General features: G+C 37.9%; 5 protein-coding genes and 1 long non-coding RNA gene across 14 annotated transcripts; 1 reads left to right on the top strand and 5 right to left on the bottom strand.

Annotated features, from left to right (window-relative positions):
• Window positions 1-38,048: 38,048 nt before the first annotated feature.
• On the bottom strand, window positions 38,049-41,942 carry LOC113275837. Its single transcript, XM_026525402.1, has 4 exons — window positions 41,449-41,942; window positions 40,551-40,705; window positions 39,572-40,393; window positions 38,049-39,436 (listed from the first exon to the last, which is right to left on the bottom strand). The coding sequence occupies exons 2-4, from the start codon at window positions 40,696-40,698 to the stop codon at window positions 38,265-38,267; spliced, it is 2,142 nt and encodes a 713-aa protein (XP_026381187.1). The 5' UTR covers window positions 40,699-40,705; window positions 41,449-41,942; the 3' UTR covers window positions 38,049-38,264.
• A 502-nt stretch (window positions 41,943-42,444) lies between these two features.
• Window positions 42,445-45,893, bottom strand: LOC113275839 (plant intracellular Ras-group-related LRR protein 7-like). Its single transcript, XM_026525403.1, has 10 exons — window positions 45,453-45,893; window positions 44,658-44,727; window positions 44,514-44,560; window positions 44,104-44,212; window positions 43,856-43,941; window positions 43,595-43,685; window positions 43,390-43,475; window positions 43,140-43,226; window positions 42,904-43,042; window positions 42,445-42,656 (listed from the first exon to the last, which is right to left on the bottom strand). The coding sequence occupies exons 1-9, from the start codon at window positions 45,549-45,551 to the stop codon at window positions 42,932-42,934; spliced, it is 786 nt and encodes a 261-aa protein (XP_026381188.1). The 5' UTR covers window positions 45,552-45,893; the 3' UTR covers window positions 42,445-42,656; window positions 42,904-42,931.
• A 1,279-nt stretch (window positions 45,894-47,172) lies between these two features.
• Window positions 47,173-50,142, bottom strand: LOC113275836 (UDP-glucose 6-dehydrogenase 4). Its single transcript, XM_026525401.1, has 2 exons — window positions 49,986-50,142; window positions 47,173-48,897 (listed from the first exon to the last, which is right to left on the bottom strand). The coding sequence occupies exon 2, from the start codon at window positions 48,875-48,877 to the stop codon at window positions 47,435-47,437; it is 1,443 nt and encodes a 480-aa protein (XP_026381186.1). The 5' UTR covers window positions 48,878-48,897; window positions 49,986-50,142; the 3' UTR covers window positions 47,173-47,434.
• A 1,845-nt stretch (window positions 50,143-51,987) lies between these two features.
• LOC113275835 (protein FAR1-RELATED SEQUENCE 6-like) lies at window positions 51,988-57,106 on the bottom strand. 9 transcript variants are annotated; one of them, XR_003323797.1, is made up of 8 exons: window positions 56,976-57,106; window positions 54,456-56,662; window positions 54,261-54,368; window positions 53,245-53,725; window positions 52,909-53,099; window positions 52,579-52,610; window positions 52,298-52,474; window positions 51,988-52,197 (listed from the first exon to the last, which is right to left on the bottom strand). XR_003323797.1 is itself a non-coding variant. In XM_026525400.1 (3 exons), the coding sequence occupies exons 2-3, from the start codon at window positions 55,074-55,076 to the stop codon at window positions 54,276-54,278; spliced, it is 714 nt and encodes a 237-aa protein (XP_026381185.1). In that variant the 5' UTR covers window positions 55,077-56,662; window positions 56,976-57,106; the 3' UTR covers window positions 53,776-54,275. The 9 variants fall into 9 exon arrangements, 1 of the variants encoding a protein (XP_026381185.1); XR_003323798.1 differs by having other exon boundaries at window positions 51,988-52,474; window positions 53,245-53,465; window positions 53,668-53,725; XR_003323794.1 differs by having other exon boundaries at window positions 51,988-52,474.
• A 339-nt stretch (window positions 57,107-57,445) lies between these two features.
• Window positions 57,446-58,327, bottom strand: LOC113272664. Its single transcript, XM_026522471.1, has one exon. The coding sequence runs from the start codon at window positions 58,325-58,327 to the stop codon at window positions 57,446-57,448; it is 882 nt and encodes a 293-aa protein (XP_026378256.1).
• Window positions 58,328-60,200: 1,873 nt separating this feature from the next.
• On the top strand, window positions 60,201-64,626 carry LOC113273971. The gene is made up of 6 exons (XR_003322694.1): window positions 60,201-60,938; window positions 61,112-61,229; window positions 61,375-61,455; window positions 62,585-62,804; window positions 63,661-63,731; window positions 64,050-64,626. It is a non-coding gene; the product is annotated as an uncharacterized LOC113273971 (long non-coding RNA).
• The last annotated feature ends 7,463 nt before the right edge of the window (window positions 64,627-72,089 follow it).

The following is a 72,089-nucleotide window of genomic DNA, read 5'->3' as shown; positions in this document are numbered from 1 at the left end:
ATTTATTGATACTTGGATTTTGGTTTTTGATACCGTCCAAGTCATTTCTTATATTCAATCGGGATCGCAAACTCCAATTTGTTTGATTGCAGATTGAGTTGAGAAATATAGATATAACTCTTGGATATACTTTTCTTAAGATTGAGTCTGACTATCTAGTTGATTCTCTTGAAAATATATTGGAGTTAGTCCATACAGATTTTTAAGCGAAATATTGGGTGTGGTTGTTAGACCCCCGTTTTTTCATAGACAAATATAAGTGAGCCATTTATAAAAGCTAATATTCCTCAGCAAATCTCATGAGAGAGGTTTACATTGAAGATGTCTATCCAAGGAACAAAATACTTAAATGGCGTGGTAATGTGGGACGTTATTCTAATTGATGTGGTTATTTAGGAATATAAGAAACGTGTTCAAGAGTTAAAGGTGGCATCTGGCATGGGAGTAATGTTATTAGAATGAAAGCTATTGAATCGCTCATTATTCGCAAAGGATCTATATAATCTTAGTTTTTCTCATTAATTCTAATATTCCTGGTGAAATGGTAACCTTTAAATTCAAGGTCATGCAGTCCTAAGGAATATAGCATGCCAATCAAGATTTCAACTTAAGTTTGATTAAGAGGGATTTTGATTTTTTTTGATTAAAAAAATAGCTATGCTTTTCGTTCTCACGTTGCACTATATTAAGATCTGCGATAATTTTTCATGATCTGTCATGGAAACAGAAAATGATTCAGTGAAAGTTTATTGTGTGGCCATACACTGATACACCCTGATATTTGTATGATTGTATTTAGGCCTGTCAATATATGTCCGATATTCGAAATCCGTTTCCGAGTATTCGGGATCCTATAGGATTTTATACGTTTTATCGGATATCGGATACATATATTTATCGGATATTTCTTCCTTAACCTATCGGAATCGGATTAGGCTCTATCCGTTTGGTTAATATCCGATATCCGATAGAACATGGATTTATTTGCGATTTACCCTAACCATATTAATGATTTATTTGTGATTTACTCTAATATCCGATATCCGATACAAATATCCGATATGAAATGTTTGAAAAATTGAACTTAAATTTCAATTATGAACATGTTTTAAAGGGTTTTTAACATTTTTTTTCATAACCAGATATTATCGGATAAATATCCGATATCCGATAGCTTAGCCTATCAGAATCGATATCTAATTTTGATATCCTATAGGATATTATCGGATATCGAATATCCGATAGTGCTTAACCTGTCGGATATCGGATTTCTGAATATCCGACGGATATTCTTCCATTGACAGGCCTAATTGTATTTGTGACCCATAATTATGAGGTTCAATTTCTATTTTAACATGGAAGAAGAAAATAGTTATTCTGTCTGGATCTATTGGAAGATCGGGTTAAAACTTGCGATTGAAAAGAAAAAAAAACAAGGAATGATGTACCCTTGAATTCAAGGAGCTTACGATTCTTTTAGAAATTTGGCATTTCCCAAATAATTGGCAAGTACAACAAGTAAGCAAATTATGCCTTTTTGATCCAATGAATCTCTTATACCATAAATGGATTCAAGAATTGTACTTCCTTGACTCGACCAAAAATATTATATTTAGAGATTATGATGATGCAATTAGAAAAGAAGAAAACAATGAGATTTTGGTGATATTTTTAAGAGAAACAATCACCATTATTTATCAGGGACTCCACGTCCATTGGAGATATCTCTTCATCTCTAACAGACATCTTCAAGAGGCATCAATGAATACTACTGGCAGAGACGTGTCTATTCAAATTCCAATGAAATTTGAATTTGAATTAGGTTTTAAATTAAAACCAGTAAAAAAATCTGCAAGACGCGGTTTAGCTCTCTGACCCCCACGATCTGACCTACTTTACTACCATTACTGCTGGCTTGTTACTATCTATTCAAAAAAAATTGAAATTGAAGATTAAATTTATAAAGAAGTAGTGTTTACATAGATTTTATCCTCCTGCAGTTGATCTATGAAAAAAACATGGGTCTAACAACACCACCCAATATTTCGCTTAGCAATCTGTATGGACAAACCTGAATATACTTTTAAGAGAATCAACAAGACTCAATCAATTAAAAGTATATCAACGAGTTTATATCTCGCTTCTTGATTTGATTTACTCAAGCAAGAACTGCGAGTTCTAATCAAATACAAGGAATAACTTGGATGGTACCAAAGACCAATATCCAAGGATCAATCAATGACAATCAACAACCAAAGGTTGGATTACTCTAATTGATGATCTAACGCACAACCTGTACTATTTCAATTATAAAGACAAAAAAAAATATAATGCGGAAATTGAAATAACACAAGCACCAGAAATTTTGTTAACGAGGAAACCGCAAATGCAGAAAAACCCCGGGACCTAGTCCAGATTGAACACACGCTGTATTAAACCGCTACAGACACTAGCCTACTCCAAGCTAACTTCGGACTGGACTGTAGTTGAACCCCAATCAGTCTCCCACTGTTCCAAGGTACAGTTGTACTCCCTACGCCTCTGATCCCAGCAGGATACTGCGCACTTGATTCCCTTAGTTGATCTTACCCACAACTAAGAGTTGCTACGACCCAAAATCGCAGGCTTTGACAATAAACAAATCTGTCTCCCACAGACAAGTCTATCAAAGGATCAATCTGTCTCCCACAGAAAAACCCTAAAAATTTTGTTCCGTCTTTTGATAATAACCAAGGTGAACAGGAACCTGATAATCCGGTCTTATATTCCCTAAGAACATCCTATATAAATCAATCACCTCACAACAATCTTAATCGTATGGTAGAGAAACAAGATGTTGCGGAATCACAAACAATGAGACGAAGATGTTTGTGATTACTTTTTATATCCTTCCTATCAGATATATCAATCTCAAGCCAATCAATCTGATTGTACTCGTACGATAGAAGATGCAAGATCAGATCACAAAACTACGATAAAATTAGTATCAGTCTGGCTTCACAATCCTAATGAAGTCTTTAAGTCGTTAACTGGTTTTAGAAGAAGAAAACCAAAGGTTAAAGGAGAAACGACTCTAGAAGGAAAACTAGTATCACAATGAGGTGTGGGGATTAGTTTTGCAGAGTTGCTAGATGTCCCCTTATATAGTCTTTCAAATCATGGTTTCTCCTTGGTCACAAAGCAAACAATATCCACCGTTAAATGAAAACCTGATTTAGATTCAAGTTAATATTTCTCAATTGTTAGATCGAAAACTTAGCCGGTTATACACAAATGAAATGCACGATTCTAGGTTTGTTAACCGTACCCAAACGTGTTCATTGTTAGTTCAACAATAGTTAACCAAAAGGTTAGCCATATGAGCATTTCATACCAACCATATTCTTCTTCACCATAACTAGTTCAAATGACTCAAATGAATTAGTTAGAGAGTTGTTCAATTGCAAGGAAATCTTATGTATTACACAAGACACAATTGAAGCAAAGATGATTTGATTCACTTGAATCGGTTCATGAACTTTATAACCACGGTTTGCAAATTGCATTCCTTAGTCTTTATAAGTTTAAATTCAGAAATCATCTTCAGATATATAACCTTCTTAAGTTCACACACTAGGTTCGCGGACTTAAGCAACCAGGCAGAGTTTACAAACTCCAACAGAAAATCTTGGCAAAGACTTTCCGTCGGTTCGCGGACTGGTACTCACGCAACTAGTTTGTTAACTCCAACAGAATTTCTCGGGATGACAAGTTCGGCAGTTCGCGTACTTGGCAACAAGCCATTCTTCTGGTTTCTCTTGATCAACAAAGTTCGCAAACTTTGGTTCAAGGGATGGGACTTATGCACATATGTGTTTACACAAAAATAATTATGTCCATCATTGGTTATGTAATTTAATATCTCATTCCAACCATTGAAACATTCTTAGAGGACGTTATACAGTTGTTACACCATTTCTCGTCAAAGCAATTTTCAAAGTGATTGAAACATATCATGACTTTCGTCACTAGGTAAAGATAAACATGGTCGAAGAGAAACGCTTACCAACACATATATCGAGATATAGATAGGCGAGGTATTTTCGGCTCTAAATACCGAATGTGTATAATCTAAGTCTATATATAGCATACGACCTTTTGTATCAAGAAGTAGGAGATAGATTAGATAGACTTTTGAGTGACAGATAAGTTCAAGTCTTCACATACCTCTTTGTCAAGAAGTTCAACCGGTTCCTTGAGTAGTTCTTCTTCTTGTATGGTGATCGCCATGAAGTCCTTGAGCTCAACTACACTTTCTATCCTAGTCCGAGACTTAGCTATAGCATACTATAAATCAAGACTTATAATCACTAACATTGACAACACATACTTGAGATAGCAACGCATGCGAGTTCGACCGAGCAATGCTCTAACAAACTCCCCCTTTGTCAATTTTAGTGAAAAAACTATCAATACATATGGAATACAAAAAAGATAAACAAACTTTAGTATATCCTATTCCACATGTCTAATCTTCAACATTCCTCGAAATCTTCGTCACTTCAAAGTACTCCAATGATCCCTAAAGGTTGTAAGTTTAGCATCACCGTTGTTGAAGATCCGTAGCTATAACAATGAGAAACAACGGTCTCGATCATTGTTATAAAATGTCATAATATTATTACACAGTGTCAAAGTCCAATTATATCACAACTTCAACAATAATACTATGGTGATATGTATCCCTCCCCCTTAGTCAATACTCCATCTCACATGGAAACCACTCCCCCTTACACAATGATCTGAAAACCATATGTATTTGTAGTGTGAACTATATATTAATTCTCCCCATTTTTGTCAATAAAATTGGCAAAGGTACAAGAACGGGATCATAATGAAATTTTCGTAAGAGACATTTCATGACTAAAAGAAAATACATACCATCTAATTTAGATGCAATCATATAGCCGAAGCTAATAGCATTCATCAAGGAGTTTAAAGATACAAGATAACCCCTTTAAAATTCGACAGCCGCACACCCCTCAAGATATGACCATTAAGCACAAATTCAAAATAACTCTCCCCCATTTGATGTCATTCCCAAGGGAACAACAAGAGCGACCTTAATTTCAAAAGAAAAGAAGGATTTTTATTGGACACCAAAAACCATGAGAATGATTTTCTATATCCAAAAACTCAATCAAATTAATCACAAGTAACCCATGATTAATTTAATCGGAATACGCAATCAAATTAAATACAAAAGTGATCAACTTAATTGATTACGCTCGACACAAGAGAACTTACGGAGCATACGACTAACATAACCATTAGAAAATTAATAGAATAGTCGTTCATATACTCAACATAAAAGGAATCTTACGGAGTATGAAACTACTCAACTATATTAATTACAATAGAACCCATAATTAATCTAATTGGAATACACAACCAAACTAATTACAAAAGTAATCAATTTAATTGTCATTTGTTTTGCTCGACATAAAAAGACTTATGGAGCAATAACTAAATAACCAAATAAGATGATTAATTTAGTTCAAAAAATACTCAACATAAAGTACCTTAAGGAACAACCAACAAAGCTAATCAAAGATTAATCAACTTGGTTGTATCGTTCTCAACATAAGACACATTACGGAGCTTCACGGTATTACATAAAATATGGATCAGTGAAGATCAATACTGTGGAATACACAAGGATTCATTCTATCTTCCATCACTATTTGCATAACGATTTTTAATAGACATAATCCTTGAACACAAAAGATTTTAACCTATCTTCCATCAAAGAATTGAAAATATAGGCTTCACTTTTGTATATGTCAAAAGTCTATTCATCCTTAAATCAATACATGAATACCGATCATGAACGACTTTACTTTTGACAAAATATGGGACAACATAGTTCACGGACGTAAACACCAATATCCCATAACAAATTGCAATATAACAAATCATAAAGATTAAATAATGCAAACCATCATCCTCCAAATATTTTTAGAATTTAAACCAATAAACCTAAAAAAAGAACAAGAAGATGAAAATAATAGCTATATGTAGTCACAATCATTGCTATTCCAAACTCTAGTAATCCTTCTCAAAAACAAGAATAAATTCTCATAAGAAGTTTCCTAGGCATCAAGACAAACTCGTAATGCACATATAAGGTGATTTGTCCTTACAGGGTAGAATCGATCTTTTTCGCCCAGATTTACACCAAGAATAGCTACCAAAGGCGTATAAAAAGATTTTCTTAACAAAGAAGAACATACAAAGTCATTAAAGACCATGCATCATAGTTCACATAAGATGATTATGAACATTCAAGAATCCCATAGTAATGCGTACTACTTTCCATTCTTGAACTTCCCTCTTTGTGATTCACCAACAACATTCTTGTAAAAGCTAAAAATTAGCTTAGAAGAGTAGTACTCCAAGAATCCAAGTTCCCAAGTTCAAGAGAAGTGGAACAAGTGCAACGAAACGGAGCAAAATACTCAAAAAAAAGAGTCAGAAAAATACCAATCTTAACTCATCCAAATTCAAGGTTTCTCATCTCCATTTTAAAGAGAATTCAAAGAGGAAGAGTGTGCAAAAATAATGAGGTCAATCTGAGTTCGGACGAAGAAGTTACGGCTAAAACAAGTTTACCGAATATCGACGTTAAGTATGCATACGGGTTTGCAAACGAATTTTCTTATCCTGGAGCAGTATGCAGACGGGGTTTGCGAACTTAAACCCCTGGATTTTGGTTTTAGATGATGTTATGCATACTTGGTATGTGTACCATGAAGTTCAAACATCCCGAACTAATGTTTTCAAACCTAAACATTTAAGAACCTTGAACACAGATCAAGTTAGGTAGAAATGAACGATAATCAAGGTACATGGATCATTATAAGTACTCAAACAAGTAATAAAAACATAAAAATTGCTCAAGTTTATAGACATACCATTTTAGAAAAGTCCAATTGAATTCTACAGCCTTACCGAATATAATCTGTGCGCCCCAGTTGTTATGCTTCCCTCACCGTATACATAGCATGGCATTTCTTGGTGAGGATGCACTTTCAACACAAATAAGTTGTGTTGAGGTGAACAATGTCTTGCTCACCATGGAACCAAGAAAGAGTTTCTTTCCAACAACTCTTAAATCTTGTAGTGTTGAGAAACACCCAGGAACTATTTTTTTATAAGTCAATCAAAGAACTTCAAGAGAACCCCAAAAGATTTGTGTTTCCGATTTCTTGTTTTCCAACTTATAAAAAACAGTTTCTGAAGATAGTTTTTAGTACTGCAAAGGGAAACTCTTTTAATAAAAAGAGACGTCCTAGATTCTTCATAGAAGAATTCAATACTACTATCTTGATAGGAAGTATTAGGAATTGAGCAACGAATCAATTCATGCTTTGAGGTGATACACTCATATGACTGAGATTTAAACTCCTTTTGTGATTCGTTTAGTTTATTACAACTAATTGGATTACACAGAGGAGAGCATTGCTCTCACTGATTAGTAAATCAATATCAACCTCAACATGAATATTATTCATCATAACTTGATTTAACCTGTCAATAGATTCTTGCTCTTTCTGGAGGTATAACTCAACATCAAGAGATAAGCTCTCAAGCTTCTTTTCAAACCTTGAAAACACTTCAAGGGATTTTAAACCTGGTGGAGGTTTAGATAGAATTTCTTCTACAGATTTTATTAAATCAGTCATGGAAGAGAATTCTGAAATCCCTGGATCTAGTGGTGCATTTATTAAATTAGCACTACTGTCCATAGAGTCAGATCGTTATAAACACAGACTTGTAAGGTCTTGAACGTGTTTGCCTGCTCTGATACCAATTGGAAAAAAACGGGGGTCTAACAACAACACCAAATATTTTTCTTAGCAATTTGTATGGACAAACTCGAATGTACTTTTAAGAGAACCAACAAGACTCGGTGAATTAAAAGTATATCAACGAGTTTATATCTCTCTTCTTGATTTGATTTACTCAAGAAGGAACTGCGAGTTCTAATAAAATACAAGGAATAACTTGGATGGTACCAAAGACCAATATCCAAGGATCAATCAATGACAATCAACAACCAAAGGTTGGATTACTCTAATTGATGATCTAACGCACAACCTGTACTATTTCAATTATAAAGATAAAACAATATAATGCGGAAATTGAAATAACACAGACACCAGAAATTTTGTTAACGAGGAAACCGCAAATGCAGAAAAACCCCGGGACCTAGTCCATATTGAACACACACTGTATTAAGCCGTTACAGACACTATCCTACTCCAAGCTAACTTCAGACTGGACTGTAGTTGAACCCCAATCAGTCTCCCACTGATCCAAGGTACAATTGTACTCCCTACGCCTCTGATCCAAGCAGGATACTGCACACTTGATTCCCTTAGTTGATCTCACCCACACCTAAGAGTTGCTACGACCCAAAATCGCAGGATTTGACAATAAACAAATCTGTCTCCCACATACAAGTCTATCAAAGGATCAATCTGTCTCCCACAGAAAAACCCTAAAAATTTTGTTCCGTCTTTTGATAATAATCAAGGTGAACAAGAACCAATTGATAATCTGGTTTAATATTCCCGAAGAACATCCTATATAAATCAATCACCTCACAACAATCTTAATCGTATGGTAGCGAAACAAGATGTTGCGGAATCACAAACAATGAGACGAAGATGTTTGTGATTACTTTTTATATCTTGCCTATCGGAGATATCAATCTCAATCCAATCAATCTGATTTTACTCGTACGATAGAAGATGCAAGATCAGATCACACAACTACGATAAAAGTAGTATCGGTCTGGCTTCACAATCCCAATGAAATATTTAAGTCATTAACCTGGTTTTAGAAGAAGAAAACCAAAGGTTAAAGGAGAAACGACTCTAGCACGCAAACTAATATCACAGTGAGGTGTGGGGATTAGTTTTACAGAGTTGCTAGATGTCCCCGTATATAGTCTTTCAAATAAGGATTTTGCCTTGGTCAAAAAGAAAACAATATCCACCGTTAGATGAAAACCTGATTTAGATTCAATCTAATATTTCTCAACCGTTAGATCGAAAACTTATCCTGTTATACACAAATGAAATGCACGCTTCTAGGTTTGTTAACCGTACCCAAACGTGTTCATTGTTGGTTCAACAATAGTTAACCAAAAGGTTAGCCATATGAGCATTTCATACCAACCATATTCTTCTTCACCATAACTAGTTCAAATGACTCAAATGAACTAGTTAGAGAGTTGTTCAATTGCAAGGAAATCTTATGTATTACACAAGACACAATTGAAGCAAAGATGATTTGATTCACTCGAATCAGTTCATGACCTTTATAACCACGGTTTGCAAATTGCGTTCCTTAGTCTTTATAAGTTTAAGTTCAGAAATCATCTTCAGATATATAATCTTCTTAAGTTCGCACACTAGGTTCGCGGATTTAAGCAACTAGGCAGAGTTTACAAACTCCAGCAGAAAATCTCTACAAAGACTTTTCGCTGGTTCGCGGACTGTGTTCGCGGACTGGTACTCACACAACTAGTTTGTCAACTCCAGCAGAATTTATCGGGATGAGAAGTTCGGCAGTTCACGGACTTGGCAATAAGCCATTCTTCCGGTTTCTCTTGATCAACAAAGTTCGCAAACTTTGGTTCAAGGGATATGACTTATGCACATATGTGTTTCCACAACAATACTTATGTTCATAATTGGTTATGTAATCTAAACTTTCATTCTAACCATTGAAACATTCTTAGAGGACGTTATACAGTTGTTACACCATTTCTCGTCAAAGCAATTTTCAAAGTGATTGAAACATATCACGAATTTCGTCACTAGGTAAAGATAAACATGGTCGAAGTGAAACGCTTACCAACACATATTTCGAGATATATATAGGCGAGGTATACTTGGCTCGAAATACCAAATGTGTATAATCTAAGTCTATATATAGCATACGACTTTTTGTCTCAATAAGTAGGAGATAGAGTAGATAGACTTTTGAATGACAGATAAGTTCAAGTATTCACATACCTTTTTGTCGAGAAGTTCCACCGGTTCCTTGAGTAGTTCTTATTCTTTAATGATGAATCGCCATGAAGTCCTTGAGCTCAACTACACTATCTATCCTAGTCTGAGACTTAGCTATAGTAGACTATAAATCAAGACTTATAGTTTTGATCACTAACATTGACAAACATGCTTGAGATAGCAACGCAGGCGAGTTCGACCGAACAATGCTCTAACAATCTACGATACAACTTGGAGGTATTAATAACTAGACACCACTAGTTCTCTTTATCCTTGCATACTTTGACAGAATGTCTGCAATCTTATTCTTTTCTTTAAGCACATAATAATATTGCCAAGAGATAAATCTAATAAATAAAGATTTATGTCTAAAAACATATTTCTGATTTTCTAATCTGTTTTAACAAGATCTCTAATCACACCATCAACCACCAGTCTTGAGTCTAATTCAAATTCTACTTTATCCAATTTTAGTTCTTCAATCCACTTAGTTACCTCCCAAAGTCCCCTACACTCTGCCTGCTCTAGACCTAAAGCATCTGTTAAGTAGATACATTTTGATCCTCGGTGGGTACCTGCAAAATCACATATAATTAGTCTTATACCTCCATATTTATTGGCCAAAAGAAAAGAACCATTAGTATTAATTTTATAAGATCCTCTTAGAGGAGGACACCAATGGAGATTAATTCTAGATTGTAAAGAAGGACAATCATGAGTAGAATAAGGCTTGGTTTCAAATTCAAATAACTCTTTCCTGCAACAGTGAATGATTTTCTCCGGTATTGAATTACTTCATTTGAAGATTTTTTCACATCTTTCAGTCCATATGCACCAGGAAACTGTATTTATCTTGCACACCTCCTCCTCTTTAACTTGATTGGCTAGTAATTTATCCATCCATATACAAAACCATTCTTGCAAGTTATTTCTTTGGTATGTTTGAATACTCAAAGTAGCGAACCGAACTTTCTTATCTAGCTGACATCCCAAAATGCTATGAACTGCAGTATCAAGAACTTGGGAACAAAAAGGAAAGCTCGTATCTCCATTATGGATAACATAATAGAGTTTATCTCTTGTAAGCAGTAAATCTTTGACACACTTCTATAGTAACTGGTTGATTCTAGGAAGTATTGGAAACTTCCATAGTTTTTTGAATATTCCTTGCATCCTAGTTCCCACAGAAAGGTTTAGATTCTTCTCCTCAAACATCTTTCTATATGTTGATTTTACAGAGAAAATACCATTTCATTCAAGGGTCTAGACCAGAGTGTCTTCATGATTATGGTGAATTGAGATATTTAGAATTAATCTTGTTGTAGTAGTTTCAAACAAAGAGAAAATGAAATGATAATCCCAGCTGCCAGTTTCTTGAGAAAAAATTTGATACACATACTTGTAGTTGAGATGAACTGAAACTCCATTTTTGGGAAGAGGTGGCTGTTAATACCGGAATTCTCGTTGGGGTTCTACCCGTCCTAGTATACTAAGATGACCTCACTTTTCTTAGAATAGTATGAGAGAGTGTTGTTTTTCCATTGTACCTTGTCCTTTCTTATATAGACTTTCCAAAAGCCCCTTCTTTTTATGACATCTTGCCATGTGTCCTAAACCTCCTTAATTACTACTAATGACATCCCTTCTCTAATATAACCTCCTTCTTCCTTGTTAATTCCTTCATTGTCCCTTCCACCTCATGGATACTTCTTTGGTGGACTTGGGATTTAGTCCCCATGTTCCATGTGTGACCTTTTCCCTCTTTGGGGAACCCTAACCTGGTTAAGGGGAATTATTTTTCATGTATCAACAGTGGCCCTTCTAGATCTTCAATCCATCTGTGTTTCAAGATCAATATTTTTTGTCCATTACCAACACTCCAACAACTGTACCTTTTTATGAACTCCAATTCACTACTAATACTTCTCCAAGACCATGTTGAGTTATTATTTTCTTTGATATTAAAGACCGCCCCATCTGGATAATATTTAGCTTGTAAAGATTTTGCACAAATAGGAGTATTATGAGTGCACACCTTCCATGCATATTTATCTAAGAGAGCTCTATTGAACAATTTGAGATCTCTGAATCCCCCCCCCCCCCCCCCCAACCCCTCTTGATTGGGTTTATTAACACTCCTCCATGTGATAATTTATTATTGTTGTTAAACTTTTTATTCCTCCAAAAACTTGTTAATTTATCACTTGAAGAAGCTTGTTTACTTGGGTTAGATTTTCCTTATAGAATAGCAGGCGGTCATCTGCAAAAAGTAAGTGATTTATCTTGGAGCAGATCTTGAAATTTTCATACCTGTGAGTTCATTAGTCAGTTCACGGTGGTTCAGTTTCCTTGAAAAATCTTTCATTACTAAGATAAAAAGATAAGGGAAAAGATGGTCTCATTATCTAATGCCTCTTGTAGGCTTGAAAGATTTAGAAGGGTAACCATTCACCATAATTTCCACTTGAGTTGTGCTTATACACTGATAAAAGAGATGACATAACTTCTCACTGAAACCAAATTTCCTCAGAACTTCAAGAAGGAAATCCCATTCTAATATGTCTTTTTTTTCTCGGTCAAATAAAATTAAAAAAACGAAAAACAGTACAGGGACTAGGTCTTCCTAATGACTAGACGTGAGGCCACTCACTGGAAAACCTATTTGAAACGACAATAAACCCTTCCAGGCCATTCCACATATGGAATAAAACCTGGCCTACCCTCAAAAAACTCAAAAATATCCTCAGCCAGCAAACATGCTTGCTTGCCCGAGGCATCAGCTGAGAAATTAACCTCCCTATAGCTATGAATATAACGAACGTTGATGTGGTAAGACTTCGCAATTTTCCACTTCTGCACCAGCTTCCAAGGCAGCTCACCCTTTTGAAAAGCTTGAATGCAACTCTTCGAATTAGAACGAATGCAAATACTCCGCATATTCCATCTCTTAGCCATAATCGCACCATAAATAATCGCACAAACTTCCGCATAGAAATTTGTTTGCCAACCAAGTCCAACACAAAGAACACCAAGCACCTCCGAACTTGCATCATGGAAAACAACACCTGAACCAGCTTGGCTTGGGTTTCCGAAAGATGCACCATCACAACAGATCATGATTTCATCTTGATTAGGAGGATTCCAACTAATCTCAATTGGGGTAGACGTTTTGCATGATCTATGCCGCACCTTGAAATAATTCGGAATGCGTAACTCCTCTAAAGTATTATGCATGTGGCCTTTCATTATAATTGAATTATCACGAATTACCTGATAAACTCTCCCTTTAAAGCCCAGCCATTGAACTGCCATATTATCAAAATAACACTTATTACGTCACTTCCATAACTCCGTGACAATTGCAAGATTTGCAACTAACCACAGGTCCTTTATCATTCTGCTTCGACCCTTAGCAGCCTTATACGAGTCCACCAGGTCTTCACTTGGATTCAGCTTGAAAATTCCAGCCACCCAAGCCCAAATCCTCCTAGCAACTCTGGAATGCCAAGTGATGTGGCTAAGAGTTTCACAACTTTTCCTGCATAAGCGGCACATAGTAGGCATGCTCCCACCTGTCTTCTTAATAATATTGTCTTCACTAGCACAACATTGCTTGGCCCAAATCTTCCAGTATTGCACACTCAAGGTAGGGCGCACAACCTGTCTAATAAACAGATTTGCACAAGGAACAACTTCTACCGGCGAATTAAGAGCGGCCTTAGCCGACTTAACTGAAAAACGCCTTTGCTACCTAAATCCCAAATTTTATAATCCTCACCACCAGCAATAACATGAAAATTTTCCACATCAATATTACAACGAATCATCAAATCTCTTGTTTTTTCAGGAATAACCCAAACACCATCAAAAATGATATCACTTACTTTAGCCTTAAAATCATTAGGGCCTTTGGAAGTGATGCCAAGTCTTTTCGCAATAGAAAAATCACCACACCAATTATCAAAAAATAGGGAAGTATTAGCACCATTATCTATAATTGAGCGTGTATGCTTCTGCACAAAATTGTAAACCAAACGAATTCCAGGAAAAACCGAAGAACCCAACTTATAATTTATCAGATTGCCATTGATCTTAAAGTATTTGGCCCTCAAAAATCTGCCCACATCTTGTTTGAATCCCGAATAGAAATCCAAAGCTTCATTAGCATAGCCCTATTAACATCATTTAACTTCCTAATGTCAAGACCACCTTCACGCTTTGAGAGACATAGACCGTCATATATAACCGTAAAATATTTAAGTTTCTCAGCATCACCGGACCAAAGAAAATTTCTAATGGCCCTCTCAACTTGCTTAATAACCGTGCATGGTCATTTATAAACAACCATAGAATGAATAACATAACTAGAAATCACCGACTTAATTAGCACAAGCCTCGCCTGAAATGATAAAAGTTTACCTTTCCAGCCAGCCAGCTTGTTCATAATCTTCTCAACAACTTGGCGAACATGAATATGCCGAACAATACCAGGCTTCAATTGGATACCTAAGTATTTATCCGTAAACATAGCTCTCTCCATACCCAAATAGTTAGATATAGCAATAACACGAGAAATTCTATCACCTCCAAAATAAAACTTGCTCTTTGCATAGTTTACGCACTGGTCAGACGCACGTTCATACAAAACAAGCATATTCTTCAAATTTTGCAAACTATGAAGATTACCTCTGCAGAATATAAGGATATCATCCGCAAAAAGCAAGTGTGTAGGCGCCACACCTTTTTTACTAACCATAACATTCATACTATGATTTGCAAACAACTTTGAAAGATTGCGACTTAAAACATCTTCAGTAAGAACAAAGATCAAAGGTGAGAGAGGATCACCTTGACGCAGACCTCTAGTAATACTGAAATAACCTTCAGGGCAGCCATTAATCATGACAGAAATCCGAGCTGAGCTAAGGATATTAAGAACCCACATGCACCAAGAATCAGAAAAGCCATATTGATGAAAAACTTCAGCTATGAAATCCCAACTTACCGTATCAAAAGCTTGAGCAATATCCAGTTTGAGGACAACATTTCCATGCTTCCTTTCCTTATTGATCTCATTAATCAATTCAGACGCCAAAGCTATATTCTCATGTCTGTTTCTACCCTTTATAAACGCCACTTGCTCTTCAGAGATTATCTTATTTAGCACAGTACCAAGCCTGGTAGCCATAATCTTAGTAGTGATCTTGAAGAAAAAATTACTCAATCCAATTGGCCTATAATCTTTAATAGCATCATATTTGTTATTTTTTGGAATAAGAACAATAAAACTAGAGTTAATGCCATTGGGAATTTTACGCATATACCAACAGTTTGCAATGGCATTAAATAGATCTCTAGAAATAATGTCCCAATACTGCCTATAGAAAGAACCCGTGAATCCATCTGGGCCAGGCGCAGAATCAGCTCCCAAGTCAAAAACCGCCACTCTAACTTCCTCCAAAGATGGAATAGTATCCATATAAGCACTCTCAGCAACTGAAATGCTCTCATGTTCAATATCAAATAAAAATGGATCAATATTAACGTCACCACCATTGAACTTGGCCTGATAATGATTAAAAATGAAATCCTTTATCTCATCCTGCAAAAACAAAGTAGTATCGTTAGAAACCTTAAGCTCTGAGATGGTATTTTGAATTCTCCTCATGCGGATGCTATTATGAAAGAAACGAGTATTTTGGTCACCATCCTCCAACCAAGTTACTCTCGACTTCATCTTAAGCATAATTGCTAACTCCGTTCTCACATCATCAACAACCTTTTTGGCATCTGCAACCATTACGAATTGAAACTCATCAGCCGGATCATAATCAAGAAGATCATTCTCAGTTTTAAGTTTCAATTCATCCTGCTTCAAGCGAAATTGCACATCTCCAAAAATAGTTCTATTCCAAATCTTCAACACCTCCTTTAATCTCTTCATCTTAGAAGTAAAAACAAAAGGAAGAGCACCATTAAGATCCAAATTCTGGGAAAGCCACATCTTCTGAATTCGAAAAGGAACTCTAGCCGGCCTTGGATTTTCAAAAGCAAACCCAAAAAGGGGGGAATGATCTGAACAAACCCTAGGAAAGGCCTTGCATCTCCAGTTCGCATACTTATAGCACCAAGCATCATTAACAACCGCTCTATCATGTTTTGAGACAATTCTTTGAGCTCCACTTCTACAATTAGACCAAGTATATTTTTTACCAATAGCATTAGCCTCAACCAAACCATTATCAGAAATCCAGCTACGAAACTCATTCATATAAACCTCTTTGATCGGCCTTCCTCCCTTCTTTTCCTCCAAGGATAAAACGCAATTAAAATCTTCCAACACCAACCAAGGAATATATATAAAACCTAAAACCAATTGACGTCAAAGTCTCTTTATTACCACCGGATTATAAGAAGCATGAACAGCCGTAATGAAATCCCCCGCAAAATTCACAGTAATTGCTTGCTTTGAAGTATATAAAATATCAGGCCTCAATAGAGTATTCCTCCATAAAATCCAAATATTACCTTTTTCTCCATCAACCTCATTTGTAATAACATCTTCACAAAAATCAACCAATTTAAGTGATCTAACAAAACGTACATTACAGAAAACATGCAGCTCTGCAATGCAAAATACGTCAGGTTTGTGCAAGACAGAAAGCTCATGCAACTTGGCTCTTTCACCATCCTTAGCCAAGACTTGAGCGTTCCAATAAAAAACACACATTAATTAACCATACTCCTTGAAGGGCTTGCTGGACCCTTATCATCTTATTTGCGTGTCTGACTTCTACCTTTTCTAACAACTTGGCCATCATCCTCAACCGTCTTGGCACCAGGGTTGCTTTTATTTTTTGGCGCGGTTTTAACAGCGCCCTTCTTAGCCAAATTATCCAACTTATTCTTCTCATCTAACTCTCTTTTAAGTTTATCTTACTCATCTTTAGCGACACTCCATTCCAATTTTTCATTTTCAGTCTCTACGTTACTAGTACTAGCAGATTGCAAAGAATCTGGCGGCTTTTCCTTAATAGGAAATGCATCAGCTTCAATGCTTTCTTCTTCATCTTCATTATCTTCAATAACAGTTTCAAACCTATTAGAAGTCTCAAGAACTTCGCCAGTTCGAACTGGAAAGGATCTTCTAGCCGTTCTAGTTGGAGATCTAAAACCATCATCAATTTTTTCCAAAACAAAATTAGATTGCAGCTCACCTGTTGTTACCAAGAGTGAGTCTTGAACTTGTTGCGTTTGTGAAACATCTTGTTGAGAAACTTCTTGTTGTTATTTCTCTAAGTCCAAAATACCATCTTCTTCTTGAGCGCGCTTCTCTTCCTCTTGCCTCTTCTTTGCCATAAGCAATTGTTTAGTTTTTTGCAATTTATCCAAGAGAGCATCTTGTTCTATTTTTGCAAGATCTGCAGCTTTAGCCATATCATCTGCTATCTTTTTTTGTTCATCATAAACTTTGTAAAGTTCCTCTTCCTCCTTTTCAAGGTCCAAAGAGATTGTAGCAGCATCATCAGCAAGGTCACGCAAAGGCACTGAACCAACTGTAAGATTAGTGCTAGCGGATTCAGGCAAGGCATGCGGAATATCTGCAATATTGCCATCTCCAGCAATACTCGAAGATGGACTGGGAATCAGAGTACGACGCCTAGTATGTCTAACTCCTCCAATACATAACCCATCATTGTTATCCTTGGGATCCAATGATTGTTCTCCTCCTCCTCCAGTGTATGCCGGCGGTGGAGGCTTATATTTTGGCTTAACATATTTTTCCTTCTTACAATAATCCTTCAGTTCATCCATTTCAGCCTTGAGGGCCGCACGTTTCAATGCATCCTCCTCAGCATCATGCAACTTCTCCAAATCTTTATACTTAGCCGATCTGCATTGGGATAAAGTGTGACCAACTGATTTACAATGATCACAAAATTCTGGCTTATTCGAAAAATCATAATCAAGACGAAAACCCTCCGGACAATCTTCATCATCAATGACAAGCTTAGGAAAAGGTTTTGAAAAATATATATCCACAAGTATCACAGCAAAATAGCCATATTCTACTCTTAGTGTTCTCGGTTCAACAACTACAGGCTTTCCAAGTCCACGAGCTATTCGAAATAAGATTTCCTCCTCCCAATATTCAAAGTGAAGATATGGAAAACGCACCCAAACTGTTTCCCTTGAGTTTTTTTCCGATTCAGGAGTAAACATAGGTGTCCATGGCAGCATCTTTAATTGTTGTTCCTTAACTTTCCACGGACCTTCATAGCTAACTCTTTTACGATCAACTTCATTGTTAAGCTTAATGACAAAATAACCTTTCACCTATGGAATAAACTGGACTTGGCCTGTTAAATTCCATTGATCGCATAGAATACGCTTAACATCTTCAAACTTAGCACCTAGGGTTTTAAAATCAAAACGGTCTACAATACTGAATTTCCATACTTCTTTGGAACGTCGAATGACATCTTTAGGAATTGTGATCACAATCTCCCCTGTAGAGGCATGAACCGGAGGATGTGACAAAGAGTCCTCATCAATATTGGACATAACAATTGATTTCTTCTTAAGTATATTTGCATACGAACTACTCCCATCTTTGGAATTGTCCGCACCATGATTAGGGTTACCTTTTTTTGGAACGTAAGTTAATCTTGGCCTTGAACGTGATCGATTCATATTTTGAGCACGATCATGGCGTTGCTGATTTGGATGATTACCCAGATCATGCAGAACTGATTGATTCAGCGCTATTGACGCCAAATCTTAGCACAAAGAACGCAAAGAGAAAAGAGGAGAGAAAAAACCGGAGCTAGTCTGACCAAACCCTAGGTTTTTGCTTCTTTTTTTTCCCATTCTAATATGTCAAAAGCTTTTGTCGGGGTGAACTGGGTCGACCGATATTTCAACCAGTGGCTTACTGGTCATACAAATAATAGTTAAATGAAAAATAGTTTAATTGTGAATACATGAAAATAAGAAGTTCACGGATTCTATAGGGACAAATACAATACGTCCAGTCCCACTAGTACTTGTCCTTCTAGTCAATAAAAATTCCTTATTATTGTTATGTGTAATTAATTCTTTATATATATAATTTTTTTATATTATTATTATTATATAAATAATTTTGTTATTGGATAAAGAGTATTACGATTAACTAGTTGGAAGATTAACAAGTTAAGCTCCAACGACATACTACTACATTAATTGAACGGGTTGTCGTGCTAACCTACCAGCGAGCCTCATGGGTAACCTAGCCAAGGGAACCGAAGCGGATGGGGGGAGGGATGAGATTGTGTCACAAGGGGGGAAAGCTAACACTACCTTCCATGTTAATTCCTGCAATATTACGCAATTGGGGGCTCGAACCTGGGACCTCCTGAAGCGCATGAAACCTTGGGAAACGGGGATGACCAGCTGAGCTAGGTGGCCGTTTTTATTTTTTATTTTTATTTTTAGGAAAGAGAACATCTGCAACTGCCTCCTTGTTTAGGGGCAGTTATATTCATCAACCGCTTCAATTCCTTCATCTTCAACCTTTATTCCTTGTTTTCAACTTTAATCATTTTACTCGTCATCTTTATTTCTATTTAGGTTTCTGCCCGGATCAAGATTATAACTTAGGATCCGGGCAGAGTAATTTAGGTTTCTAAATTTATGTATTATAAATAAAATCAATGACAACAACTTGTCAATCTGTATTCTCTTACACTCTTGGAGTGGTTTATTATAGCCTATTTTGGTGGCGCTTCATTGTTATCGAACACAATACAAGGACGATCAAACTTCGAAAAAGTATTGATCAATTCATCATACAAGATCAACAAATATCGAAGTCGATCGGAGAAATTTGGGTATATCACTTATTTTTTATAGAAGCATCTAAGTTCTACGGTGAACATCAAGTATAATGGTTTGACACCATTGATGATCAACAAAAATGGTTAAATACCATTAAAATTACATTGAATTCCTTGTCAGATTATGAATATTTAGTAATTTTTTCATTATTCGTTTCTTTAAGTTTCGAGTTATGTAAACATCGTATTATCCATCTTAATTTGATTATTGATGTAATCGATACTATTGTAAGCAATTTCATATGAACGAAATTTGGAGGCATTAGCCTCTTCCATCAAAAAAAAATTAATTCTTTATACTAAAAAACCTAATTATGCGCCTTCATTTCCTCCCATCTCTTTTTCTATGTTTATTCCTCCTTCATCTTCTTTCTCTGATCCTTCTCTACTCGCTTCAACAGAACAAAAAAAAAAAATCACAACAGTGTCGCAACATCACCATTCATCGTAACATCATTAACAGGAACATGGATATGTTCTTCTATTGTTAGATTAACACAATTTTTCGGTGAAGATTGTACCAATAAAAATATGGTTGGAAGATTAACTTTTCTCTCCTTTCCATCTGTAAACTTTATTCATCTTGGAATTTTTTTTCTTAAATCTTTGTTCTATGATCAAATTATTTGAGATCTAGCCATGTACTTTCATGGTTCCTCCTTATTTCTTATTGTTTGTGGGTGAAAACTGTTTCTGCTGGTTTTGGTAAATTTTGGGTGTGTGGATGAGAAACGAATCTAAACCCTAAACAATGCACTGCACGGGAGTACTTTTGATTCGAGAGATCAATCTGTACAATCCTGGCCTAAACCAAGAAATGGTCGTTCCAGGCTTGCTTCGGTCACAAAGTGAAGGAGAAGGGTTTCTCTTAGGGAGGGAAGCGAAGAGAGTGTTGAGACCATAATGGTTAATTCTGAAGACATGGCTTGTTTTATGACTTTTATCAGAAAGTGGGACTGGTTTGCAGAGTGAAAAGCTATCAGTTCTTGGTGATTTCGGGATACTATGTTGTTGTCGACCAAAAACTTGTCTTTTAGTGGAAATATATGAACCTATTTATACAAGTCGTAATAAAACGTACCCTGGTCTCGTAAGAAGTGGAAACGATTGAGTGATGGAAGAGTGGAGTAACATGTAACCGTCAGAAATTATGCTTCCATGATGAAGGAAGTGGATCCGTTTACACCATTATTTGTTGCCATCACTAACCATCCCGCTTCATGACACTTTCCTGTAACGGGCGTGTTGCACGCCGCACGCTGTATACCGCCAGACCAATACCCTGATGAGTATCCCCCAGTTTGTGACATGTTTGATGTCTCTGAGTGTTTTCGTGGAAAACATGTAGCACTTTGCTACGTGTGGCAAGCCAAAATCAAGAGTCTTGTCGCAGGAAAATAGCATGTGATGCTATTAGGCTCGTCTTGGCTGGTCGCCTAAAACTCGCCATAAGTCCGTCAGTTCGGTGACGAACTTGGATGGATGATATTGCATCTCATGAGGAAGGGTAGCCGTTGATTATGGTTACCTTTTGTTGGCGCCTGGTAATAGCACAATGGAGTTTTTGGTGTATGCCAGTGGCACTGCGGCATGACTGGCATAGCTCATGCATGCCAGTGGCACGGTGGTGTAAGTGGCACCTGGCGTAGCCATGGCCACTAGATTTAAGCGGCTAGTCGCCTAAAAATTGCCACAAGTATGTCAGTTCGGTGGCGAACTTGGATGCGGAGATTGCATCTCATGATAAAGGGTAGCCATTGATGATGGCTACCTTCTGTTGGCGACTGATAATGGTACAGTGGCGCCTTTAGCGCACGCCAGTGGTACTGCGGCATAGCTGGCATAGTTCGTGCATGCCAGTGGCACGGTGGAATGGCTGGCATAGTTTGTGCATGCCAGCGGCACGATGGTGAAAGTAGCGCCTTGCGTAGCCATGGACACTAAATTTTGAAACATTGGTGTTAGACTCAAATGTGATGTGGCAACATCAGTTTCAGTGGCCACATCAATCCCAATGCCCTGTGGAACATTGTTTTGGCTCGGTTTGGCATGCCGAAACCCTAATTAGCGCATAAGGCATGCGGCATGTGGCCGTGGATGGCCTAGATGATTGGCTCAAATTAAATATAAATCATTTAAGTTGGCTAGCCAAGTTGGATGGCTGAGATGATTCACATAAATTTGTGCTAACTCATGAAATTTCGTAATCAGAAAATTCAGATGTGGGACCTTCACTAAAATCGTTGTAGAATTCTCGTACGAACTCGGAATTTGACGGTCCCCCTCCATTCTGATCATAAAAGAATTTCCTATCTCCCCGCGTAGAAATATTTTGGTTTTGAACTCGTTTAGGAGGTTAAAACAGCCCGACAGTGAAACTCAGGAAGAATTCAGGAGGGATTGTGTCAGTTTTCAGCCATGACCTAGCTTGCCTTTTATGTTTTATATTTTAGCTCGTTACTCTGATTGATTTGAATTTTTAGTATGTTATGCTAGACATCAATACGAAACTTTTGGCATGTAGCTCATACTAAAATTGTTTACCAAACGTTCCCAGTTGTTTGTAAAATCTTTCGGAAGCAAATTTGGCATAGTGACCACTTGATGCAATTAAACCTCTTTTAATATTGTGGCAGGTTTAGAGCAACCTTATTGGTTAATAAAAATAGGGGGCCGGCCAAGCACGAGTGTGGCTACAATTCTGGTATGTGTGGTAGGTTTAATGTGACCTGATTGGTCGACGGGGAATAGGGACGGCAAGTATGGGCCCAGCCACAACTCATGGGAGTGTGGCAGGTTTAAAACGACCTGATTGGTCAACAAAGGAGTAAGGGCCAGTTGGGTAGCATGGGGGCGTGGCCAAGTGGCGCCGGCTGGCCTATGGCATGGCCACGCTTCCTCTCATTGTTGCTCCTTCTTCGCGGCTCCTTTATTCTTTGCTTTCTGATTTTGGGTAGGAATTTGGACCTACTAATCCATGGCGGATTGTTTCTACATGCATCAGTCTGGATAAATTTCATGTGAAAATATTGAGTTGCTCAATAAATACGCCAGTGGAGAGGTTGAACACTTATCATTTTACATGGCTCCGTTTCTTTTCAGAGTGACGGCACATTAAATGTGAGGTTTTACAATTTTAAACCTGAACTAAAAACCACCATCAACATTAAGTCCCCTGCTTAGCACGTAACAGTGGAATTGTTGCGGGGTAAGCATGAGATGGTGACATATGAGGATAAAAATCGAAAGGGAAGACATTAAGATATTGCCAGGAAAATTCCGACTAACCTTTGGCAGGAGGCATGAGTAGTCTATGATCCTTGTTTTGGCATACTTCTGGCTTGGCCACAGGGTGCTGATGCCATGGAGTGTTCGCGCAGTGATCCTTAACACAAAGATGAGTGTTGAGGTGGTGAAGCCGTCAGCACTATGACAACAACAGTGAGTGTCGAGGAGTTTGAACGTCTCAACACTAGGAGGAAAGATGTGTTGAGGCAGTATGCCTAAAAGCATAGTGGTGAGTGTTGAGGAATTTGCAATCTCAACACTAAGGGAAAGATGTGTTGAGGCAGTTTTCCTGGAAACATAGTGGCGAGTGTTGAGGAAATTTCCACGTCTCAACACTAAGGGAAAATATGTGTTGAGACAGTTTGCCTGGCAACACGGATGTGTTGAGGCAGCTTGCCTGGCAACACAGTGGTGAGTGTTGAGGAAATTTCCACGTCTCAACACTAAGGAAAAATATTTGTTGAGGCAGTTTTCCTGGCGACACAGTGGTGAGTGTTGAGGAAATTTCCACGTCTCAACACTAAGGAAAAATATGTGTTGAGGAAGTTTTCCTGGCAACACAGTGGTGAGTGTTGAGGAAATTTCCACGTCTCAACACTAAGGGAAAATATGTGTTGAGGCAGTTTTCCTGGCAACACGGATGTGTTGGGGCAGCTTGCCTGGAAACACAGTGGTGAGTGTTGAGGAAATTTCCACGTCTCAACACTAAGAAAAAATATGTGTTGAGGCAGTTTGCCTGGAAACACAGTGGTGAGTGTTGAGGAAATTTCCACATCTCAGCACTAAGGAAAAATATGTGTTTAGACAGTTTTCTTGGCAACACAGTGGTGAGTGTTGAGGAAATTTCCACGTCTCAACACTAAGGAAAAATATGTGTTGAGGCAGTTTTCCTGGCAACATAGTGGTGAGTGTTGAGGAAATTTCCACGTCTCAACACTAAGGAAAAATATGTGTTGAGGCAGTTTTCCTGGCAACACAGTGGTGAGTGTTGAGGAAATTTCCACGTCTCAACACTAAGGAAAAATATGTGTTGAGGTAGTTTGCGTGGAAATACAGTGGTGAGTGTTGAGGAAATTTCCACGTCTCAACACTAAGGAAAAATATGTATTGAGGCAGTTTGGCTGGAAACACAGTGGTGAGTGTTGAGGAAATTTCCACGTCTCAACACTAAGGAAAAATATGTGTTGAGGCAGTTTTCCTGGCAACACGGATGGTGAGTGTTGAGGAGTTTGAATGTCTCAACACTAAGAGGACAAATGTGTTGAGGCAGTTTTCCTGGCAACACAGTGGTGAGTGTTGAGGAGTTTGAACGTCTCAACACTAAGAGGAAAAATGTGTTGAAGCAGTTTGCCTGGCAACATAGTGGTGAGTGTTGAGGAATTTACGCGTCTCAACACTAAGAGGAAAGGTGTGTTGTCGCCGCATGCCTGGCAACACAATAGTGAGTGTTGAGGAATTTACACGTCTTAAAACTAAAATATTTAAAATTTATTTGATATGCCTAATAGATATAAAACATGTAGTTTAAGGATAGTTACTTAGCTCTGTCTCCGCTAGGCATGTCCTTCGTGCATGATTGGGCTTTAGGTGTATCAGGCTCTCCCGTGAGTAAGCAGCGTGACAAAAGTCCCCATGTGTAATTGTCCTGAGCTTATTTTCTCGTGGAAGATGTGCTTTCATTGCATTCTCTAGTAAGACGGTGACTGCGTTTAAACTTCTAAACCTGAAGGAGGCGTCAGTCCCCAAGTGTAGCTTACTTTGATTGCACCGCCTTGAATCCACGCCTTTGTGATTTGATACAAGCTTATCGTACTCTCATGGATGGGATGCTTGGAACATAACATGGACGAAATATTATTTGTAGTGGTTGCTGCTATGGTGAAGCTCTGGATGGTATCGACAAACGAGCAGCAACGATTCTTGGCAGCAGCTGTGATCAGAATAGATTTGGCTGGCTGCGATCACAATCCTTGACAGGGAGGAGTGGCGTCTACGGGAACGAACCTTGGTAGAAAGGAGCGGCGGCTTCTGGAGAGAACGTTGAAGCGGCTCCTGGAGCGAAACATTGAAGAGGAGCGGCTTCTGGAGGTGAGACGTTGAAGCGGCTCCTGGAACGAAACGTTGAAGCGGAGCAGCTTCTGGAGAGAACGTTGAAGCGTCTCTTGGAGCGAAACATTGAAGTGGGGCGGCTTCTGGAGCGAAACGTTGAATCGGAGCGGTTCTGGAAGCGAAACGTTGAAGCAGAGCGGCTTCTGGAAGCGAAACGTTGAAGCAGAGCGGCTTCTGGATAAAAAAGTTGAAGCGGATCCTGTAGAAAAGTTCGAAGCGCCAATGCAACACGGCTGAGAGCTTGAAAATATATCTCGACGCTGCACCTTGGAGAAATAAAAAATCTCACACACATGCTCCATCATAGATTACATGGTTTTGTGAACAGAGTCTCCAGAAAGCATTAATGCACAACTCTACAAATTGATGTTCGGTCACATTTGGTTTAAGACAATCTAACGCCCGAATTCTGAATCCCTTGACTAATCATTCGAATGTTCGTTGTTTCGCTCCTTTTGAGTTGTGGCCACGTCCGTCTGAGCCTTAGCAAAAACTTCTTGTATTTCTATCAAATCAGCAATCGTAATAAGGGGTTGGATTCCTCTGGCTCCTCCGGTCTCTCGTACTGATGGTGGAGTGACAACAGCTCTGGTGACGGCTGGGAGCGTCACACTTGAAGAAAGAATGGGGGTGGCGGCAGCGGCTCTGGCTCTGGTGATCGGAGGCATAACGCCTGAAGGAACATTTTTTCGCGCCGCTGGTGTTGACACGTGGCGTATTAATGCCACTGGAAGGGACGTTAATACCGAGTATGATTTCATCGCTAGTGTTTTCAGGGTTTGTTGCTGATCCGGACCTCAATTCTACCATCTTGGGATCGGGATTGAAAAATGAAATAATAAATTGGAAATTGATATTGCAACCGAGAGATTAATCTCCCACTATAGTCGCCAATTGTTTGTGGGTGAAAACTGTTTCTGCTGGTTTTGGTAAATTTGGGTGTGTGTATGAGAAACGAATCTAAACCCTAAACAATTCACTGCACGGAAGTACTTTTGATTCGAGAGATCAATCTGTACAATCCTGGCCTAAACCAAGAAATGGTCGTTCCAGGCTTGCTTCGATCACAAAGTGAAGGAGAAGGGTTGGTCTTAGGGAGGGAAGAGAAGAGAGTGTTGACACCAGAATGGTTAATTCTGAAGATGTGGCTTGTTTTATGACTTGAAATTGGAACTATATTGCAAAGTGAAAAGCTATCAGTTCTTGGTGATTTCTGGATACCATGTTGTTGCCGACCAAAAAATTGTCTTTTGGTAAAAATAGATGAACCTATTTATACAAGTCGTAACAAAACGTACCCTGGTCTCGTAGGAAGTGGAAACGATTGAGTGATGGAAGAGTGGAGTAACGTGTAACCGTCAGAAATTATGCTTCCATGATGAAGGAAGTGGATCCGTTTACACCATTATTTCTTGCCATCACTAACCGTCCTGCTTCATGAAACTTTCCTGTAACGAGCGTGTTGCACGTCGCACGTTGTAAACCTCCAGACCAATACCCTGATGATTATCCCCCAGTTTGTGACATGTTTGATGTCTCTGAGTGTTTTCGTGGAAAACATGTAGCACTTTGCTACGTGTGGCAAGCCAAAATCAAGAGTCTTGGCGCAGGAAAATAGTATGTGATGCTATTAGGATCGTCTTGGCTGGTCGTCTAAAACTTGCCACAAGTCCGTCAGTCCGGTGGCGAACTTGGATGGCTGAGATTGCATCTCATGAGGAAGGTTAGCCGTTGATTATGGTTCCCTTCTTTTGGCGCCTGGTAATGGCACAATGGCGTTTTTGGTGTATGCCAGTGGCACTGCGGCATGACTGGCGTATCCCATGCATTCCAGTGGCACGGTGGTGTAAGTGGCGCCTGGCGTAGCCATGGCCACTAGATTTAAGCGGTTGGTCGCCTAAAACTTGCCACAAGTCTGTCAATTCGGTGGCGAACTTGGATGGCTGAGATTGCATCTCATGAGGAAGGGTAGTCGTTGATTATGGCTACCTTCTGTTTGTGCCTGATAATGGTACAGTGGCGCCTTTAGCGCATGCCAGTGGTACTGCGGCATGGATGGCATAGTTCGTGCATGCCAGTGGCACGGTGGAATGGCTGGCATAGTTTGTGCATGCCAGCGGGACGATGGTGCAAGTAGCGCCTAGCATAGCCATGACCACCAAATTTTGGCACATTGGTGTTAGACTCAAATGTGGTGTGGAAACATCAGTTTCAGTGGCCACATCAATCCCAATGCCCTGTGTAACATTGTTGAAGCTCGGTTGGCGTAGCAACTTTGCCTAAATTAGGGTTTGGCATGTCGAAACCCTAATTAGCGCATAAGGCATGCGACATGTGGCCGTGGATGGCCGAGATGATTGGCTCAAATTAAATTTAAACCATTTAAGTTGGCTAGCCAAGTTAGATGGCTGAGATGATTCACATAATTTTTTGTTAACTCATGAAATTTCGAAATCAGAAAATTCAGATGTGGGACCTTCACTAAAATCGTTGTAGAATTCTCGTACGAACTCGGATTTTGACGGTCCCCCCTCTATTATGATCAGAAAAGAATTTTCTATCTCCCTACGCAGGAATATTTTGGTTTTGAACTCGTTTAGGAGGTTAAAACTGCCCGACAGTGAAACTCAGGAAGAATTCAGGAGGGATTGTGTCAGTTTTCAGCCATGACCTAGCTTGCCTTTTATGCTGTACTTTTAGCTCGTTACTCCGATTGATTTGAATTTTTAGTGTGTTATGCTAGACATCCATACGAAACTTTTGGCATGTAGATCATACTAAAATTGTTTACCAAACGTTCCCAGTTGTTTGTACAATCTTTGGGAATCCAATTTGGCATGGTGACTACTTGATGCAATTCCACCTCTTTTAATTTGTGGCAGGTTTAGAGCAACCTGATTGGTCAATAAAAATAGGGGGCCGGCCAAGCACGAGTGTGGCTACAATTCTGGTGCGCGTGGTAGGTTTAATGCGACCTGATTGGTCGATGGGGAATAGGGACGACAAGTATGGGCCCAGCCACAACTCATTGGAGTGTGGCAGGTTTAAAGCGACCTGATTGGTCGAAAAAGGAGTAAGGGCCAGTTGGGTAGCATGGGGCGTGGCCAAGTGGAGCCGGATGGCCCTATGTCATGGCCACGCTTCCTCTCATTGTTGCTCCTTCTCCGCGGCTCCTTTATTATTTGGTTTCTGATTTTGGGTAGGAATTTGCACCTACTAATCCATGGAAGATCAATTGCTTAGTCTGGGATTGTTGCTACATGCATTAGTCTGGATAAATTTCATGTGAACATATTGAGTGGCTCAATAAATATGCCAGTGGAGAGGTTGAACACTCATCACTTTACATGGCTCCGTTTCTTTGCAAAGTGACAGCACATTAAATGTAAGGTTTTACAATTTTAACCCTGAACTAAAAACCACCATCAACACTTATTTTTTAGTTCCTTCAATTTTTGAAGTATGTTTCAATATGGCTGGGTTAGATCAAATCTGTATCTTCTTTTTATACAACTTTTTTTCGTTTTTTTCCTTGATTATGGCTGGGTTAACCAGTTTAGACCGGACTGGGTCACTAGGTTACTGATAGGCACATTTTGTGTTTAATTTGATCTCAATATTATATATTGTTGGCACTCGATTTCGTATTTATTATAGTGTTTTATGTGTTTGTAGGTATTTTTGGGCAATAAACGTTTTTGGATAAATCTGCTAGAAAAGTTGTAAGGGGCACCCAATTACTAAGGGTTACCCAAATTATTGTCGGCACCCAGCAGCAGGATAAGGGGCACCTTCTTATCAAGTTCAAATTCCAGAAAAAGGCGAGAAAATATGCTCTTCACGTACAGATTAAGGCCTCGAATTTTGGGGCAAATTTAAAGAGATTCAATCACTGAAATAACTTGTAATGGATACGTTTGAGCTAAAAAGTCCTGGTATGATCGATGTATTTGAACCAGTTGGGCTAGATAAGCCAGGAGAAGAAAACGGAGGAGGTGAAGACATTATCGGAATTTCTGAAATTTCGTGAAGTATCGATGATATTTTCTGAGATGATTTGGTCCGTATATCCGGTAAATTCTTCTTGGATATGGTTTTGGATAGGCATGTTTCGATAGAACAGGGAAGGCAACTTGGTTAGATTCGATAAAATAGCGATAGATTCTCGGTTTAGTTAAAACAGGGAGGTGAAGTTTTTCACGGGATTTTGGTTGAATATATGGAAATTTTTGGATAGAGATAAGGGAAGTAGGATTTATGTTTATTCGATATCATCATTTGGAGATTCTGGTACGTCATATTGAACCTGGAAGACGCGTGCAAAGAAGGTTAAAGAAATATATTCCTGTAACTTGCTGAAAAAGTGAAGAGAGGATTAACCAGAGATTTCACCGACAGATATCAGGTCTGTTGGCTATAAAAGAAGTGGAGATAAGTCATATAAGGGTTACGTAGAATTTGGGGTAGTTGCAGAGAAAAACCTAGGCTGGCAGAGAAGATTTCACAACATACAGGCGAGAGGAGGAAGAAGAACACAGAACAGCAGCAGAAGACAGTCGCAGAAACTGTGACCTTTTCTTTTAAACCCTATACCTTTTGTCACAGTTCTTATAACAATTATTATATTTCGCAACAGTTATGTTTAAGGTTTCTCTGTAACAGTGAGTTCTGTAACAGATATATCTGTTAAAAAACTCGCTGCTTTATACCTTTTCTCCTTTTTAATCAACTTTTGAGTAACAAACATGTATCTTGAGCAAGTGATTAATATGAGGAGCTAAACCCATTGCTGAGGCGACGGAGGAAGCCGTTTTTTCCAATTATTATGTGGTAAATTCTATTTAAATTAATTATTGCAATTCTTTATGATTATTTGCATTGGACTTAAATTGAATATATGATTTTGATTAAATATTTGTGATTTATATTGATGGGTCATGCTTAGGTTAAGTATTTTGATGGTCCATGCTTTCGATTTACAATTATTGTTTTGAAAATCTACTTGTCTAGGCAATATTTAAGAATCAAATTGAATGTATGAGTTGCATAATTATTATTGTTATTGAATCACTGATAATTGGTTAATGGTGGAATCCATAGTCTCAGTTTCTCTAAAATTGAAAACGAATTTATTTGAGTTTCTATTTTAATTTAAGTCTAAAACGAATCTTCACAAGTCTTAAACGAACCACTTTTTCTTACCACTGTAAAAACACCATCAATTTTTGGCGTCGTCGACGCGGACTTGTTTTTGGGTTTAGGTTTTAGATTTTTATTTTATTTTCTTTGATTTTACTTTGGGTATTTTTGCTTTTGTTGTGCAAGTTTTACTTGAAACGAAAGGTGAAAAGTTGGACTTGCATAAAAGGAAAAGGCCGAAGATTTTATTTTGGTAGTTTTTATTTATTTTTGGACTTGTAATTATTTTTGTTGCTTGCTTGTTTATCTTTATTTATTATAAAAAAAAAACACAACTAAACACACCAATTGTATCCTTCGTCAGATCACCGAGTTTAGGAAAACTCGTGGATTAGTAAGCTGAACCCGTGCCTTGGGCCTTATGGGAGTTACCGACTGAAAGTCCACAAACCTCAGCCTCGTACCTTTGGGTATATTTTTCTGTGGTAACCCAAGCTTACCTAAATTAGTGACCCCAGCATTTGCATATGCACATATTTTTGTTGAATTCTTGTGTATTCCTGCACGAAAAAGAGACACATTTAGTCGGTTTGTTAAAGAAAAACCTAGTGGTTCTATATTAGGAAACAAGGATCTTGATTACCTTAATTTAGAAACCTCAATTCTCGGACAACCTAGTTTTGAACGTCCTTTTGGTGAAAAACCTAGGACTCCTATAGTGCCAGAAATGGCAACTTTGAAAACATTGATAAATCCTACTAGGACCACCCGTCCTTCGTGTATCAAGTTAGCTGAAACAGAGGCATACTATGAATTGAAACCTGGGACCTTACAGATGCTCCCAATCTTTTTAGGGAAGGAAAATGAAAACCCCTATTTCCATGTTAGGGATTTTGAGGAAATCTTTAGTACCTTAAGAAATAGAGACTTAGATGATGATGCTTTGAAACTTAGGTTATTCCCATTTTCCCTGAAAGATAAGGCCACGTCATGGCTATATAGTTTGACTTCCGAGTCAATTGAGACATATGAACAACTTACATCTGCCTTTTTCAACAAGTTTTTCCCTAGGCACAAAACATCGTTTATTATGACACAAATATGCACATTTTCACAACAAGAGGGAGAATCTTTGTATAGGTATTTGGAAAGGTTCAATGATTTATTAACCCAGTGTCCTCATCATGTTTTAGAAAATGCTAGGATAGTTCAGATCCTTTATGAGGGTTTAGATTATTCCACAACAACCATGGTTGAGTCTCTATGTACTGGTGGGTTTGAAAACCAAACTGTTGATGCGACGATGGAATTTTTGAATAAAATCGCCGAAAAAACCCAGCAATGGGAAAATAGTAGGGAACCCAAGAGATTAATTCTTCTAGGAAGAGGAAACGTTAATAGGCTAGAAAGAGGCTTTGAATCAGATGCCAAAAATGCAGCAATAGCTAAAAGGTTAGAAGCTTTAGAACTAGGTCACACTAGTGGTAGAGTGGAGCCTTTTTGGGAAGGCCAGACTATTGAAGAGCAAGCCAATGTTCTTTATAATAATAACACTAGATTTGATAACGGTCAAAAGTTTGACCCATATTCAGAAACCTATAATCCTGGTTGGAGAAACCATCCGAACCTTTCATAGTCTAAGGACCAGAATCAAAGGTCAGTTTACTAATTCGAATGCTCCCCCAGGTTTTGGCTGTACCAAGAATACTTCAGTACCATTTCATTTTCAGAATCAGTCCGATAAGAAAATTTTAAGTCTATAGGAAACTCTCACCTCGTTTATTCGAAACACTAAAAATATGCGCCAATCGCTTTCACAAAGCATAGAAGCTAGTAACAGGATAGGGCAAGAAAACAGTCAAGCTATTGCCGAGTTAAAAACCCATGTTAGTTTGATAAATGAGTCTTTGAGAGAAAAAGGTATGTTCCCTAGTCAAACACAACCCAACCCTAGAGGAGTTCATGAAGTAGGCGCAAAACCATCACATCAGTTGAATTCAGTTAGAACCCTTAGGAGTGGCAGAGTAGTAGACAATCAGGTAACCATTCCCGATAGTGAGCATATTGTAGTACACCCCTCCGTACCATCCATAGCTGAGGAGACTGATAAAGTTCCTGATGATGCCAATTCGGCTCCTGAGAGGCCTTATTTTATGTCTAGAGCCCTATTTCCACAGCTACTAGTACCAACAAGGAGTGAATCCAACTTTAATAACATAATGGAGGTTTTTAAGAAAGTTACCATAAACCTTCCGTTATTAGAAGCAATTAGGAAGCTGCCGGCTTATGCCAAGTTCCTTAAGGATATGTGTACGCGAAAGCGAAATCTTAGTGTCCCCAAAAAAGCCTTTTTAGCTAGTCATGTAAGTTCGATCATTCAGAACCCCACAACTCCTAAGTATAAAGACCCAGGTGCACCTACCATTGCTTGCACGATAGGAAAACACAAGTAGAAAAAGCTTACTCGACTTAGGAGCTAGTGTAAACTTACTTCTGTACCATGTATACTTACAGCTAGGACTTGGTGAATTGAAACCTACTAAGATAACACTGCTGTTAGCTGATAGGTATATTAAAATTCCACGTGGTGTGATAGAAGATGTGCTTATTGAGGTCGACAAGTTTATTTATCCTATGGATTTCGTGGTATTAGATACCCAACATGTCCCTCACCCAAAGAACCAGATATCTGTGATTTTAGGTCGCCCATTTTTAGCTACGTCTAATGCGATCATAAACTGTCGAAATGGTATTATGAATCTGTCTTTTGGTAATATGACTATTGAGTTGAATATTTTTAATGTCAATAAGATACATCTGAGCTAGATGACACGTGCATTCAAGAGGTGAACATGATAGGAACCTTAATTCATGAGTCGTTACCAAACATCATATCAGAAGATCCATTTGAGAGTTGTCTAGCCCACTTTAGCATGGATTTCGACGAAGATAACAACATTGAACAAGTAAATGTTTTGTTGGATTCTATTCCTGTGTTAGATATTGATAAATGGAAAGCTAGGTTTGAACCATTACTAGATTCCGGATCTACCTTAATCCCTTGTTTAGAAGAGCCTCCTAAGTTGGACCTTAAATATGCATTCTTAGTCCCATCTAAGACTTTGCCTGTGATTATAGCATCCGATCAGGACAATAGGCCAGAAATCGTGCTTCAGGACAATAAGGAAACTCTAGGGTTGACCATAGAGGATATGAAACATATAAGTCCTATAGCTTGTATACCTTAAATGCATTTAGAGGATAAACCACCTGATTACAACTTAGAGAAAGCAATTGACCTTTTTTCAGGAACCTGATGGTTTAGAAATTAGGAATAGTGTGACTAGTATATCTAGAGACACCCAAAATTCTAAGTTTTGGGGTAGTGATGGTCAAGTATCCCCATTAGAAGTCCCTAACTTGGGACTTGAGCATAGTGTTCCTGAAGTATTACCCGAGTCTCTTCCGACTCCGCAACCTGACCATCCTGATATTTTCCAGGAGGAAGTCCATTCATTAGAGGCTCGTTGTTCAGATGAATATATTTTTCAAGACACTCATATGAAGCCGAAGTGGGCACCATAGAAAAACCCATTTGTCTTGCAAGAAACCTTGGATCAGGATGTGCTTTTTATGTTCATTTTTCTGATTTGGTGTAGTTGTCTCATAATTGTGGTAATTGTATTTGATTTTGTTGACCCACAGTTGTTTCGACTACTGATATATGATTTGAAAGGTAATTAACCATTTGGTGGTATTTGATGACTGGCTGACGACTTTAAACTTAGCACTTTTTGGGAGGTAACCCAATCTCATGCAACACGGTAATATCTTTACTTAACTCTTTTGTTTTAAATGGTAACAATTTATCCTTGTTCATGCTTTTAATTTTATCTTTAGAACATTGACGACAATGTTAGATTTAAGTTTGGGGGTACGGGAGAAACATTTTAGTTGCATAATTAAACTCCAGAGCCTAGAAATTTATGCTTATTAAGGATGGCACTAACCAATCTAAGTGGATTGAAGCATCTTGGTTGTAGGAGTTGAGGAACCAATATGATTAGATGAAACATCTAAAGAGTCTATTCATAAAAGCACAGAGCTCAGGTGTTAGGAAAAAAAATGGTAGTTTCGCCATATCTCGTTGAATCCTTTTCACCTTCTGTTTTTATTTTCTTTTCTTTTAAATATGTTTCTAAGTGATTTGATGGGGCACGCGAATCAAGTTGTTACCACTGCTAGGGTGATATAGAGTGACCGAGATACAAAAAAGAAAAAAAGAAAAAAAATTGAGACCAGACCATCAGACCAACCAGAATAAATTCAATAAAGTCGACCACTGGTACCCTTGTATATGCCAGTTGTGTTGACCTAGAGTTAGGATTATCGACCACTGGTTCCCTTGTATATGCCAGTGTGTTGATATTAGTCCAGACTAGTATCTCAGTCCATTAGGATAGATTTGTTTTGGTAGTGGCCTTCAGACAGATATGGGAAACATCGTTCACCTTAGTCAACATCAAAACTATCTATGTTATTCTCTACATCCATCTTCTTAATCTATCCATGTGATTGGTTGACTCCGGTTATGATGTCCAGAAACTATCTGAGTAGAGCTCTGTCACTTATATATGAAATTTAGTATGCTTGAGTGCAAACTCGTGTACAACAATTGGAATTTCGCATCAGGGTACTTCCTCCTGTAGTCAATAAGTATGCCAACCAAGGAGATTCTTTAGTGTCTTCCTAGGTTATACATAGATAGCTAGGGTCTGGAGTAAAGGTTTTGTGGATATATCTCTAGTAATGCCTCCCGAGATTATAACTCGGCCAGTAGGGCCTCCTAAGGGTTTAAAGGCTTGTTGCACATGCTAAGTGCAATCGACGATGCCTGCGACAGTGAGTTAGGATTTTATTTTCTATTTTAGTTTTGCTCGAGGACTAGCAAATAATAAGTTTGGGGGTATTTGATAGACACATTTTTGTGTCTAATTTGATCTCAATACTATATATTGTTGGCACTCGATTTCATATTTATTATAGTGTTTTATGTGTTTGTAGGTTTTTTTGGGCAATAAGCATTTTTGGAGAAATCGCTAGAAAAGTTGATAAGTGGCACCCAATTACTAAGGGGTACCCAAATTATTATCGGCACCCAACATCAGGATAAGGGGCACCTTCTTATTAAGTTCAAATTCCAGAAAAAGGCGGGAAAATATGCTCTTCACGTACAGATTAAGGCCTCGAATTTTGGGGCAAATTTAAAGAGATTCAATCACTGAAATAACTTGTAATGGACATGTTTGAGCTAAACAGGCCTGGTATGATCGATGTATTTGAACCAGTTGGGCAAGATAAGCCGGGAGAAGAAAACGGAGGAGGTGAAGACATTATCGGAATTTCTGAAATTCCGTGAAGTATCGATGATATTTGCTGAGATGATTTGGTTCGTATATCCGGTAACTTCTTCTTGGATATGGTTTGGGATAGGCCTGTTTCGATGGAACGGGGAAGGAAACTTGGTTAGATTCGATAAAATAGCGATAGATTCTCGGTTTAGTTAAAACAGGGAGGTGAAGTTTTTCACGGGATTTTGGTTGAATATATGGGAATTTTTGGATAGAGATAAGGGAAGAAGGATTTATGTTTATTCGATACCATCATTTGGAGATTCTGGTACGTCATATTTAACCTGGAAGACGCGTGCAGAGAAGGTTAAAGAAATATATTCCCGTAACTTGTTGAAAAAGTGAAGAGAGGATTAACCGGATATTTCACCGACAGATATCATGTTGTTGGCTATAAAAGAAGTGGGAATAAGTCACAGAAGGGTTACGTAGACTTTGGGGTAGTTGCAGAGAAAAACCTAGGCTGGCAGAGAAGATTTCACAACATACGGGCGAGAGGAGGAAGAAGAACACATAACAGCAGCAGAAGACAGTCGCAGAAACCGTGACCTTTTCTTTTAAACCCTATACCTTTTGTCACAGTTCTTGTAACAATTATTAGATTTCGCAACAATTTTGTTTAAGGTTTCTCTGTAACAGTGAGTTCTGTTAAAAAACTCGCTGCTTTATACCTTTTCTCCCTTTTAATCAACTTTTGAGCAACAAACATGTATCTTGAGCAAGTGATTAATATGAGGAGCTAAACCCCATTGCTGAGGCGACGGAGGAAGCCGTTTTTCCAATTATTATGTGGTAAATTCTATTTAAATTAATTATTGCAATTCTTTATGATTATTTGCATTGAACTTAAATTAAATATATGATTTTGATTAAATATTTGTGATTTCTATTGATGGGTCATGCTTAGGTTAAGTCTTTTGATGGTCCGTGCTTTCGATTTACAATTATTGTTTTGAAAATCTACTTGTCTAGGCAATATTTAAGAATCAAATTGAATGTATGAGTTACATAATTATTATTGTTATTGAATCACTGATAATTGGTTAATGGTGGAATCCATAGTCCCAGTTTTCTCTAAAATCTTGAAAACGAATTTATTTGAGTTTCTATTTCAATTTAAGTCTAAAACGAATCTTCACAAGTCTTAACCGAACCACTTTTTCTTACCACTGTAAAAACGCCATCAATTACTGGTCCAACCGCCTGGTTTAACCGATTCACTGGTTTTTTTAACATATTAATGGCTCAGTGTCGAACCGGACCGTTTTTCTTACTAGTTCACCGGTCCAACCGGCCGATCCGGTTCTTAAAATACTGCTTCAAAGCAAGATGGCATGTTCTTCCTATTTTCCTTTTCATAGCTTTAACCAATTTTTGTACTAAAACAGATATTCTCAGAAATCCAATCCACAAACTGCCGAGAGAAACCAAAGGCAGTAAGAGTTGATAATAAATTAGCCTTCCAGGAACATAGGTTGACTGCATGGGAGAAATGATATCAGGCATATGCTTTTTCAATCTGAGAGCAATTAGCTTGGAGAGAAGTTTGTAAATTATGTTACAGACGGCAATAAGCCTATAATCCTCCCGACTTGTGAGGTGATGGACACTTAGTAATTAATGTGACTCTATTGTTATTAATTTTCATGAGAAGGAAACTAGAAATGAAAAAAAATTTCACCATTTGCAAATATCATCTTTCACAACCTTCCATTGATTTTGATAGAAGTTAGGAGGGAAACCATCCGGTCCTGGTGCAGTCCATGGTTCCACGGCCATCAAAACAGCATAAATTTCTTCACCATTTGGGTTAGCAGTTAAAGCATTATTATCTTCGTCTGAAATACAAGTGGGAATATATTGAAGCAAATGATTACTTTCAGTTGGCTTGAGGTAGAACTTTTCTAGAAATGAATAACAAGAAGATCTTCAATGCAGTCTCCATCCTGACACCAAGTGCCAACAGTTGCAAGTAAAGAATCAATTCTATTTCTTACTCTTCTCTGATTTGCTCTTATGAGAAAATATTTAGAATTTCTGTCCATATCATTGTAAAAACATTTAGATCTTCAATTTCTTTCTTCATTCACTTCCTTAATTAACTAGTCTAAATCCTTGGATAATGTTGGGATATTGGGTCAATAAGCAGTTAATCGAAATTGAAATAAAGGTAATATAGTTTACTATTTATCCTCATAAAACTTGCATTACAATATGAGCTTATGGATGGTTGGGAACCACTTTTTCTTTTCTTATAGGATGATTTATACAGTGAGCAGGTTACAACAGCCTAACAGGTGTAAATATATAAGTGAAAATGAAAAGGAAAATTTTGGCCTTCCAGGGCCCTATTGAGAAGGTAATCTAAAACGCATTCAATCATATTGGATGCGGCTTGTGGTTGGTTCAAAACCCTCGATGCAACTAACACTGTGTTGGTCGCTGCCAGTGCTATTTAGATGATGATACACATCCGGTGTGCACGGACCATCATGCTGGCCATCATGGGTATCCGCTGAACCGATTCTATTCTTCTTCAGATTTTTACTTTCTACATCAACTGATGTCGGATCAGGAACATCATCATCTACTCTATCATCTTCTTCTGCCCTTGCCAAGACAAACCAATTATCCCCGTCATGATTCTCCTTATAGTTATAAGTATCATCTTCTTGATCACCTTCGGATTCTACGGTAGATACCTCTCCTCCCTTGCCTGACATTATTCCATAAACATCTATATCATCCCTATGCCACTCATCATCGTCGCTGTTATCGTTCAACCAGTATGATCTGTTCTGCTCAGCTCGTTTACGAAGCATAAAAACATTGAAATAATAGCTAACAAGCTCCATTTTGCTTCGAGAAGGAAAGGCTTCACGCAATTGTGTCCAAAAGTTTTTACCATATGAAACAGGATTTAGATAGACAATATTCTGGAAAATTTGTTGTTCTTCTTCTGTCCATTTCCTAGCCACAATCTCCCCCATTTCGTAGAACCCTAACTTGGCATAATTTTCACGGCCAATAAACTCTCGAAGCTTGTCTCTTGCTTCAGAGATGTGATACTGAACACACCTAATGGCACCCCTATCAGAGCATGTGCAATCATCAGGTCTACCTTTCCCAACACTGGAATAGTTGGCGACTGCTTCTTCTGAATCAGGAATCGGAAGGAGACAGGTTCCTATTGGCTTTTCCAAATCGACAGTGTCGATAACTAAATTTGAAGCCACATATTCTGGAATGACAGCTTGATGGTCTGATCCAACGGGAACTAATTTTCGAGGAGGGGAATTAAGAAGAAATGAATATATCTCATCATGTTGAACTGATGGCCCTGGCGAATATCCAGTTTCGAAAACATCAGGGGGGGATATTAGTTTGACTGGTGTTTCTAACCTCGAGTCTTTTTCAATTGTACTGCAGCTGGCCGCCTGCAAAGGGACATGTGTCTCCTGCTCCTTGTCGACACATCTAGCAAGTTCAGTAACCTTGCATACCCTCTCCAAGAGTTGGGATCCACTGCATGCTCCGTTTTCACCAACTGAATAGTCAAGAAATCAAATTTAGTAATTATTTTAGGTGAAAGCCTTTGCATACCTAAATATTGGGATTTGAAATCAGATATTGTGATGTTCAGTAGTATATCATTTAAAAGAAAAACATAACTATTCCTCACCCGAAGAATTAGGGTTCTGAAAGAAATTAATAGAGTGCTCAATCTGCGTAATGTCCAACCTGTTCTGCTCAGCTCGTCTACGAAGCATGAAGACATTAAAATAATAGCTCACAAGATCCATCATGCTTCGAGAAGGAAAAGCCTCAGAGAGTTGTGTCCAATAATTTTTACCAGCTGAGGCAGGATTTGCAAAGACAATTTTTTGAAAAAGTTGCTGTTCATCTTCCGTCCATTTCCTTGCCACAATCTCTCCCATCTCGTAAAATCCTAACTTATCAAACTTTTCCAGCCCAATCGACTCTTTAAGCTTGCATCTGGCTTCATAAATGTGATGTTGGACACATCTCACGCTACCCTTATTTGAGCAAAAACAATTATCTGATCTACCCTTTCCAATATCATCACTGAAAAGTGCTTCTGAATCAGACAATGGAAGGAGACAAGTTCCCACTAACTTCTCCAAATTGCTGTTATCAGCCATTACGTTTGAACCAGTGCATTGTGGAATAATGGCTTGATGATCTGACCCAACAGGAACTAGTTTTTGAGGAGGAGAATTAAGAAGGGCTGTATACAACTCATCATGCTGAACTAAATCCCTTTTTGAGCACCCAGCTTCCGGAACCTCGGGAAAAAACGATAATTTGCTGGCTTCCTCCAACGTTGAGGCCTCTATACTCGCACTGCTGCTTAACCACGTAAAACTAGGAACAACTGTAGGAATATGTGTCTCAATCACCTTATGAGCCTCATCTGGAAGTTCCGCAACATTAATAATGCTCTTCCCACCTTGTGATTTGCAGAAGGATCCATCTTCACCAACTGAATATCAGAATTAAGTCAATATAGTGACTTAACTCCGTAAATATGCAAGGAAAAAGCATCTGCATGTCTAACCCAGTTGAAATTAGACATGCAAAAATTGCTTTGTAGTCTTAGCAGTTAGCATAACTATTAACAAGCACAAAATTAAACTTACCCGAAAACAAAGAATCCTGATGGACATCACTGCAGGCTGAAATCTCAGGAATCGGAGGTAATTGATCATTGTAGTCTTCTAATTGTCTATGGTGCTTACATGGAAACTCATAATTCTCTTCATCACCAAAAGACCTTTTGTACACCATGTTTTACCTGCAAAAGGAAACAGTTACGAAATATTCTAGTTAAGTGAAGCACCAAAATCCAAAAAAGTTAGTCATAGATGGCTAATACATGATCAAGCATTGAAACCAAAAACAAGAAATGAAAGATACAACAACATAAATTAAACTAAATCAACATGAAATGCAACCCATGGAATAAACTAGATATACAATAACTACCCATTGTTTACAAAAATTTATCACAGCCTTCAATATCATTTCATTAGTGCATCGATGGGGAAGAATGACTATTTGGTGCAGTTACTGAACATTGCAATTTCTAAATACAACCACAAAATATTAAAACTCCTCGCCATGCCATTCCATTCTTTATTATATATAACACCATGTACACTACCAAGTTTCATACTCCATTTCAACAATTTGGAGACCCATGTCAATATGTCATGTTCAGCATTTTTATGCTCTGATGATGATATAAACCTCCTCGAAATTGACCAAGAATTCTTAAAGCTCAGTTCACTTTGGCTGAATTTCAAAGATAGTAACTCTTGTCTCCATAATCAATTCCTCACATTACGGTAGTCACAAACAAACTTAAAGTGATTAACACTTGCATTTCGAAGATCAAGTGATGATGTAATAGAACAAGCTACAAAGGAGATTTTTCTACAGTGAACCCATTTTATGATTATACAAATATTACTACTTCCTCAAGAAATAAATTGCAAGAATTATGAATAAATAGCTAATTACTAAATTAAAGTTTACCTCCACGAGAATTGTTCCGATGAGTACTAAGATGAATCCTCAAATCAAGATATACTTGGTTTTTCTAATTACAGGTGGAAATTGAGGAATCTTCCCGGTAAAATTGAGGAATTATACAGATCGAAGATTAAAAGGGGGGAAATTCGGAAACCCTAACCCCTAGATTAAGATTTCCAGAACGGTTAGTACCAAAACAAGGACCGATCAATAAAGAAAAGTTAGAATTGATAAATAAAAAAAAAGTCGATTGAAGGATGAAAGATTGATTAAATAGAGAAATTAAGTCTTGATAAAGAAAAATATTGAAAAGGGGGAAGAAATTACGAGAAACGAGTAGATTTCTAGGGTTTGATATTTCTGGAACCGGCGGGTTCGAGGTTAGAAAACCTGGTTATCAACCGGAAACCTCTTTCACACTGAACCAAATACAGGCTCAGAAATGGTTCATTATTACGAATTTACCCTTTTTAGGTGGCCAAACGGGCCAAACCTTTATATAGCTAGAAATATTTATTTAGTCCTCCCTCCAAAACTTTTAACTTTGTATCCCAATTTGAAAATATAATTACGTGGGATTTCTCGAGACCAAGCAATATATGATATTTACAATTTAGATCAAGTCACATCTCAAAAGAGTTCCATTGGACACCCTGGAGTTCTGTTGGCAGGTGTTGAATCCATCAATTTGAATACTTTTGGATCCTGAATTCCTATCATCTTTTTGTTCCGCAGCAACAACCAGAGCAACTGAAACATGCAAAAATGTGCAATTATGGAATGTATTAGGTAATGCTTTAAAGAATTTCAGCCAAACACACATGACAATGACAGAGATTTACCATATATGAGTAGGTATAGAATGAGGCAATTCCACAACATCGAACCTTTTACACTCTGAATCCTGAAGCAATACTAATAATCACTTGAAGAGGATTGCTGAAATACTATGTAATAAATGTTTCATATACAATACCTATAATGACAGACAAAATTCTTCTATCAATAATACCAATTATATATTAACCATTTACAGAATGGTGAATTCGTTTAAATAGATGTACAATATGAAACTTGAAAAAAGTAAAAAAAAATGTATTGGCAACCGGATGCTGCTCCTCTTGCTTCAGGATATTACCAAGATTATTGCAGCCAAATTCAGTATTATGCTCTCTGCAAATGAATATATTTCATCCATTATCTGTCATGCCCTACACAAAACGGAAATTAGATGCATTAGTTTAAGATTCTTGCGATGTGAGCAAAAAGAAAATGGCCAATAATGCAAACATATCACTAATCAGTGTTCTGGCCTCAAGTTGGGTTTAACTTCGTTTATCGGTTAGGAAAGAATCAACCAAATGAATTCACACAAAATAGAACGTTATTATGTCACTGGCCAAAAGTGAATATTCAGCACCAATCCTGAAATAAAAGATGTTAAGGTGTCGAACTTACTTCTTTACAAGGAATGCAATCAGAAATTTTAAGAGTCAACACCAACATCAAGGCCCTTAGAATTCATCATCACATTTGAGTCAATCTGCTTGTCAAACTTCTTTTTCCGCCTCGTTTCGAACTCTTGGTACCCTTCCATCTGCAATAGTTGGAAATATACAGCTGCTAATGTACAACATTTAAAGAATAAATATAGAGTTTCACAATTTTTTAGTTCATGGAAATATAGAACATACCTGTTGGAATTGATCCATTGAAATTGGATTATCATGAAGAGAAATGTTCTGCAAGGCTTTGCAGTCTTTCAATAGATTTAGAGGTATCTGTTCAAAAAGTTGACATGATTAACATTGATCAATAAACGTCAGGCTTGACTGATATATTTCTCGCTATCACCCTTTACTATGAGAAGTATGGCTATTTGGGTATAGGTAAGTCGTAGAAAAACAACACAGTAATTGGAGGTTGATCATAATGAATTTGTACCTGTTTGACATCATTATTATCTAAGCATAGAGACTTCAGGTGAACGAGATTGCAAACTGATGAAGGTAGCTCATCAATGTAATTGTCTGCGTACGAAGTTCAAGTTCTTAGAACAAGAAAGAAAAACAGAAGAAACACGGACTCAAATAGACTAGAGCACGCAAAGCAAAACAGAAAACAATCCCATAAAGGAAGATGGCAGTACCAGTTGCTTGTAATTCTTCCATAGAGAAGCAACTCCCTATTGATTCCGGAAGCGACTGTAATTTGTTATTTGATACATTTAACAGCGACAACTGAATCATCAAATAAGATAAATGAAGTTACATACTATAATACCAGAGATTATCAAAACTCAAAATTATGCAAAAGATGACATGACAATGATACTTTATCAATGCCCTCACAGCTCAAATGGCTAAAAACCATGGGATTAAATGTAGATAACTAGATAATGAACACTCACACTGCGCAAGCTTCCGATAGTTTCAGGCAAACCTGTCAATAAATTTCTTGAAATGGACAGTCGCTCAAGCCTGACCAGCATGCCCACTACGTATAGATGATTAAGTCTGGTTAGAATCACTATATTGTAATATAGTGATTTGTGACTAACTTGTAAATCATATATGTTTGTGATAAAGGTCAAAATGAACATAACGATAGTACAACTTTGCGACAGCCACCTAATTACATTTAAAATATATAACTTACATTCATCAGGCAAAGTAGTCAGCTGATTCCCGTCAAGTGTGAGAACTTTTAGAGACTGTAGTTTCCCCAGGTTCACTGGAAGGCGCTCGATAAGGTTATCAGCTAAGATCTGAAAGAAAGTTTTAGTGAGGTGTTCAGTCGACTCTTATTTTGAACTTCATGAAAGAAAAAACTACTTCACTAGGAGGACTAAAATTTGTTAAATGCAAATCAATGGCTAAGCTAATGTCAGTTCTATAGAACTGTTGTGCAATAGTACTCAAAAGCTTGGAGGTAGTGTATTTCTTGACCCTCATTTATGAATTTCACCCCAGGTTATGATCAGCATGCCTGTTTCCCCTGATGCTACAATTCCAAGTACGAGATTGGTGTGCAACTAAATCTCAGAAAAGCACAGTATCTATTCTTACCAGGCGCTGCATGTTGATTAACCGGCTTATACCCATAGGAATATCAACTGCAAAAGCAAAGAATCAACAGCAGACGTTAAAATAGTTGAAGATACCTTGAGCTATACAGAGACGGAAAAATACATCAGAGAGATGGAATCATACTTATTTTATTGTTTGTTAAATCAATAGTGCGAACAACTCTGTCCATATCAAGAATCTCGTTTGGAAACATCTGATTCCAAGTAGGTTAAGTTAGCATATTGTGAAATGATGAACCAACACCGCCAGAAAAAGAAGAAGAAAAAACAAACAAAACAACTACCATTTCAAACTGCAACCAGATTACTCCAGACTGTAACATATTTAGCAACATAGTTTAAATCTACATTGCACTTGTACTTCTCAAGTCCAAACTATACAACGCGCAGGTAGTACAGTTTCTACCTTCTGATTAATGTACCAAGTGAAAATTCTAAACGACGTGCAGGTCTTACAGTTCTAAGACAAGCATTTTTCTCCTCCAACAAAATCAATTTGTGCTTTCATCATCCTATACTCATAATATTGTATCAAAAAAAAAAAACTATACTCATAATGTATTTCCACCAAAACGCGTAGGTAGAACAGTTCTACAAATATTAACTACAACTCAATTTCCTGGGCACCACCAATCCACTTGAAAAACGAAAATTGTTATTTTCCATCATCGTTAAAAATCCGAAAAAGAACTATCCAAAATTTCCAACTTTAAACTTCATTAGCAACTCAAAAATACCACTCTTACATACAGAATTTAATAAAACAAGCCAAACCCAGTGAAAAAGAAACAATCTAAACTGATTACTGAGATTCAATTAGAACTAATATTAGCAGTTGTATCATAATCAAACAAGCTATAATTATCACACACCCAGAGAGAGAATCAAATCATATAAAAAATAAAATAAAAAATAGAACCTTTAATTTAGAATCTCTAAGAGCAACAATGCCAGTTGATCGCCACCTGACGATCCGACTCGCTTTTGAATCTCCTTCTTTACTACTAAAACACCCCATCCTCTTTACTCACTGTCTCTATAGTTTATACACACAAAAAAATAATAGAAAAGAAATAATAATCGTGTGTGGAAAATTGAAGGAATACAAAGACGAAGATCTTTTGGAGTCGAAGAAGAAGATGAAGATGATGATTATGAGATGATAGGAGTAGACATTGAAATGGTCGCCGTTTTTAAAAGACTCAAAATCAAGGAAGACTTGTTTTTAATTTTAATTTAATTTAAGAAAAAATAATAATATTGTGCTTACCAAAATGAGAAAATCTAACCGTTAATTTATTTTATTTTATTTCTGGAGATATTGTTTGCAGCTTGACAATGTTTACTAATTTGGTGGCTCAACGATCACTGTGACAGAGGGTTCTATTCTATGTATGGATTCCACAAGTAATATGGCTGTCCATTCCGGTGGAAGGAGAATCCAGGTCCTACTTAATCGTAAATTTTCATGTCATTCTGCTAGATCAAAAATATTTAAATAACATGAATAATATATTGTTAATTGGTTTGTGACGCGTAGAATGAATCCCTTTACTCGATTTGCATGATCCTAGTCTAATTTTGGGAGTTTTTTTTATATATGCTGTATCCGACTGAGGTACACACACTAAAATTGGTGTGCTACTGGCTAGTGTAAGCTTTTGGCCTGTAGAGCATTCTCTTTGTCGTTGAAAATCGGTCCCATTTCCATTTGCAAAAAGTTAACTTTTTAGAGTTTAAAATAGCCTTGCTAGACATTTATCGACATAATTAGTGGTGGTAAAAAGTCAGCTGCACTACGAGTGTTCCATGTGACGAGATTATTCATGTAGAGAGCCTAGGAGAGGTTCCTCTTGGCCAAAGATCAACAACGGACACCAATTACAGGTCACATGCCGATTACCATATGTGATACTCTTAACATTTGGTGACACGTCCGGACAGGCTACTGCAATTCTAGCATGCCTAGCCATTTTATCAGCTGGCTTCTTGCACTGTCCTCTAATAAATTTACATTTCCATAATGGATAATTGAGCAACTGTAACCTCATTAGCCATTTCAAGTACCGCTTGAAAAAATTACCCGTCGCATTCATTGCTGGTCTAGAGAAAGTGAGAGACTACTGCATTATTTTAAAACTGGTTAGTTTAGTTGCGCCAAGGATATTGTGTCGTCATGTACAACTGTCGAAGAGGTTGCACCATCACATTATGAAAAGCTGTGGTCAACCATTGGTCAAGCAGTTAGCAGTTGATAGCTGTTCCAAGAAAATTATAGTCAATCACTCATGCTCACATGTGCGCGATTGGCGGTCATGAGGATGTCTGCTAGACATTCAGGGTGATTGCGGGCATGGGGTTGTCTGCTAGGTAGAAACTTCATGGCCACTGAAGTTATCTCACAAAGAGATGTAATAAAGTTGCAGGGGTATTGTCTGCAATTCTTTATAGTACTATAAACATTGCCGAATCTAGAAAACGTTTGCTCTTTTATTTCCAAGGAAAATTTTTAAAAAAAATTATGAGTTCTGTAGTTTTCAGATTTGTCTATCAGTTGTTTAGAAGAGAATGCGGTCAGACGACAGGAGGTAGATACTAAATGAATATAAAGATTTACTGATCAAAGTAAAACAACAGAATCAGGTCAAAAGAACATAATCTGGGACAGTAAAGAAGTAATGGAATACATTGTAAAGACAAAAAAGAAGACAGAGCCTCCTACTGCATCAATATTGTAGGGATTACAGATAGGAACTACTAACTAAAGCAATAATATAAGAGGCACATGTCTTCAGAAAAGAACAGCAGAAAAGAGAGAATAAATTTTTTTAAAGAATAAATGTCTCACAAATTTAAGCTAGTTGGCCACACCACGCTTTACTCACATTTTGTTTTACTTATTTATGCCACGGCAGGCATATCCTTGAGCCATGAATCCAGAGGCTTACCGATGGAGTACACAATGAATCCAATCTGCCTTAGCTTCTCTGCGTCAACGATGTTCCTTCCATCGAAAACAAAAGCGGGTTTCTGCATGTTATCAAAGATCTTCTGGAAATCAAGGTTTCTGAATTCGTCCCATTCAGTCAGAATGCAAATACCGTGAGCATCTTTTGTAGCGCTGTAAGCATCCCAAACAACAGATGCTTGCTTTACAGTGGTTGGGCTCATTGGCTGGAGATGCACTGGGTGGTCCCATTCAAACTTGTTCAGCGACAAATCCCTCTGGATTTGATCTTCAGTAACCTGTGGGTCGTAAATGCTAATTCTTGCCTTGTCTCCCAACAGACCCTTGCAGACGTCAATCGCTGGGGTTTCTCTTGTGTCACCTGTGTCTTTCTTGAAAGCAAATCCAAGAATAGCAATCTTCTTTCCAGAAACTGTGTTGAACATGGAGGATACCACGCGGTTAACAAACCTGTTCTTCTGGTAATCGTTGATCTTGATTACCTGTTTCCAGTAGTTTGCAACCTCAGGAAGGCCATTGCACTCACAAATGTAAACAAGATTGAGAATATCTTTCTGGAAACACGACCCACCAAACCCAACACTGGCATTCAAAAACTTGGGCCCAATTCTAGTGTCCTTCCCTACTGCATGAGCTACCTCGGCAACATCGGCACCAGTTGCCTCACAAAGAGCAGACATGGCATTCACAGATGAGATCCTTTGAGCCAGGAAGGCGTTTGCAGCAAGCTTTGATAGCTCGGCAGACCATAGATTGGTGGCTATGATTCTGTCCTGGGGAACCCAGTGAGCATAAACATCTGACAAGGCTTGGATAGCCTTTTGTCCTGCTGGGGTTTCCCTTCCTCCAATAAGAACACGGTCGGGATTGAAGAGATCTTTAATTGCAGTCCCCTCAGCGAGAAATTCTGGGTTTGAGAGGATTTGGAAGTTGATGCCTTTGCTGTTGTGCATCAGGATCTTTTCAATGGCTTCAGCAGTTTTCACAGGCACAGTTGATTTCTCAACAACAATTTTGTCGGATTTTGATACATCAGCGATCATACGAGCAGCACTTTCCCAGTAGGTAAGATCAGCAGCCTTTCCTGCTCCAAGACCACGAGTTTTAGTGGGGGTGTTGACGGAAACAAAGATAATGTCGGCTTCTGACACGTGTTTCTCTAGGTCAGTGCTGAAAAAGAGATTCCTTCCTCTACATTCCTTGACAACTTCGTCAAGACCTGGTTCATAAATGGGTAGCGTATCACTGTTCCATGCTGCAATTCTTGGTTGAGAGATATCAACCACAACCACCTCAATTGATGGGCATTTCAATGCAATGACGGCCATAGTGGGGCCACCGACATAACCAGCCCCAAGACAACAAATCTTCACCATTTTCACTTGATCAATATGTCCTGCAAAAAATTAAGGCTGTGTTCAGTGACATTCAAATAAAGAGTCTGAAAAATGACTTTTGATAATGTTGAATACAAATGTAAAATAAAATGCTAAAGCTTAAAATGCCATCTTTTCAAGCGACCCCAAATAATTAGACCCGGCACATTTATACACACTGAAACTTAAGCCTCCCTAACTACCACCAAAGTCAGGATTAAAACCAATCAAGAGATCCCATATTTCTGGATCAGCATAAAGAATGTACAAACATAAAGACAGATAACAGATCTGGCTGTACACTGACAACGAATCATAATTAAAAAATATTGAGAATCTCCTAACCGAAACCGACATTGTTAAGAACCAAACTGTGAGTCAGTCAGTCAATGAACAACTCATTAGTGATCTACAGACTATCTCATTTATAATCACAGAGCTGAAAATGATATTCATTCAGACAAAAGAAACACATAAGATTTGTTGAATTGTGCTCCTAATGGGATCTACCAACTAAGTAATGTTGGTAGATACCAACAAAAAAAATAAGCCGCCTTTTTTAGAGTAAAACAAATGAAGGGGTAAACACTAAACAGATCAATGACAAAAAAAAAACTTTCAAGTTTAAACCTAGAAATGCTAACAGGAGAAGATGTTTTAAATAAAGATATAAAATTTGATAGATCTACATATTGCAAAAAATGCTTGCAATTACAAATCCTATTGGATCTGTGTTTTCTAGGAAACAAAAAATGTCGGTAGTGAATACTAAATGAGCGAATTATCAACTAGAAGCACAACCAGATCCACATCAAAATGGAAGAAGACGGAGATCTATACATCACAAATAGACGATACAATTCACCAAAATTTATGAATTGTAAAACAAACCCACGAAAGCAAATTCAATAATGACCTAAAAAACATGAAATTTAAAGAAATCTATACAACTAATCATAAAACAAAACTGAATGTTCAATCATATCATAAGAAGACTATTACTATTAGATCAGAGCTGCGTATCTATTGAACACAGTAATGGTAACAGCAATCATGAAATGAAGAAGAAATCCAAACCTAGAATTGATACGCAGAAGAAGAAGAATACCTTTGTTGGTGTTGTTTAAGATGATTCAGTCTCTCTGGCTCTCTGTTTGTGAAGAAAGGAAGAAGAAAGAATTGAGGAGAGTGTTTTAATTTGTTGTTCCGAACTTCCGATGGTACAGGGAAAAACTTAGACTTGGTCTCGTGTTTATATACCCGAAAAACCAACAACAATAGCAACAAAAAATAAAAAACCAAGATTCATTTAACGCCCGAACCGGTATAGTATATTGCCATCCTACGTTTTCTCATTATTAGTATTATATTCTGTATTTAATTAATTAATAATTACTACTCCATTATTAACTATTTCACTCCCACCAAACAAAATTGTACAGCAATGCAACTCTTGCCGGAGACTATTCACTGGCCAGTACAAAGTCGAAAAAGAGTATGCATTTTATTATATGGGATTCCAATATTTAATGGCCACGAATACAATAACTCAGCATTTAATAGCGAATTTATTTATTTTTTGCACATTTATGAATTTTCTAAATGCGGCTGAGATTCTGAATATGTTTCGACGTAAAGCCACTAGATTTCTGGATCTTATGATGCTAGTTTAGCGGTTCACTTTCTTGTTGCATTTCCAGGGATCCGCAACAATGTTCAGTTCGCATATGATAGGTTGTTTCCTTGTAGTTGCCTATTTGAGTATTGACTACGGTTAGACCGTTGTATGTTCATACAGCGTGAATCTGATGCCAGGAAACATGTGGAATACAGTGAAGTTTTAACTGTCATACGGCAATTTCTTTGCGCGTTATGCATTTTCAAATTTGTCTCATCATTCTTTTATCTTTCACTCGCTGCAACCGACACATTTCCTATAACAGGACAATTCTGACTGACATAAATACAGTTTCCAATCATGTCGGCGATGACACACCAGAGTTGAACAAATTTTTAATCGCGTACTAATAACATATATGAGAAATGCACTTTCCAACTGTTTTGTTGTGTCAAAGAATCTATGTGGTTGTTTTAACTTGTAATGCCCCGAAAGAATTGGAACTAAAGAGGCCGAAATTGCTTAAGAATACAGGAACATGCATACTTGACTGGTAGGTCCAAAAGGCAATTCTTGAGTAAGATCAAAGCCACTAACAACTCAAAACAAATAATTTAGAATCCCAGAACAATTAAAATATAAGGTCACCGTGTTAATGCTTTCAAATCCAGCAAAATTCAAAAAATAAAATGAAAATGATCATGATTGCAGATGATGCGAATTTTAGTTGGTAGAGTAGTTTGACGAGTCATTTGCTCGCTTGCTCCTGATAGACCAGATGAAAATGACCCTTTGTTCCCTTTACTCGGGTTGGGTGTTTCGGGGGAGAGCTAATCCACACCGTTTAGACCGTGAGTGCTGCAGACATTTGATGTTCCGCCGGCATGGCTAGACCGCCTAAGCATCCTTGTTGCCAAGGGGAACACTCTTTGCTCGACCCTTCTCGATGCCGACAGTTCGGCTTTCCGTCTCGTTTTTAATCTCTGCTTTAATCCGCTTCCCCGATGACACCCCTGCCAAGTACATCCCGCCCTACCGATGTTGTCCAGTCCGGAACAGCCGTCCAGGCTAGATCCATCGAACTGCTGATCCGACCCGGCCACCAACGGTGTCCGACTAGTCGTTTTCAAAAAAAAAAAAATTGGGTGGGTGGGTGGGTGGGGGGCTACATGATCTGCCAACAAGGTATTGACGCCCTTGCTTGCAAAATCTATCCCCATCAAATCGAAATCTTTCAAGAACACCACGAGGTTTCCACAGATCTTCATGAACTAGTACTTCAGAGCCACCGACGAAAATCTCTTTTCCATGAATATTGAATAATCACATGCCTTGTTTCGGTTGTTAGGTGCATTCCCACGAATGTCAGTTTGTACAGGGTACATACGGATAAAGATATATGGGCCACCTCTGTCTCAGTGTCCTAGTATATACAACTAGTACAATTCAGTCTTACACTCTATTTCTTCACAACTCAACTGACAAACAAAGAAGCTTGAGAGATTTTTAATATAACACATGCCTCCATGTGTTAGAGACGTAGAATACTAAGTTATTTCTTGTTCTTTACATAGAAAATTATCAACTCAGTTGCGTTACTTACTAAAAAAGTTTCATGAATACAAAGAGGTATGTGCTGAATCCTATTTATCTGTGATACTGCTTCGACGGATCAAATCCACCATGGAAAAGACTTCGATACCTAGAATTCAGAGATTCAACATGAGTATTTCAACAGAAGAGAAACAACTAGTCATGACTCCAACATCTTACTATCTAAATTTTCAAGCCAAGAGTACTACCCCAATTTTGAAACCAAGTCCTTCGAATGGAGGAAGTACACTTTACGACTCGTATGAACTCAAAGCCGTGACTCAGCAACTGAATCAAATTATGAGACGTTCACAAGCATCTTCGTCAACTCATCCGAGCCAATTGAAATCCCCTTTCTTTTCTTTTGAACATCGTTTAGATCGAATCTACAAAGAAAATGCAAAGACACCGAAGAGAGTTAGTTCTTTGAGAAAATCCAACAGGGTAATGAACTGTAAGGGAAGTTCAGGAAACACCAAGAGTGTTATACCACGGTTATGGAAGAAGGTAAAGCTAATGTTCCTGAGAAGTAACAAGCAGATAGTCAATAAAAGTTGATTGGCTAGTTTTTATCAAATAATTTGCGTAAAATGAACAATATAAGTGTGTATGTTATATGTTTGATAGTAATGAGATGTAAAGCACAAAAGATATATTTGGTAATCGAAATTAAGCAACTAGTGTCAGTCATGTACAGTATCATTTTGATTCTGGTGTCTATGTAAAAATCCTATGCTTGTATTGGAAAAATTCAAATAGTTTTGAGTTCACATACATATATCAGGAGTATTTGGACGCAATGAAGGAAGAGAGGGAGAACCTGTAGATTGTGGTGCTGTTAGTTGACATGGTTGCTGAAGCGAAGGCTATTTAGCTACTTGATCTGGGAAGAGAGGAAGTCAGCAGTATGAATCTTGATCGACCTACCCTGAGCTCATTTTTTAGGGTCGGAAGGAAGACCAACCTGTTCCTACCATAACACAAGTCTCACACTCTAAGCAAGCACAAATCCTGAATACGTAGAACAGCAGAACCGTTATAATCTACTACACAAACTTAAGAGGTTAATGAAGTTAAGCAATCATCAGGGTCTAGCAATTAAACTTGGAGACATGATATATAACTTGAAAACATTACTGAATTTTCCTTTACTGACCGTGTTGAAAACGGAATGATGAATGGGAAAATACTAGATGGCCCCATATAGACCCAAGATGCTGTCCCAACTGTGGCAGTTCTTAATATCATCAAATGTCTTCTGCATTCTATGACCTATCACATCTATTTGCTTCAAGAGTGGTATCCAATCAACGCCGACTCTAACCTTCATGCGGGTTCTCTTCTCATCCTTCCTCCATCTTCTCATGATGTACTAGTCTGAAATAGAATGGATCTAACGAAATCTTGATGACATAATTCACACCCCTAAATATATACTAAAAGTCTCCAAAATACAATAACTGCACTTAATTTGCTTGTTAGTTTCATGGAATGGAACCCCGATATTTACACTCTCTGTTTTCTACTCGATCATAAAGTCTTCAGATATATATGATAATATGAAAGTTGCATTATTCACCTTAACCACGTCTCAATACATTTACTTCAAGCTTTGACGTAGTGTAAACTTCTCCATCCTGTTTTAAATGTTTAATGTGTTAAACAATCTACCAGTGAAGAGAAACACCAAATGCCTACATTATGATGCAGTTTCATAATTTTCACCAATTCCTTGAGGTTTGTTTAGACTGCACAGGATCATCAAAGTATAAATGCAGAATCTAGCTTCTTTGTATAGGAGACAAAATTATGAACAACAAACAACGGCTGGCAACAAACAACATCTCTTAGAGATCTACAGATATATGTGATCCAATGGAATTTATCCATTGAATCCAACAATGAAAAGAAAAGGAGGAGGTAGGTCATTATAATTAACAAAGCGGACCCATGGGTCCTTGAAGAAAGACATCTTTTCAACACATGTGCGTATTACGACTTAGAAAAACTAATCAAGCATGATTTTAACATGTATGCTCAATATTCCCTTTCTACATACTCAGCGAAAGTACAGCATCAGTTCAAATTTGTTATATGATGTGTATTAACATAAGTTGGTATACTCTAACAGTGGTCCTAAGTACAGGCAAAAGAAAATGAGAGTCCACTAACCACTGATCCAATGTCTCAATCAGGCTTTTGGTTACCAAGTCCTTGCAAATTAGAACTAGGCAAACTGAACATACTATAAACCCCATTCCAAGCTTGATGGTGATGGCCCTAGAAAAATTACGAAAAATAAATACATAAGCCATTAATGTGTAAAAATCATAAGAAAGATTTCAAATCAAGCAATCCATGTATTACCTGAAAACGATTGTCGTATAAAATAGGGATAGGGAGAGCTACATTTCCAGTCCCATTCGATCCATACAAGTAGTTTGGGGAGAGCATACTCTGACCCTCTTTTGGGATGCTCTTGACATTATTGCCTAAGATCCTTGGAATGGGCAGTTTTGGAGTTACCCGAATACTTTTATAGTCATGGTTGATTAGTTCTTCCTTTAGCTTATTCATCCAAGACATCACAATCACACACTTATCTTCAGAATCATTTGCCATTTCCTTTATCTCATTAAAGCTCTTTTCCATCTTATCACATCGTTGAGCTTCAGGAGTCGTATCCCAATCACTGTATTTTAGTTTTACCTTTGTGTGACATCTCTTCATATCTTTCCTCCATCTCTGCATGATGTATTTATTGGGAAATAAGTGGACCTTGTGACGAATAAGGACATAAATTGCGTGTCTGCATAATATTCCCGTGAACTCAAACTTAGAACAACTGCACACAATTTCATTGTCATGCTCCTGGAACCTAACCTTGAAAGTTACACTTTTTTTCGTCTCGCCAATCATTATATCCTCGGATATTTGATACTCTAAACTCGTACCATCGACTTCAAAAGTTGCCAAGTCGCAGTACATTTTACCCGTTACTTCATTCTGGAACTATTTAAATTTTGAAATTGTATAAACTGCTTGAGCTTGTTTCTCCATGTCATAGTGCGTTACACAGTTGACACTTGAAGAAAAACACTTAAAATCCTCATGAATTTCCTTTTCGACATTACTTCTCAATGCATCTTCATACCTTTTCACGAACTGTTTAAAGGAAGTCTTAGATTTGACGTGATCATCGAAGAATGAACGCATACTCTCGTTACGATAAATAGGAGAAATTCCACCCCAAAAGTTTTCTTTCACAAAAACTGGCACCCAACGGCATCTCTCATTATATAACCCAGTTAAAAAATCATCATTATGTAACTTGTAATTCTCAATCATTATATTCCACTGTTCTTCAAACTCGGACTGAGACACTGAATCATACACAACACATTTCAGGGCTAACATAATGGATTCAGAATCACTGTATTCTTTCAGCTTTACAGGCAGAATTTTCATTATATGCAACAAGCACCAACGATGTCTAATATTAGGAAAGACATTTTCAATAGCTGTTTCCATAGCTCTGTCCAGAATAGTTATTATCCCACTTGGAGCACGCCCAGACATACATGCAAGCCAAGTTTGAAACAGCCATATAAATGTTTCGGTATCTTCACTTGAAACCAATGCACATCCAAACAAAATAGGTTGCCCGTGATGATTGACCCCCACAAATGGAGTAAAAGGGATGACATATCTATTCGCCAAATAGGTAGTGTCAAACTTGATAACATCACCAAATTCCTCATACGATGATCTACTCCTGGCATCTGCCCAAAACACATTCCGAAGCCTACCCTGCTTATCCAAATCAATTGCATAAAAGAAATTTGCATCCTGAGATTTCATTTTCATCAAATAATCTAGAATTAAGGTAGCATCCCCTTCCTCTAGTTGTAACTGGCTCGCTTTCTCAGAATAGTTTCTACCATCTTTACCCAATATTGAGGTATTCTCACTTCCTCCAACTTCAACCAATGAACTACTATTCTTATCTTTTTTGACACCAACTTTATCATTTAAATCAAGCTTCCTTTTTCCATGTGCGTTTAATACCCGCTTACATCGGAAAAAACAAACTTTATCTGGACTCAACTCATGGTTGTGTACAAGCCTAACACTACTAACTCTCACCTTCCATCAAGACAAATACATGCACTAAGAAGAGCCTTGCAATTAGTTTTAATACTTTGAGGCGGTCTCAAACCCTTACTTGCTGAATTACTTCTTGATGTTCCTGATCGAGCACATGCAAGAGTTACATATCTCAAAACCCCATCATCATCCTTTGTAGACGATCTCTTTTTCACAGGGAATCCTAATTGCTTAGCATAGTTTTCATAATACTCAAGCACTTCATCCGCAGTACCAAAAAGCATCCCAACTTTCGGTTCCTCCACTTCTTCATTCCCCACATTGTCTGTTTCAGCCTCTTCATTCTTCTTAGTTGAGTCATTCTCATCAATTATAGCTTCATTTCCATCATTTTCTTGACTAGCAACAATCTCCAAACTTGGATCGCCACTCGAAGTCTCTTCCATTTCCTATCAAATCAAGCGCGCCTGCACAGCTAGCAACTTAAAAAATTAGGATTGGTTAATCCGTTTGTGTCTGTACACTCAAGACAAACTTATGAACTTAATGCTAATCTTATAACCTAAATATGGGCAGTTCTATACTTAACTGCCAAGACCAACAGAATTACACCACAACTGGAACTGATATGCGTAAATAGTGATAATATAAGAGAAACTACACAAGACCATACTACCATTTTACTTTCGATTTCAGCAATTTTAAGTAAATTTCAGAAGTTTGAACAACTTTCAGATCCTAAAGTTAGAAATTAGGTTTTAAGAGAAAGAGATTACTTACTGAGTAGGGGAGGAGCGAGCTTGTTGAAATTGAAATCGGTCTGACTTGGATTCCTTATGTGGAAAATTCTTCTTCTTCTACGTTGAGATTTTGAGTGAAAAACTTAGGGAGGGAGAGGGAAGATAAACGACGACCTAATGCTAGGGTGACCTTTGTTCCGGACAAGGTTTGTAGACCACATGATACGGGTACCTCAAATCGGGTCTGGGCCTTCGAGTGTTACTTTGCCGGGTGGACACCCGATTCGCCTCTGTGCGCTGATGGATCTCGAATCTTGTTTCGAGGCGTACACAAATTTTGTGAGACATACAAAGCAATGAAAAAATAGAGTCACTATGTGTAAAATCAATAATCTCTTATCCATTATATTTTTATCATGACAATAATGCTCTTATTTCATTAGTATTAATGATAATAATTAGAATCTACTAATATTTTTTATTTTTGAAGGAAACATATATTTATTGAGATTAATCCTCAATAGAATTCAGATGTTGCATAATACAATTAGGAGATTCATCATGAACCCACCATCTGTTTATAAAGTTTGATATTGCAAATTGAACTAAGTCATGAGCAATATGATTTGCATCTCTAGGAACAGCCGTGAAACTAACTTCGTTGAATTCCTTGACGCGGTCTTGGATTGAAAGGACAGTGGAACGAATACTCCATTGTATTTTGTTCATGTTCCCTATTATAGCTTTAGGAATGTCCGCAGCATCCCCTTCAACAATGATTTTGGTTATATGTAGTCTTCTGGCCAGTTGGATTCCAAAGGCATACGCCTTAGCATCTGCCACCGTTGAAGAGAAGGAGTCAAAGCAAATAGCACCACTTCCCAATTGATTTCCTGACGAATCTCTTGCTACAACAACAACACCTTTACCATTGTTATACGCTGCATCTACATTAATCTTAATGTAGAAAGGTTGAGGAAGTCCCCAGAGGACTGCGTTCTTCTGATTGATACAGACTGAAGCACAATAATTTAATGCATGGTGTAGATCAAAAACCTTGAAGTCTTGCAAGGATTTGTGAATACAAAGTGGCACCAACGCCAGAGTATTATTGAAGATCAAATCATTCCTTGTCTTCCACATGTTCCACAAGATACACGAAACCAGATTTAGCATAATACCTTGGTCAACATGACCTAGCCATTGCTGGATAATTTGCATTGAATTTATTCCATCTGGGATGTCGATGAACAACAGACTTGATTGAAAAACATCCTTTGAGAACTGACAGGAAAATAAGAGATGGTGAATTGTTTCTTCTTCTGAATTACAATGAGGACAGATATTATGAATATGAGTGTTGAATTTAGATAGGTTGCTATATACAGCCATCCCATTATGAAGAACTTTCCACATAAATACATGAATTTTTGGTTGAGTCTTCGAATTTTTCCAAAACAGTTTCCACGGAAAAGATGAAATTGAAGAAGTGGTTGCCACATTGTCTGCTAGAATTTTATAGCAAGACTTTGTTGTCAAATTTCCTGAATTTGTTTTTAACTAGACTAGTTTACCTTTCACGAAATCATCTTGTGGGATATAAATACTGGAAATTGCTTCCACCTAGAGGAAATAACTGTAATAGGAGTTCGATATTCCATAGCTTTTATCCCTGAACAAAAAGATCTGAAACTACTTCAACCTGTAGACTCGACTATTGTAACCTTGTTGGCCTAAATCCCGGTATATTTGGAACCCATGGGCCGTTCCATATGTGAATAAAGTTTCCCGAGCCAATAAACCAACATCAGTTGTTTATGAACATATTTCTGACAGACAACATGTATTTCCAAGTTTTGAGTCACCATGTTTTGGATCATAGTACCAAAAAAAGACTGGCTGCGGGTATTTGGCCTTGTACATCTGCACCCATGTAGCACCTGCAGAAATTAAGAAACGCCAGACCAATTTCGAAACTAATGAAATATTAACATGTTCTATATTTCTTAGCCCTAAACGCCCAACTTCCTTGGCTCTTGCCACATTTTCCCAATTAATAAAGTGACATTTTCTTATGCTGGTATCATGACCCCACCAAAAAGCACGTTGAATATGAGATATTTGATTTGTCACACCCTTATGAAGTTTACTAGTACCCATCGAGTAGTTTGGAATTGCAGAAAGAACGTCCTTTGATAAAACTGTTCTACCAGCAGCGTTAACGAAAAAAGATTTGTAACCCGGTAATTTATTAACAAACCTTGAGATTAAGGGCTCAAACGTGTCAATACTGCAATCAGACTTCAATCGGACTTCAGAATATAAGACCCTAAATACTTTTCATCGACTTCTACTTCTCTTGCACCAAATTTCTAAATAATTCTCTATTTATTATATGTAAAACAACCATTATAGAAATGAATCTAAGATTTCGAGTAATTAATGATCTGACCTGAAAAGAGAATAAGTATCTAGGATATACTTCAACTGATCCACATTTGTTTCTGAATATTTTCCGAAGAAGAACAATTCATCAGCAAACATAAGGTGACTTATTGATGGTGCCATGTTGTTACAACCCGTGCTTTCAAATTTGGTCTTAAGGAGAGACAATCCTTGGGAACAAATAATGAATAACGATGGAGATAAAGGACAACCTTGACGTAATCCCCTTCCACTTTCAAGATTCCCATATGGTGCACCATTCACAAGGATGTAAAAAATAGAATTAAAGACACAATTCATTATTAAATTATGATAAATATCATGTATACCCATTTGATGAAGCATAAAACTCAGGAAAGACCAAGAAACTCGATCATACGCCTTTGGCATATCTAATTTAAGAGCAAAAACACCTTGTTTCGACTTAGACTTGTGATTGAGTGGAATAACTCTTTTGCAATAACGATGTTATCCGTTATTTATCTATTTTTCACAAAGGAATTTTGAGACCAAGATGTAAACCTATTCAAATAAGGACTTAATCTAATGGAAATGTACTACACCAAATCAAGGTTTTTGCAACATTTGGTTTTTCAGGTTTGCAACGGATATATGCATTGCATACGTTAATCCGTTGGTGATATCAAAACATACGTTGCACTATATCCTAATTACCAAAAAAAACCAAAAGAAAATAAAGAAACTAGGATACGCTTGCCTTTATTATTATAGTTGAGGGCTGAAATGTCTTTTGGAATTATATTATTATCGATTTTCCTTCTATTTTCACATTTGCCTTATTTTTTTTCTTTATCTCTATCCTCGAGTTCTCCTCCTCCCACTTTTCTTCTCTTCTAAACCAAAACTTAAATCTGAGCTTTCAATAATTAAACCCCCGTTTTCAGAAATCAACAGATTCAAAACCCATTTCTCTTGAACCCAATCAAATCTTACAAATCAAAACTCTTTTCTCCCACAAATCAGCATCTCTGTCAAACCCTTGCTGCGGCTAAATCATGTCATGTTCGTAGATAATGGTAGAGATCGAGAAGAAGATGGAGCAGGTGAGAAAGCTAGTTTTGGGATTTTTCTGTAGGTTACAGTGTAAGAGAGAAATCGAAGATGGGATTAGAACTCGAATTTTAGAGAATGAGAAGATGAAATGTTACTGCCGTCAACGAACAATGGTGATTGATGGATTCCACTGGTTTGATTCGATTTGAAAAAGGCAGGAAGATGGTGGTTTCGGTGATGTTCTACCAAGAAGTTATGTCTAAAAATGAAGTTGTTACTGGGGAAATTGCAATTAGGGTTTGAAATTGAACTCAAGATTGATGATGTGTGGATTTGGTTGAATTAAGTTTGGTGTTGCTGAGAAATTCGAGAATAAGGATAGATGGAATTGTGTTTGGGTTTGGGTTTGAACTGAGTGGAATCAGGAATCACTAATCTTTCAATCACTCAAACCCTAGAAATCGATTTCTTATCTAAAGTCAAATCATTATGTATGGTGTGTTTGGTTGCAACTCTTTCTATAGCACATGAATGGATCCTGCAGGTACAACCCTAATCTTCTTATTTGTTTTTGTTATTATTAATTAATCTATTTGACCTAATTCTATGAACTACATCTTTTGGTTCGTAATATTCTGTACAAATTTTGCAAATTTTGTTTTTGTTTAAGTATTTGGTGGAGTTTTAAAGTACGGGTTCCTTTTGATTTATGCGCAGATTTTTGGGTTTAGTTGGTGGTGGTGCCTCATTTTCTCAGTGTTTGTGATATAAGCTCTGGATCTGCTATGAGAATGGGTAGTGGTGGAGGTGATTCAAGTAAAAGTTGGATATTTTGGTAGTAATTTTTGGAGATTTTTCATTACTTGGGTTTTGTTACAGTGGATAGAGATTAAAATCTGTCTACCATTCAATTTTAAACTGATAATTGTTACTTGAAGTTGACTTATTTACTGGTTCTTCATTATGTCTACCAACACCAGGGAAAGTGAAGTTTGATGTCTTTCATTCATTTGGGTAAAGGTGGTCTTAGGAACAAGCTCTTGGTCACTGGCATCAAACAGGTATATCTCGGCTTATGATTCTCTCATTTGTTGGACGTATATGTCCTGCAAACATTTTGTTTTACCAAGTTTAGATCATGTTGTGTAATTTTTCGACGAAGCTAGTCAGTTATCCTTTCATTTTGTTGGTTAATTGGCAGGCAAGAAATTACTTATTTTAAGGTTTGGAAATTACAGGCTCATTCTAATAATCTAATCAATATGATTTCAGATTATTAGAAGTACATGGCGTCAACTTTGACAGCAATGTCGTCTGCAACAGACGGCATTGTTAAAATGTTTGTTTGGTAAATTGTGACTTAAAGTTAAAATCTTCCAAATATTTTTTCTTTTAATTTAATTGGATTATGGTTGTTGATGATTTCTTTCCAATGGAATCCAAGCAATGCCGATTATGGTCCTACAGGGTTTTGATTGATTTTACTATAAGGTGAGGGAATGACCATTTAAGGATTCCTTCTCTTATCTCTACTTTAAATGAAATGATATATGTTTCGACTAGTGAGGTGGGAAAAAATATAATGGCCACAGGTCCTTATGAACTATTACTTCGTCAAGTTTGATACCATGGAGGAAGCCAAAGCTAACCCTACAAAGGTGTATCCTAGGATAAGTGGGGGTGGCTGTGCAATCACTTCTCCCCGGATGGTTTCAAAGTAATTTAGTATATAAATTTGGCTGCTACATATATGCTTTGTTTTAATGTTTGTACTTAATTTGAGTCATCGCTACATAAACGATTGTTAGCGGGAGCCAGTAACAGGCAAAAAGTTAAATTTAACCACCGCAGTGGCTCAAGGGCATTTGTTGTGCTTCATGAACCGGTATGCATTTAATCAGGAGAATACTCCCTTATCCAGTAAGAGACACACACTCGCCTGGTTAATCAAGCAACTAAAGATCGGATCTGGTTAAGACGAGGCACACAGTCGATATGTAGGATAGTTACAAATATGCCTAAAGAGTTTTACATATATAGTCTGTTTAAATCCGTTTTTACATTTAAACTTGTATAGTTTCTTTTTAAAATTAACATGTGACTCTTAGAGTTTCTTATGTAGTGCTATGTGTATTTCTTTGGTTAATTGGTTTGCTTGTGCTGATGAATGTTCTTATTTGCATTATATAGATGAGGAGTCATATATGGACAACGAAGAGTCGGATGTAAGTGGTTCAGATGGGGATGACGCTTCGTATATCTCACGGTTTTGTAACCTTCGAGGAAATGAGTTTTTTTGTGAGGTCATGATGAGACATTCAAGATGATTTCAGCCTTTGTGGATTAAGTAGTCAAGTTCCATATTGCGATTATGCGCTTGATTTACTTTTGGATGTCGAATCTTCTCATGGTAATCATTTGTCGTATCTTTTGTAGGTTGGTTTATATAACTCGGTTTTGTTTTCGAATGGGTAATTCTAGCTAAAGTGGCATGAATCACATATAGGATTTTTGCTTGTTTAAATCTGTTTGTCCATGATTAAGTTGCATTTATATGATAAATTAGAATAAAAGAATGCTCGGTGGACCAGCTACACACAAACATGGTTGGTTTATGTATGTCTTATACCATCATGCAAAAAAAAATTTACTGAATTGCGATTAGGCATTGATAGAGCTTATTTTGGAATAACATTTTTGTTTCTGATGACTTGTGGACATTAGAAGCCACAAAAGCCTCGCAGAGCTATATACAAAAAAATATTTAGTTCCAAGATTCGCAGACCTTGATGATGACGATGATGTGGTTACTCATTTTTGACCTAACTCCCTCCAATTTTCTTTTGGCTTATCTTTGATATGAAGGATGTGGGTCTCAAAAACCCTCGTAGAGTTTAGAGTTCCTTCAAAATTTACTGGTTCAGCTTTTCAGTTATACTAGTCGTTCAGATGATTTTTTTTCTCCAGGTGATTGTTTCTTGGTAGTTTTGATCGAAAATGAACGATTGAAATCATTAGTAGTAGTAGTAGTCACGGAAAATTGAGACTTGCTGACTGCACATTCCTTTTCCGCTAACAACGTTTTAACGACAAACTTTCAGGTTTTTCAGGTTTGTTTCGTATTTATTTAGATGGCCAATTAATTTTGTCTGCATAAAAAGATATAGGAACAAAAGTTACACATCGTCACTAACAGTATTTTGGTTCTTATACATGGATGACATATCATCTGTTATTATTTTAATTTATGTAGTTTGTGTTGACAGAACGATGCTGCTTGTTGTGATATAGCAAAGGCTGAAAAAGGAAAGGGCCGGCATCAACAGCTGCTACTGTAGTGAGTTTGTTGGCTGTATTAATTTTCTTAACTAGCACTCTCGTTAATTTTTCATATTTTAGCATGTCAAGGGAAAGCTCATTCAATTATAAATAACCTAGTTGATGGCCTTTTATTTTATTTAAATTTCATGAAGGAGGAAACAGATCCATACACACTTGTCATCCTTGTGCACCGAAACAAAACCTCTCAGAAAATTCGCCATTTAGGACATCGATACCATTACTTATTTTCTGTTGATTTTAAATCAAAAATGGAAACTTGATTAATTTGTATTCCGAACTGAAACTAATCACATCGTCTTTTGTCTAATTGCAGCGGTTACCTGTTATAAACCCACATGTTATTAGATGAAAGCCTGGCAGTCCAAGAACTTAGAGGAGAGAAGATGAAACACTACCCAGGAGACTGAAGAAGTGTGGCACCTGCTGTATTCACGGAGATGACAAAACTACTTGTCATGGTGGGAAACAACCAAGGCAAGAAGAGATTTTCAAGTTGCAAGCGCAGTTGGTGGGACTTTTGCATCCACTAGAGCAAGGGAAGGCATTGGAGCATACTCTACAGCAAGAACTGAAGGTGATCTCTGCAGAAGTTCAACTGGATCAGCTGTTACTTCTACTATCACAGTTGTGTCGAGAGGAGCTCGTGGCAAAGCTACACTAACTATTAGTGATGGAGTTGTGAGATGCACCGCTATATAATATGTTTAAACATGAGCGCAACGAGGTAATTTGTAATGAAGTGGTGGATTGTTATTTGTTGTTCACTTGATGGTATTTTTTTCCTTCCAGTTAACTTATCTCATATATACAGAAAGTTGATTAACAACAAGGCTTTGGAAGTTTTAAGCAACAAGATCTCAGTAAAATGACAGATAACCATAGGAACAGAAACAACGCCATTTCGTAAACCATGCTTTGCCATGTTGATTCTATTTTTTTCTGGTTGATTTTATACCTAGTCTTATAATAAAGGTTGAATACAGGAATATACAAATTTTTATTTATTTATTAAAAAAATTTGGTTCTCATTATCTATCTTGATGGATTGTGATGACTAACCATATGTTTATATGAAAAATTGTTCTTCTAATTGTTCTACAATGGTATATAAAGGTTCAGAAAATATATTCAGGTGCAAAAATCTGCCGGGGAATTATTTGGAATTGTCGTCGGAATTTATGTATTTTCACCTGTAACTATATTTGCAACGTATATAAGTGTTGCTCAAATTAAATTAATATGTCGCCTAAATTATTATAACCGTTGCACAAATTAAAGAATCCGTTGCTTAAGAAACGTTGGTAAACTGGTTGACAAACGTTTGTATCGGATGCACAACTTAATTTTCCCAACGGATTTTCGTGTTGCACATAAATTTGCTACGCCATATTTCCAACGGATATTCTCGTTGGTGAAATTCATTGCAACGCCTATATACGTTGCAAATCGGATGTTTTGGTGTATTTTTGCGATAAACTTGTACAAAACATTGCACAAAGAAATTGGTCTAAACTCCATGGCAGTAGCCAGATTTTTTACTTTCGGAATTAAACTAATATGGGTATGATTTAACTTACTTGGTAATTCTCTCAATCTGAAGATTTTTTGTATGAAATTTGTAGTATATTCTCCCACTATGGACCAACACTTCTGTAAAAGACCACTGGAAATCCATCTGGTCCAGGTGAACCAAACGAATTCATGTTGCTTACCACACTCCAGATAACTTCACTTGTAGGAACCGAAGAAATGGAAGTATTATCGCCGATTCTGCACAGTAATTCGGTTCTGACTGGGTACACACGTGTACCTTGTACACATCATCATGTTGACACGTGTTAATAAAAAAGTGTTCCCCACATTACCCAACTACAGTATTATCTTCAATAAAAGCATATCTTCTACTTCAGATTTTCTGTCTCTTTTTCATTCAGATCTAAAAAATGGTTGGTGGTGTTCATCTTTCTTCAAATTCCCGCAATAGCAGCATCAAGATGGAGTGTTTTATGTGTGACAAAGAATACTATGAAGCAAAGAGTTATCCTTGGGTATATTCAAGGTGCAAACATGTACCTTGTAATGGAGTTAGAGCATTGTTGAGATCTAAAACAGATCAAACAAATGGAAGGGCCTTCTTCAAATGTTTGAATCCACCTGCAACTACTTTGAGTGGTTTGATCTTGCTTCTTTTCCAGTTACATCACTTCAAATCAAGCTTCCAATCTCACATAGCTGCATTTCATGTGGAGATGAGAACCATTGTTTCAATAACTGTCTATTACATAATCAACCCTGCCTCAAACAAAACTGCAATCCAAAGTTGGAACTAAAGGTTTGTAAGAATCAACACAATCTCAATATAGCATACCTGGTATGTAAGAAGAAAGATTGTGATGCTTTCAGATGGGATTCAAATGCACTTGTAATTGAAACAAAAAAAAAACATTAAAAGAAAAAGTATTATAAATATATAATGAATTTAAAAAAATCTAAAATGTATGTAATGAATCAGAAGTCATTTAAGATTAAACATTTCATAACTTGTTATGCAAAAGAAATTGCATCCACTCAAAGTGGAAAACTTAAACTGCATCCATCAAAAGTTTTATCACATCTACACATAAAGATAAACTGCATAGTACCTTCTAAACAAAAAGATAAAGGAAACACAATCAACGGAAACCAACTCGGATCTTCATATACTTCTTTGGTTTCTTTTTGCTCTTTGGATATCATACTGTAAAGGTGAGTTTGTTGCTAATTGAACCAACCTGCGCGAAATTCTAATTCAAACATGAATGCTGAGAAGATCCAACTTTTGCTTTTGCCTTTCCTTTAACACCTTTTTCAGATCTTGCAGTAGCTTGCTTGGATGATTCACCAACACAGCTCTGGATATTAGATTTAGTCTTAGATCTACCCCTAATGCTGGTACTTTGACCTACAGATGAACCATGAACAACTTTTGCATCTTTCTTGTTCCTCATTGATAGACCTGATTCATAATCTGTGTAAGTATCACCACGAACACATGTTTTAGGATTTTCTTCCTTTGGATTAGATCCAACAACTCCTCCAACACAAGTCTTCTCATAGTGACCTGATTCTTCACATCTTTTACATCTTCTACTCTTCTTTATAGTACTGACTTGAGGTTCATCATAAGCTTTGATTCTCTTTCCCATGGGTCTCCCTACTTTCCTGATGTTCACTGGAGGCTTCATCATTTATTTCTGTGTTGACTGCATATGAAGAAGGAAACAAAAAAAGTAATATATCTTTCTTTATAATTAGGGACCCAAATCTCCACATGTCAATGCCATAATCACTTTTACATTTGGTGATGCCACATCAACATTAATTTTCCATGTCATCGCAATCAACTTGGCTAATCCAGCAGTTACTAATCTAATTGTCAACTCCAATGGTCACTAGCAACTTTTAACTCCAATGGTCACAACAACTTTCCACACAAAAAAGAAAAAGACACAACCTTTGGAAATAAAATTAGGTTAAGTATCTATCTAATAAGGCAGAAGAATTGTACTATATTATTCGACACATGTAATCTTAACATAACCATTCAAAGGGTCCGTTTCTGAATGGAATAGATCCGCCTTTTGTCAAGTTTGTCTCGCAAAAGCAGTTTCAACAGGATAATTAAAAGTATACGACTCTTCATTGAATAGGCTAACAAAATACAAAGCTAACAAAATCTGATGACTCTTTCTCTCATGTTTTATGTAAAAGCGTTCTTGAAAATTGGTGATACTTTTGGATGCATGGAATATTAGACGGCCACAAAATCTTTTCAAAGTAAAAATATGATTTTGTATGTATTTCTTAGGATCATGTAATCAAGAATCGGTTTATTTATTTTGATTCTCTATGACATGGAAGAAGTATCAGTGACTATTTATTTTATACAAGAAAGAAGAAGAACAAAGATTTGATAGCAATATATGTTTGCAGGATAATGTAGTCGAAAGGGTGTTAAGAATATTACTAAAATCCTAATTGGGAGTTTCAGGTTAAATCCTAAGTACTTGTGTGCACATATTTCATCATCAAACACGTGTATATAGGAACATACGTGGAGAGCATGCGGACAAAGTCATCAAAGCATGATGACATGTGCCCACAGCTAAGATACTCATCCCGCCGACGTTGGATCTTTGCCCAAACAAATCTAAGGGCAGAAGTTAAAAAGATGTATCGGTAACACGATGTACTGCGGAGCACCAGATAACTCCCGAAGAGTTACTTTATCTCATCCCCAAAAGAAGCCAACATCAACGGTGGAGAGAAAATGAACTGACACGGATGTAACAGGGGCAGAAGACACTTGCCTGACACGAGCAGGCACCTCAACTACCCGCATTAAACACTCTGAGCAACATACGTGTCGATCAACCCGTGGAACGAACGAAGACGACCCTGCGTGATGAAGTAATAAACGAAGACCCCCGCGGGATGGACACAGAACACAAGAAGATAAGGCTCCAACGGTCCTCAGAGATGGGTCCCACATTCTAACCCTATAAATACCCCCCCTCCACCAAGAGTAAAGGGATGGGAAAAACTGGGGGAGAAGGAGAGAGAGAAAAGATTGTAAGTGTAAGTTAGTCCTTTACAATAGACAGACCTATGTAAACTACAAAGTCACTCGACTATCTTTGTAATCATCAAAATAGTGAAACAACAACCCCGTGGATGTAGGCCTTAGTGCTGAACCACGTAAATCCCGGTCTCATTTACACTTCAGCACTTTATTTTTGTCTAACGCTTCATGAGTTTTACTTTTATGCTTCGTTTTCTTTATCTCCCCTTGCGTAAACGCCAGTCGCAGTGTTCTTAGATGAGGCTATGATAAACCCGAAGGTTTTGAGTCAAGGAATCAATGCCATTGTATTATCAGCACGAGTTGGTACCTAGAGTTTGAATATTGTTTGTGAACATATAGATGCCTTCGTGATTTACGTGTTCACAATTTGGCGCTAGAAACAGGGACTTCGTCCCGGTAAAAGATTTATCTTATCCTGTGATTTCATAATTAAATTAACGTAAGATTGCTCTGCTTCATTATCTTTAACAGTATTTATCTTTTATTAACTTTACCATGCTCAAAAACGCACCCGTTGTCTTCGGTACTACCGACAGTATCGTCGTTTACTGGTTAAAATATTTATTACTTAGATCCACGGATTTACATTTTTCTAGATCTCGTACGGACCTATCTTTCCATTGGGTTTTCGTAAGTTTTCAAAGGATTTACGTGCAGTTTTAAAAGGGGTTTTCTCGCGTTTCCTCATACTTTCAATGAATCCGCACTTTTAATAAGAATTTAATCCATATACTTCAACTCATGTTTTAATCAAATGGGCTTCCCTAAGAGTTCTCTGTGGCCCTCGGGCAGTTTCTCCCTGTCGTGGAATTAGGAATTTTCGCAAACTAACCCGATCCGCACGGACATTTCTGTTTCTCGCTGTTTGAAATTCCCTTGTGCAGAAAGATGCAAGAAGTAGGAAAATCCAGAGCCACGTCGAAGGAAGCTCCGAGGACAACCCCGGTCATCACCCGGAGCAAGCAGAAAGGAGACAAAGCCAAAATGACCAGTCAGAGACAGGACACTGCGGAAATCACTTCGCCTATGAATGCTAATTCCGTTGCAGCCGCGGCCCTCAGAGCAGAGGCAACAAAATATAATACGACAGCGGCAGTCCCGAAGACTACGGAAGCCGTGAAAACTCTTGCTACGAATCAATTTCACCAACCAAAAGAAAGGGTGGATGAATCCAGAACGTACCAACCCGCGCATCCGCCAACCTTCGGAATGCCATCAACCAATGAGCTGAATCAAACTGTGCAGGTGGCTCTAACACCGCAGATGGGCACTCCGCCTGATCTGGGAATGCCAATAATCGAAGTTGAACCTCCCCCGCCTTTAGTACAAACCATAGAAGAAGGCGGCACGATGGCCGTAATAGCACGAGATGGGACTCCCAATCAAGGGTCGAACCAATCAGACCGATTGATGGCCGAACTTGAAGAATTGAAGAAAAGCCAAAAGGTTTACGCGGATGCTGTGGCTTTGTTGGCCAGAGAAAACCATGATTTAAAAGACCGAATTGCCTTAAGCACAAAGACGAGCCAACAACTCGATGAATCAAATTCAAAGGCACCCCAACCAAACCGAGACCGAAGAGTCATCGTAGCGGCCAATGGAAACGCGGCCAGAGGAAGTAGCGCATCCAACCCAGATTATAACGATGGAGAGTCAAGCTATCACGAGCATAGGAACGTAGGGCACCACCGCGCGATGGAAGAGCTGCGTGATGAAATGATGGCAGAGATCAGGCAATTAAAAAGTAGACAAGGCGGAGGAAGGTTAGAAGAAGTCATGAGAGAGGCTAACTCCACACCCTTAACTCATCGCCCGGCCAACACCCCTATTCCACTCAAATGCTCTGTCCCGACATTCGAATGCTATGACGGATCCAGCGATCCCGCTGCACACATTCGGTATTATGACCGTGTACTGGCTAGATGGAGCCAGAACGACGCAGTACTCTGTAGATACTTCCCATCGAGTCTGAAGGGATCGGCATTGTCTTGGTTTGATAATCTGCCGCCAAACTCCATCCACTCCTACGACCAACTCGCAGAAAAGTTCTTAAGAACTTACATGTACAACAAGGCTGTTAATACTGGAATGGATAAGCTTTTCACTGGCAATCGGCTATAAGGAAACCACGAGGGAATACACCAACAGATGGCACAAGGTCTGCCAAGCCATAGGAAGTGTGGACCCGGTGGTAAGTATCAACTGCTACAAGTGGGGATTAGACCGAATGAGTCCACTTTGTTGAGATTCATGGAAGCGTGCCTAAGACAGAGGGGGATCTTCGAATAATTATTGAAAAACACGCTCGTCTTGAAGAAATCCAGCGTGAAAACCCGAGGGCGTACCCACAGAGAACTCACCGTACAATTCCGCAGAACAAACCACTGGACCAAAAGGAATTGGTGGAACGACCCACGAAGATAGGAAAGAACGAAGGGACGAAAGGCGAAAAGACGATCGGAAGTTCGAAGATCAAGTTTACAAAGCTCAATGCTAGCTATGCTCGGATCCTGCGAGAGGTCAAAGGAAGGGAAAATCTGGAATGGCCATGGTCTAAGGGAAAACAACCCCCAAGAACCGAGAAATCCAAAGATTACTGTGAATACCACTGTTTCAACGGGCACCAGACCGAAAAATGTAAAAACCTCAAAATAATGATCCAAAATTGATTGATGCGGGCGAGCTCAAACATTACATACGAAAGGATGTCGCAGAGGATAGATCTAAACGAACCAAGCCAGTCCAACTTCCAGAAGGGAACCGCACAATCAACACCATCTCGTGTTCTGAAACCGCAGGGCCCTCACTTACAGCACAGATAGGAAAGAGGTTACGGAAGCAGTTCGAGGACCGAGCGAATTGTATAAGATCGATGGGATAGAGGTGGACGAACATGAAGAGTGGATGGACTCACCTATTATCTTCGATGCTGAAGATATCGACGAAGATATGGAAGACCATAACGACCCCTTGGTCCTCACACTACCCGTGGCTGGATGTAACCTTAAAAAGATCCTCATAGACGGGGGAAGCTCAGTGAACGTTCTATTCTACGATGCATTCAAACGAATGAAGCTCCATGAAGAACAGCTAATGACCTCTTATTACACCATCTACGGATTTAATGGAGCACCCACGAAGCCATTGGGAGACATCGTGTTGCAGGTTGACGCGGACCCATGAAAGTAGAAACACGGTTCAGCGTAGTGGACGCCCCGTCCCCCTACAATGCCATCATTGGACGAAAATGGTTACATAAACTCAAGGGAGTGGCGGCAACGTACTACCAATATCTCAGATTCCCTACACCTGAGGGAGTAATGGAAATCAAGGGAGATCGGGTCTCTGCAAGAGAGTGCCAAGCCACTCAGGATCGCATCAACAACGAACAAGAAAAGCAACACAAAACCCGAAGACTTAAAAATAAAGAAGCTGCGAAAGAGAAGGCCATAGACCAGTTCCTCAAGGAAACTACAGGAAGGGATTTGACCAAAGATGATAATGTCCGGAACACAGAGACAAGTACTTCAGCAGCCAACGGACAGAAACATACCAAGTAGCAATTAAAGAACGCCCCAGTCCTCGGGGATCCGAAGCCGGTTTTCACGCCAGTAGAGCCCGTAAAAGAAATCAACATAGGAACGGAGGAAAACCCGAAGATGATCAAAGTAGGGACCATAATGGACGAAAAGAGAGAAGATTCCTGACCAAGTTACTTAAAGAATACGC

This window comes from Papaver somniferum, chromosome 4 (genome assembly GCF_003573695.1).
Source record: "Papaver somniferum cultivar HN1 chromosome 4, ASM357369v1, whole genome shotgun sequence".
NCBI lineage: Eukaryota > Viridiplantae > Streptophyta > Magnoliopsida > Ranunculales > Papaveraceae > Papaver > Papaver somniferum.
This window is presented reverse-complemented; position numbering and strand designations above follow the sequence as displayed.

Excerpts from the sequence above, each read along its gene's own strand:
- LOC113275837 (XM_026525402.1), bottom strand. The coding sequence starts at position 40,698 with ATGGTGTACAAAAGGTCTTTTGGTGATGAAGAGAATTATGAGTTTCCA. Across the intron at positions 40,394-40,550 it reads TCAGGATTCTTTGTTTTCGG|TTGGTGAAGATGGATCCTTC; the intron begins GTAAGTTTAATT and ends TCTGATATTCAG. Across the intron at positions 39,437-39,571 it reads TCAGAACCCTAATTCTTCGG|TTGGTGAAAACGGAGCATGC; the intron begins GTGAGGAATAGT and ends TTGACTATTCAG.
- LOC113275835 (XM_026525400.1), bottom strand. The coding sequence starts at position 55,076 with ATGTACTGCGACTTGGCAACTTTTGAAGTCGATGGTACGAGTTTAGAG. Across the intron at positions 54,369-54,455 it reads TATACGACAATCGTTTTCAG|GGCCATCACCATCAAGCTTG; the intron begins GTAATACATGGA and ends TAATTTTTCTAG.
- LOC113275839 (XM_026525403.1), bottom strand. The coding sequence starts at position 45,551 with ATGGGGTGTTTTAGTAGTAAAGAAGGAGATTCAAAAGCGAGTCGGATC. Across the intron at positions 43,476-43,594 it reads GGAAGAATTACAAGCAACTG|ACAATTACATTGATGAGCTA; the intron begins GTACTGCCATCT and ends CTTCGTACGCAG. Across the intron at positions 43,043-43,139 it reads CAATGGATCAATTCCAACAG|ATGGAAGGGTACCAAGAGTT; the intron begins GTATGTTCTATA and ends CAACTATTGCAG.
- LOC113275836 (XM_026525401.1), bottom strand. The coding sequence starts at position 48,877 with ATGGTGAAGATTTGTTGTCTTGGGGCTGGTTATGTCGGTGGCCCCACT.
- LOC113272664 (XM_026522471.1), bottom strand. The coding sequence starts at position 58,327 with ATGGCTGTATATAGCAACCTATCTAAATTCAACACTCATATTCATAAT.